Genomic DNA, 61,753 nt, shown 5'->3' with positions numbered 1-61,753 from the left:
CAAGAGAAGGAAGTTCCGTCAATGTGGGAATGGGTGGATTCGGTAGAAAAGACCTATAAAATGGAGTGTTTGAGAAGTAGCCGGGAAGAACAGAGTATTACTCCAATTATAGGGAAATGGAAGTGCTGGGTAGATTTCAGGAAGAAATGGCTCATCTCAGAGGGGTTGAGGAAGCCCTAAATAGGTACAGTCAAGATACTACAAGGTACAATTTAGATAGAAATTAAAGTACGTATGGAAAAAATAGAAACACAGATAGGCAGGAGGGGGGGGGGGGGTGGTTAGGGGAAAGGGGAGGAAGAAGATGGGAGTGTGTGACAGAGAGGGATTAGAAGATTAATATGAAAAATAGTAAGCCTGGTATCAACACTCCCAAAAAAAAATAATAAAAAAAAAAACACTTACCACTATGATGTGATTGTTGGAAGGGACACTGAGCTGAAAGCTGAGGTGGTCCCATAGCAATTAAATAAATTTACACTGAGTGGTATAAAAAAAAAAAAATAGAAAAAAAAAAAAAAAGAAAGAGAAAGAAAGAAAGAGAAAGAAAGGAAGAATCAAAGAAAGAATCAAAGAAAAAAGGAAATAAAGAAAGAAAGATAAATAGAAATAGGGAGGGAGAAGGAAAGAGAGAAGGAAAGAAAGAAATAAAGAAAGAAAGAAAAAAGAATGAAAGAAAGAATCCAAGAAATAAAGAAAGAACTAGGGAGAGAGAAGAAAATAAAGATAGAAAGAAAGAAATAGGGAGAGAGAAGGAAAGAAAGATAGAAAGAAGGATAAAAAGAAAGAAAGAAAGAAAGGAAAGAAAGAAAGAAAGAAAGAACGAAAGAAAGAAAGAAAAAAAGAAAAAAGGAAAGAAAGAGAAAAATGGAGGGAGAGAAGGACAAAGAAAGAAAGAAAAATACAAAGAAAGAAGGAAAAAAGAAAAAATAGGGAGGGCCAAAGAAATAAAGGGGGAGGTAGAGAGAAGGAATGAAGGAAAGAGAAATAAAAAAAATATATAAAGAAAAAGGAAAGAAAAATAAAAGAATGAAAAAAAGAATCAAACAAAAAAGGAAATAAAGAAAGAAAGAAAGAAATAGGGAGGGAGAAGAAAAGAAAGATAGAAAGAAGGAACGATAGAAAGAAAGAAAGAATGAAGGAAATAATCAAAGAAAAAAAGGAATAAAGAGAAAATGGAGAGAGAGAAGGAAAGAAAAAAAATGTAAGGGCAGAGAGGGAAAAGTAAGAAAGAAAGATAGAATGAAAGAAAGAAAGATAAGGTGAGGGAGAGAGATAGGAAGAAAAAAAAAGGAAAATGGAAAGAAAGAAAAGGGGAGGGAGAGACAAGGGAAGGAATGAAAGGAAGAAAGAAAGAAAGAAAGAAAGAAAGAAATAGGGAGGGAGAAGAAAAGAAAGATAGACGGAAAGAAAGAAAGAAAGAAAGAAAGAAAGAAGAATGAAAGACAGAATCAAAGGAAAAAGAAAGAAAGAGAAAGAAAGAAAGAAGGAAAAAAGAATGAAAGAAACAATCAAAGAAAAAAGGAAATAGGGAGGGAGAAGGAAAGAAAGATAGAAAGAAGGAAAGATAGAAAGAAAGAAAGAAAGAAAGAATAAAATAAAAAAGCAAATAAAGAAAAAATGAAGAGAGAGAAGGAAAGAAAGAAAAATGTAAGGGCAGAGAGGGAAAAGTAAGAAATAAAGAACGAAAGAAAGAAAGATAAGGTGAGGGAGAGAGATAGGAAGAAAAAATAAGGAAAAGGGAAAGAAAGAAAAGGGGAGGGAGAGAAAAGGGAAGAAGGAAAGAAAGAAAGAAATAAAGAAAGAACTAGGGAGAGAGAAGAAAAGAAAGATAGAAAGAAATAGGGAGAGAGAAGGAAAGAAAGATAGAAAGAAGGATAAAAAGAAAGAAAGGAAAGAAAGAAAGAAAGAAAAAAGGAAAGAAAGAGAAAAATGGAGGGAGAGAAGGACAAAGAAAGAAAGAAAAATACAAAGAAAGAAGGAAAAAAGAAAAAATAGGGAGGGCCAAAGAAATAAAGGGGGGGTAGAGAGAAGGAATGAAGGAAAGAGAAATAAAAAAATATATATAAAGAAAAAGGAAAGAAAAATAAAAGAATGAAAAAAAGAATCAAACAAAAAAGGAAATAAATAAAGAAAGAAAGAAATAGGGAGGGATAAGAAAAGAAAGATAGAAAGAAGAAAATAAAGAGAAAATGGAGAGAGAGAAGGAAAGAAAGAAAAATTTAATGGGAGAGGGGGAAAGTAGGAAAGGTACTATCACATCAAGAGACCTAGAGCATATCTATGTAAACAACGCCAGGCATATATGTGTCATCACTGTAGTTGTAAAGCAAAGTGAACAGAAGAGTAGGCCGAGGAACACGACAGCACATGAGATCTTATCCTCTGCATATCTTCCCAAAGGGAAGTCCCAGTTCAACCATAAATTTAATTCCCACAAGTATCCGGGTCATTAAGCCAGCGGTCCCAAACCTTATTGAATTTGCCAGGACACCCCCTATGTGCGTAAATGACCTTTTTCAGCGGTAAGGTAGAGTTAACCTCAGCCACCCAAGCCCCGAATGTCGGGGCCTCGGGCCGCATCCACAATCTAGCTATTAGTTTCCTCGCACTGAATAATGTCTCCTGGGTGAAAGTCGCATCGGAGGGTGCCTCCGGTGCGCCCAGCTCCAGACCCAACAAGCAGACCTTAGGGTCTACCTGTAGGGGGGAGCCCATTTGGTCATGTAAAAAGTTTACTACCTGCAACCAGAAGGCTTGGATATCAGGGCAGGACCACATCAAGTGGTAAAAGGAGCATGGAATACTCCCACAGCGTGGACACCCCGACCCCAGGGAAGGCCTGTATCTACGAATCCTGGCAGGCGTAAGATAGGACTTGTGGAGGACGTACAATTGGGTCAGCCTATCCGACACCCTAGGGGAAACTTGCTTAACCTTAAGCAAAATCTCCTCCCATTCCTCCCCCGAGATCGGGCCCACATCCTCCTCCCACCGGTATCTCGTACTCTCCGTAATTACAGCCACAGAACGTCTTCTAAGAGAGTTGTATAGGGTCGAGATTAGTTTCGCGGGCTCCTCTCCCACTATAACACCCACTACCGATAATTCCTGTGGATCCGGGAATCCCTCCCCGAATTGAGCCCTAAGGGCATGGGATAACTGTGCATATCGAAATAGCATATGTGCGGGGAGTTCGAACTCTCTCTGCAGCGCCTGGAAACCACGCACCCCCCGAGGGGAGACGACCTGATATAGGTACATCACCCCCCGTGAGGCCCAGAGGCCCGCATCCGGCAGCCCCCGAAGCTCCCCCAACTGGGTGTTGTATCACAAGGGTGTATGTGAATGCACCCAGTCTGCCCCCAACATTTTTTGTGCAATACCCCAGATCCTCCTGTGCTGAGTCAACAATGGGGCATATCTTCTCTCCTTCTTATTAGTCTCCCTCCCCCTAAACAATACCTGGAGGGGGGAATGGGCGGAGCCAGGAGACCCCCCACAAAGCAACGACGATTGCTTTTTTGACTCAGGAAAAGACTACACATGGTCAGTGTTCATCAAAAATGGAGGCTCTTGAACACGTGACATATTATATGTCGGAGAGAAAGAAAGAAGGAAAGAAAGAGAAAAATGGAGGGAGAGAGAAGGAAAGAAAAAAGAGAGAGAGAAGGAAAGAAAAAATAGGGGAGGGAGAGAAAAGGAAAGAAGGAAAGAAAAAAGGTAAAGAGAAAGAAAGAATGAAAGAGAGGGAGGGAGAGAAAATGAAAGAAAGACAAAGGGAGGGAGGAAGAGAGAAGGAAAGAAAGGAAGAGAAAAAAAGAATGAGAAAGAAGGAAAGAAATAGAAAAATGAAGGGAGAGAGAAAGAAAGAAAAGGATAGGGGGTGAGAGGGAAAGAAAGAAAAAAAGGGAGGCAGAGAGAATGAAATCAAGAAAAGGGGAGGAAGAAAGAAGGAAAGAAAGGAAAGAGAAAGGTGGAGGGAGGAAGAAGGAAAGAAATAAAAAGGTAGGGCGAGAGAGGGAAAGAAGGAAAAAGGGAGGGAGAGAGAAGGGAAGAAGGAAAAAAAAATGAAAAAGAGTTAGAGAAGGAAAGAAAGAAGGAAGGAAGAAAAAAAAGAGAAAAAGGGAGGCAGAGCAAAGGAAAGAGAGAAAAGGGAGGAAGAGAGAATGAAAGAAAGAGAGAAAAGGGAGGGAGAGAGAAGGAAAGAAAGAAAAAGGTAGTGAGAGAGAAGGAAAGAAATAAATGAAGAAAGAAAGAAGAAAAGAAAGAAAGATAGTGTGGTACCCCACCAGCAGAAGGATGCAGGGTTCTCAACCAGGCATGTTGAGGGGCTCCAGGGGAGTTGTTTGGGAGAAAACTGGCTTTTCAGTTCCCTCATTGTTTACTAAAATCCAGGTGGGGACCTGGAGCCCGGAGATTCCATAGCGTTATGGGTGGGACGGAATCTCCAATCCTGGGACTGGGTTTTGGGAACAGCCAGGAGTCTGGCTGGTTGGTTGAGCAGCTGGGTCCTGGACTTATAGCAGAGTCAGGACCAGGGTTCTGGACTCCACCCTCCCAAGGAGTCCAGGCAAGCAAGGGAGAAGCATGCATATCTGCATGGTATAGTCAGAGGGCCCAAAGCTGTGGGCTGAGCAGCAAGGAAGCTGTAAAGAGGTACAGTAGTTGTACGGGATCTCTCTTATATGGCCAAGAGGGCTGAAGTGTAAAGCCTTTCTTTTTCATTTAATAAAAGTGGGCCAACAAGCCCTTAAATGTCATGACTGGCGTGGACTCTGCTCACTGGTGTACTCTACACAGAAACTAAAGAACCCCAAATATTACAATAGAAAGAAAAAGGGAGGGAGAGAGAAGGAAAGAAAAAAAGATAAGGAAGGAAAGAAACAGTGAAAAATGGAGGGAGAAAGAAGGAAGGAAAGAAAAAGAAAGAAAAATTGAGGTAGTGAGAAGGAAAGAAAGAAAGATAAAAGTGTCAGGGCACCTTGAGGCGAGGTAACAGATGCACACCATAGGGATCAGGAGTGCACCGCTAGGTTGTGGACCCTACGGCTGACTGCTGCAGATGGGAGACAGATCCCACTGGGGTTAGAGCGTAAGATTCCCTGGGGCGCCGAGTCTAAGAGCCAGCAGGTGTTCACCAGCGCCTCTAGTGGTGAGGATGGACTTGGCTGCAACTGGCTCCAGGTCGCGACCCCCAGAGTCCCCCAGCTCACACCCACAGTAGGCAACAGGAGGATAGGGATAGTGAGGGACAAAGCCAAGGTCGGGCCACAAGCAGACAGGAATAGTCAGGGACATGCCAAAAGGTCAGGATCACAGGCAAACAGGGATAGTCAAGGACACGCCAAAGTCGGTAACGGAACAACAGAAGAGCACGCGGCAGGTAACAGGAAGCTAACACACAAAGGGTGATCAGCAGGGTTGGCCTGCATTGCACAGGTTAATATAGAGCTCCCTGATAAGAGCTAGGGTGGAGCCATGCCAGAGGATGGATTACAAAAGCAGACAGGTGAGGGTTGGTTGGTCTCTAGATGAACACATGGAAACAGTTAAGCAGACAAACTATTGCATAACCATGACAAGAAGGGAGGGAGAAGGAGAGAAAGAAAGAAAAAAAAAAAGGAAAGAAAGAAAAATTAAGGGAGGAAGAAGGGAAAAAATAAAAAAGGTAGGAAGAGAGAGGGAAAGGAAGAGGGGAAGAAAGAAAGAAAAAAGGTAGGGTTAGAAGGAAAGAAAGAACGAAAGAAAAAGGGAGGGAGAGAAGCAAAGAAAGAAATGATAGGGAGAGAGAGGGGAAGAAAGAGGGGGAAAAAACGGGAGGGAGAGAGAAGGAAAGAGAAAAGGGTAGGGAGAGAGAGGGAAAGAAAGAAAAAGGGAGGGAGTGAGAAGGAAAGTAAGAAAGAAAAAGGGAGGGTGAGAAGGAAAGAAAGGGAGGGAGGGAGGGAGGGAGAGAGGAAGAGAAAAAAGGAAAGAGGAAAATGGAGGGAGAGAGAAGGAAAGAAAGAAAAAGATAGGGAGAGAGAATTAAGAAAGAGAAAGGGTGGGAGAGAGAAGGAAAGAAAAAGGGAGGGAGAGAGAATGAATGATAGAAAGCAAGAATGAAAGGATAAAGGGGAGGGAGAGAAAAGAAAATAAAGACAGAGGGAGGGAGAGAGAAGTAAAGTAAAGAAAGAAAATGGGAGGTAAATTGAAGGAAAGAAAGAAAAGGGTAAGGAGAGAGAGAAAAAGAAAAAAAAAGAAAGAAAAAAGGGAGAGAGAAGGAAAGAAATAAAGAAAAATGAAGGGAGAAAGAAGGAAATAAATAAGTGAAAAAGGGAAAGAGAAAAGGAAAGAGAGGAAAGGGAGACAGAGAAGGAAAGAAAGAAAGAGAAAAGGGGAGGGAGGGAGAGAACAGGAAAGAAAGAGAAAAATAAAGTAAAAGGGAAGGAGAGGGAAGGAAAGAAATAAAGGGGGGAAAAAGGGAAATAGAGAAAAATGGAGGGCAAGAAAATGAAAGAAAGAAAAAGGAGCGAAGGAGAGAAAGAAAAGGGAGAGAGAGAGCTGGAAAGAAAGAACAAAAGAAAAGGGAGGGATAGAAGGAAAGAAAGAAAGAGAATGAAAATGGTAGGAGAGAGATGGAAAGAAAGAAAAAAAGGAGAGGGAGGGAGAGAGAAGGAAAGAGAAAAAAATAAAAAGGTAAAGAGAGTAGGAAAGAAAGAAAAGGGGAGAGAGAAGGGAAGAAAAAATAAAGGAGAGAAAGAAAGCAATAAAAAGAGAAAAAGGAGGGCGAGAGAAGGAAAGATGGAAAACAAAAAAGGTAAAGAGAAGGAAAGAGAAAAAGGGAGAGAGAAGGAAAGAAAGGAAGGAAAGGGAGGGAGAGAGAATAAAAGAAAAAAAAAGGGAGAGAGAAGGAAAGAAAAAAAGCTAAAAAGGTAAAGAGAGTAAGAAAGAAAGAAAAGGGAGAGAGAACGAGAGGAAGAAAGGAATCAGGGAGGGAGAGAGAAGGAAAGAAAAAAAAAGGAAAGAAAGGAAGAAAGAGAAAAAGGAGGGAGGGAGAAGAAAAGAAAGAAAAAAGTAGGGAGAGAGGGAAAGAAAGAATTAATTTGTCAGGGCTGGCTTAGCCCTTCCTTCTCTGGGCTGGCCGCTCAACTGTCGGCTAATTGCCAGCTCTCTTCTCTCTCCACAGTTACCAGCTGTTCCCGATGATGCTCGTCTGACCTGCCTACTTAAAGCCTTCCAGCTCACTTCACCTCTGCCTTTGCTTTGGTGACATTACAAGGAACCATCTCCTGCGATTTGTTTCAAGACTGGCTTGCTGACATCCCTCCTGGCTCCTTATCCTGCTTGCAGTTGCTCTACTTGGATCCCTGACTTCAGGCCTGGCTGATTACCCGATCTGGTTATTGAACTGTGGACTGGCTGACTACCTGATCTGGTTACTGGACTCTGGCTATGCTTGACTACGCTTTTTCTATTTACCTTTTTATTTTTATTAATAAACAAGTGTGATTTAATTGTACTTCTGTCTCAGTCTGATTCATGGTTTCTGACAGTACGTGAAGGCCATGAATTCAGAAGATACAGTCAACCACTTGTTGGTAATATTTTTTCCAGATTGGATGAGCAAAATCACTGCATGGATCAGTTTGCCTTGGCGTTACAAACGCTCCTGAATCACACGGCTCACCTGGAATCCCCCACGGTGGCTGCTCCAGTACAACCTGAGTCGCAGGCCGTCCCTGCTGCTGTGCCAGTCTCTGTGCAGGCACTTGCCTCGATTATTACCTCTATAAGAGGTATGTCTGGTTCTGCTTCGCTTCCCCAGCGATTTGGGGGTGATCCAGTTCAATGCAGAGGGTTTCTCAATCAGGTTGAGATATACTTCAAAATGCTGCCCCAGGCGTTTCCCACGGACAGAAGCAAAGTAGGTTTCCTGATACCTTTGATTTCTGAGGGAGCCTTGGCCTGGGCTAACCCTCTATGGGAGATGCAAAAACCTGTTGTCTTGAATTACCCTCAGTTTGTGGCCTCCTTTAAAAGGGTTTTTGACATTCCCACACGCTACGCTTCTGCTGCCAAGTGCCTCATGTCCATCAAACAGAGTACGAGAACTGTTGCCGACTACGCCATTGAATTCCGTACTCTGGCAGCAGAGGTTGCTTGGAACAATGAGGCCCTCGTGGCTGCTTTTTCACATGTTCTCTCTGATTCCATCAAGGATGAGATAGCAGCCCGAGATATACCCATTGAGCTGGAGAGTTTGATCTCGTTTGCCATCCTCATTGACTCCAGACTCAGAGAAAGACTTTCTCTTAAGGAGCGCTTGCGGAAGCCTCCTGTACGCTTGCCTCCGAGCTTTGCAGTCCCACCCATGCCTGCCTCACCTCCCATGCCTCCTGGTACCAAGTTGGTCAGTGAAGATGAACCCATGCACCTGGGCTTTATGCGATGAGAGAGCCTTTAAGAGGAGGGAGAGATTGTGGCCAGGCAGGTCACTTTTTGAAGTCTTGTCCTACCCGTCCAGGGAACTCCCGAACCTTGAGGTCCTGTCATTTACAGATCTTAGGTGGCGTTGTTTCGTCCCCAGTTATCCAGAAGGATAAGCCCCTGGTTTTGGTCACCCTTTCTTGGGCTGAGTCCTCCATCAAGATACAGGCTTTAACCACTTAAGGACCACCGCATGGCAATGTACGTCGGCACAATGGCACTGACAGGCACAAGCACGTACATGTACGTGCTCGCCTTCCAGCGGTTGGAGGGTCCGATCGGACCCCCTCCCGCTGGATGCGGTGTTCCGTTTCGCTGCAGAAGCGATCCGGGATGAGGGTATGGCCGTTGGTTTCTGGCTATCGCCTCTCGATCGCTCCTGGCGAATGAGAAGCTTCTTCCGCTGTGTATTGTAAACACAGGAAGGAGGAAGTGATGTCACTCCCCTCGTGGTGGTCTTTTTGACCGGACGGCGAGGAGAGAAGACATCCAAGTAAGTGCACCAACACTACACTGACACGTAGGCACACATAGGCACACTTGTCACCCCCCGATCACCCCCCCCCCCCGATCGGCCCCCGCCACCCCCCCCAGTCACAGTGTCACTGATTGCAGTGATCATTTATTTACTGATCACTGCATTTAGTGTCAGTTGTGACTGTAAAAAGTGTCAGGGCAGCTAGTGTTAGGCCCCTTTAGGTCCAGGGTAGCCCCCTACCCCCCCTAATAAAGGTTTAACCCCTTGATTGCCCCCCAGTTAACCCTTTCACCCCCTTTTACCAGTGTCACTAAGCAATCGTTTTTCTGATCGCTGCATTAGTGTCACTGGTGCCGCTAGAAAGCTAGTTTTTTTTAGGTTCACCGCCAGGTTTTTATAGTGTTAGGTACCCCATATATAACCTAATAAATGTTTTAACCCCTTGATTGCCCCTAGAGTTAACCCTTTCACCAGTGATCACTGTATAAGTGTCACTGGTGACGCTGGTTAGCCAGTTAGTTATTTAGTTATTTAGGTCCCCCGTCAGGTTTTTATATAGCGTCCGGTACCCCCATATAAATACCCCATAAAGGTTTTAACCCCCTGATTGCCCCTAGTTGACCTTTCCCCAGTGATCACCGTGTAAGTGTTATGGGTGACGCTGGTTAGGTAGTTCGCTTTTTATAGCATCAGGGCACCCGCCATTTATTACCCAATAAAGGTTTAACCCCCTGATCACCCGGCGGGTGATATCAATTAGGTTTTAGGGTCTGCGTCGCCCCAGGCAGTGCTAGGTTAGTGCCAGTACCGCTAACACCCACGCGCAAAGCATACACCTCCCTTAGTGGTATAGAATCTGAACAGATCAATACCTGATCTGATCAGATCTATACTAGCGTGCCCAGCAGTTTAGGGTTCCAAAAAAAACGCATTGTTAGCGGCATCAATCCAGATACCCGCTAGCACCTGCGTTTTGTCCCTCCGCCCAGCCCAGCCCATCACTGTCACTTACAAAACACAACACACATAACTGCAGCATTCGCAGAGTCAGGCCTGAGCATGACAGATAGTGAAGAGGAAGACACTGATCTGTCAGATTCAGGCTCAGAATACGAACCTGTAGAGGACAGCGGCTCCATGACGACGAAGATGAGGTCCCTGCTAACGTCAGGTGTACCCGGCCCTGATCTTCTGATGTTGTTGAGGTGCAAGAATCGCAGGTACCTCGTATGGAGCAGAGAGGTACTAGAGCCGCTCATCCTTCTGGTGAACTGGCAAGCACGTACATCCAGCACTGCAGTATCACGTGGTGACGTGGCGAGTCCCATAAGTGCAGTTCAAGCTGGCGAGGTGGCAAGCACAAGTAGTGTCCCGCTGCCACCAAGAAGAAGACAAAGGCAGGCCCGTAGTTCCCATAGTGCCCTTCCTGCAGAATTTGCCAATCCTGATTGGGTGCCCACTACTTCTGCAGCACCAGTACTTCCCCCATTCACTGGCCAACCCCGTATTCAGGTGGATACAGCTGATTTTACGCCACTTGATTTTTATTCGCTGTATTTCACGGAAGATCTCTATAGATCTATTGTGGACCAAACTAATTTATATGCTGGTCAACACATCTCCGCTAATCCCCAGTTGCCTTCCCTTGCCAGAGATTGGAAACCAGTTACGGTTTCCGAATTTAAGACCTTTCTGGGCCTTTCCCTCAACATGGGCACACATGACGTTGCGGGCTTATTGGTCCACGCATCCGACTGACCACATGCCCGTGTTCTCTAACTCCACGTCCAGGAAACGATACGAGCAGATCTTGCGGTTCATGCACTTCAATGACAATGAACTTTGTCGTCATCGTGGAGACCCTGAATACGATCGGCTGTACAAAATTCGGCCCCTCATAAACCACTTCAACCAACGTTTTGCAGACTTGTTTACTCCCCATAAAGTTGTCTGCGTTGATGAGTCCCTGATTAAGTTTACTGGTCGCTTGTCATTCAAACAATAAATTCTCAACAAGTGTACCAGATACGGGGTCAAGCTCTATAAGTTCTGTGACAGGGCCACAGGCTATACATGGAGCTTTATGGTTTATGAGGGTAAAGATAGTCACGTAGAGCCGGAGAACTGCCCTGACTACATAGGAAGCGCTGGCAAGCTAGTGTGGAACTTGGTGTCACCCTTATTTGGAAAGGGGTACCACTTGTACCTGAACAATTATTACACGAGCATGCCACTGTTTAGTCACTTGTTTGATCATCAGATTGGAGCATGTGGCACCGTGCGACCTAATCGACGGGGCTTTCCCCAGCGGCTTGTAGATTCCCGTCTTAGGCTGGGGGAGAGAGCCTGCTATCGGTGTAATAATTTGCTCGCTATGAAGTGGAGGGATAATAAGAATGTTTTCGTTCTTACCTCCCTTCATGCAGACACGACGGTCCAAATTCATATGGCGACTGGTATTGTGGAGAAACCCCTCTGTGTCCACGAATATAACAAAAATATGGGAGGGGTGGACCTCGATGACCAGTTGTTGGCGCCATATCTAGTTGCCCGTAAGGCCAGACGTTGGTACAAAAAAGTGTCTGTTTACTTATTCCAATTGGCTTTGCTGAATGCTTATGTGCTATACAAAGCTTCAGATGGGAATTTAACCTTTCTTTTCTTCCAGAGAGAGGTTGTCACAGACCTTCTGTATCCAGATGGTTCTGCACCTCACCATTCCCAACCAAATGCAGTAAGCCAGCTGCATGAGAGGCATTATGCTTATGCCCTCCCGAGTACCCCTACCCAATGAGCCCCCCAAAGAAGATGTTGTGTCTGTACCAAGCGCGGATATAGGCATGACACCCGTTGTTATTGTCCACGCTGTCCTGGCAATCCTGGTCTTAGCCTTGGTGAGTGTTTTGAACGCTAAACCCCTAAAAATATTCCATCTTTCTCTCAATTTTTCTCCTGTTCTTTCTTTCTTTTTTTCCTTTTTCTTTATTTTTTCTTTCCTTTTCTCTCCCTCCCCCTTTAACTTTCATTCTTTCATTCCTTCTCTCTCTCCATTTTTCTCTTTATTTCCTTTTTTCTTGTATTCTTTCTTTCATTCTTTTCTCTTTCTTTTTTTTTCTTTCTTTTTTTCTTCCTTGACTCTTTCTTGTTTTATTTCTTTCTCATTTTTTTTATTTTTTCTTCCCATCTCTCTCACTCCCCTTTTCTTTCTTTCTTTCTTTCTTTCTTTCTTTCTTTCTTTCTTTTTTTCCGTCTTCCTTTATTTCTTCCCTTCTCTCTCCCTCCTCTTTTCTATTTTCTTGCTTTCTTTCTTTCCTTTTTCTTTATTTTTTCTTTCCTTCTCTCTCCCTTCCTATTTCTTTCTCTCTCTCTTTCTTTCTTTCTTTCTTTCCTTTTCCTTTATTTTTTCTTTCCTTTTCTTCCCCCCCTTTATTTCTTTCTTTGCTTCTCTCCCTCCCTTTATCTTAAATTTTTTCATTGTATCTTTCTTTCTTAATTCCCCCTCTCTCCCCTTACATTTTTCTTTTTTTCCTTCTCTCTCTCTATTTTTCTCTTTATTTCCTTGTTTCTTGTATTCTTTCTTTCATTCTTTTTTTCTTTTTTTTTTCTTTCTTTCTTTCTTTCTTTCTTTCCTTCTCCCTCCCTCCCTATTTCTTTATTTTTTACTTGTTTCTTTCTTTCTGTTATTCTTTCTTTCTTTCGTTCATTCTTTCTTTATTTTTTTCCATCTTATTTTCTTTCTTCCCTTCTCTCTCCCTCCTCCTTTCTTTTTTCTTGCTTTCTTTCTTTCTTTTTTCTTTCTTTTTTCTTTCCTTCTCTCCCCCTTCCTATTTCTTTCTCTCTTTTTCTCTCTCTCTCTTTCTTTCTTTCCTTCTCGCACCTTCCCTATTTCTTTCCTTTTTCATCTTTCTCTCTATTTTTCTCCTGTTCTTTCTTTTTTTCTTTCCTTTTCCTTTATTTTTTCTTTCCTTTTCTCTCCCTCCCCCTTTATTTCTTTCGTTGCTTCTCTCCCTCCCTTTAACTTTCATTCTTTCATTCATTCTCTCTCTCCATTTTTCTCTTTATTTCCATTTTTCTTGTATTCTTTCTTTCATTCTTTTCTCTTTCTTTTTTTTCTTTCTTTTTTTCTTCCTTGACTCTCCCACCCTTTTTCTTTCTTTCTTGCTTTATTTCTTTCTCATTTTTTTTATTTTTTCTTCCCATCTCTCTCACTCCCCTTTTCTTTCTTTCTTTCTTTCTTTCTTTCTTTCTTTCTTTCTTTCTTTCTTTTTTTTCCGTCTTCCTTTATTTCTTCCCTTCTCTCTCCCTCCTCTTTTCTATTTTCTTGCTTTCTTTCTTTCCTTTTTCTTTATTTTTTCTTTCCTTCTCTCTCCCTTCCTATTTCTTTCTCTCTCTCTCTCTTTCTTTCTTTCTTTCTTTCCTTTTCCTTTATTTTTTCATTGTATCTTTCTTTCTTAATTCCCCCTCTCTCCCCTTACATTTTTCTTTTTTTCCTTCTCTCTCTCTATTTTTCTCTTTATTTCCTTTTTTCTTGTATTCTTTCTTTCATTCTTTTTTTCTTTTTTTTTTTTCTTTCTTTCTTTCTTTCTTTCTTTCTTTCTTTCTTTCTTTCTTTCTTTCTTTCTTTCCTTCTCCCTCCCTCCCTATTTCTTTATTTTTTACTTGTTTGTTTCTTTCTTTCTTTCTTTCTTTCTTTCTTTCTTTCCTTTATTTTTTCTTTCCTTTTCTTCCCCCCCTTTATTTCTTTCTTTGCTTCTCTCCCTCCCTTTATCTTTAATTTTTTCATTGTATCTTTCTTTCTTAATTCCCCCTCTCTCCCCTTACATTTTTCTTATTTTCCTTCTCTCTCTCTATTTTTCTCTTTATTTCCTTTTTTCTTGTATTCTTTCTTTAATAGTTTTTTTCTTTTTTTCTTTTTTTTCTTTCTTTCTTTCTTTCTTTCTTTCTTTCTTTCTTTCTTTCTTTCTTTCTTTTTTTCCTTCTCCCTCCCTCCCTATTTCTTTATTTTTTACTTGTTTCTTTCTTTCTGTTATTCTTTCTTTCTTTCTTTCTTTATTTTTTTCCGTCTTATTTTCTTTCTTCCCTTCTCTCTCCCTCCTCTTTTCTTTTTTCTTGCTTTCTTTCTTTCTTTTTTCTTTCTTTTTTCTTTCCTTCTCTCCCCCTTCCTATTTCTTTCTCTCTTTTTCTCTCTCTCTTTCTTTCTTTCCTTCTCGCACCTTCCCTATTTCTTTCCTTTTTCCATCTTTCTCTCTATTTTTCTCCTGTTCTTTCTTTTTTTCTTTCCTTTTCCTTTATCTTTTCTTTCCTTTTCTCTCCCTCCCCCTTTATTTCTTTCGTTGCTTCTCTCCCTCCCTTTAACTTTCATTCTTTCATTCCTTCTCTCTCTCCATTTTTCTCTTTATTTCCTTTTTTCTTGTATTCTTTCTTTCATTCTTTTCTCTTTCTTTTTTTTTCTTTTTTTCTTCCTTGACTCTCCCACCCTTTTTATTTCTTTCTTGCTTTATTTCTTTGTCATTTTTTTTATTTTTTCTTCCCATCTCTCTCACTCCCCTTTTCTTTCTTTCTTTCTTTCTTTCTTTCTTTCTTTCTTTTTTCCGCCTTCCTTTATTTCTTCCCTTCTCTCTCCCTCCTCTTTTCTATTTTCTTGCTTTCTTTCTTTCCTTTTTCTTTATTTTTTCTTTCCTTCTCTCTCCCTTCCTATTTCTTTCTCTCTCTCTCTCTTTCTTTCTTTCTTTCCTTCTCCCTCATTTCTATTTTTCTCCTGTTCTTTCTTTCTTTCTTTCTTTCTTTCATTCTTTCTTTCTTTCTTTCTTTCTTTCTTTCTTTCTTCCCTTGTCTCCCCCTCTCCTTTTCTTTCTTTCTTTTTTTTTTTCTTTCTTTCTCATTTTCTTTATTTTTTCTTCCCATCTCTCTCACTCCCCTTTTCTTTCTTTCTTTCTTTCTTTCTTTCTTTCTTTCTTTCTTTCTTTCTTTCTTTCTTTCTTTTTTTCCGTCTTCCTTTATTTCTTCCCTTCTCTCTCCCTCCTCTTTTCTTTTTTCTTGCTTTCTTTCTTTCCTTTTTCTTTATTTTTTCTTTCCTTCTCTCTCCCTTCCTATTTCTTTCTTTCTTTCTTTCTTTCTTTCTTTCTTTCTTTCTTTCTTTCTTTCTTTCTTTCTTTCTTTCCTAATCCCTCCTACCCTTTTACTTTCCTTTGTCCGTCTTTCTTTCTTTGATTCTTTGCTTCTCTCAATCCTTTTATCTTTAATATTTTCTTTCTTTCTCTCTTTCTTTCTTACCATCTCTCCCCCTACGTTTTTCTTTCTTTCCTTCTCTCTCCCTCCATTTTCTCTTTATTTCCTTTTTTCCTTAATTCTTTCTTTCTTTCTTTTTTTCACTCTCCCTCACAATCTTTCTTTCTTTATTTCTTTCTTTCTTTTTTGCTTTGCCTTCTTTTTTCCTTCTCTCTCTCTATTTTTCTCTTTATTTCCTTTTTTCTTGTATTCTTTCTTTCATTCTTTTCTCTTTCTTTTTTTTTCTTTCTTTCTTTCTTCCTTGGCTCTCCCACCCTTTTTCTTTCTTTCTTGCTTTCTTTCTTTCTCATTTTCTTTATTTTTTCTTCCCATCTCTCTCACTCCCCTTTTCTTTCTTTCTTTCAGTTTTTTCCGTCTTCCTTTATTTCTTCCCTTCTCTCTCCCTCCTCTTTTCTTTTTTCTTGCTTTCTTTCTTTCCTTTTTCTTTATTTTTTCTTTCCTTCTCTCTCCCTTCCTATTTCTTTCTCTCTTTCTTTCTTTCCTTCTCCCTCATTTCTATTTTTCTCCTGTTCTTTCTTTCTTTCTTTCTTTCTTTCTTTCTTTCTTTTTTTTTCCGTCTTCCTTTATTTCTTCCCTTCTCTCTCCCTCCTCTTTTCTTTTTTCTTGCTTTCTTTCTTTCCTTTTTCTTTATTTTTTCTTTCCTTCTCTCTCCCTTCCTATTTCTTTCTTTCTTTCTTTCTTTCTTTCTTTCTTTCTTTCTTTCTTTCTTTCTTTCTTTCTTTCTTTCCTAATCCCTCCTACCCTTTTACTTTCCTTTGTCCGTCTTTCTTTCTTTGATTCTTTGCTTCTCTCAATCCTTTTATCTTTAATATTTTCTTTCTTTCTCTCTTTCTTTCTTACCATCTCTCCCCCTACGTTTTTCTTTCTTTCCTTCTCTCTCCCTCCATTTTCTCTTTATTTCCTTTTTTCCTTAATTCTTTCTTTCTTTCTTTTTTTCACTCTCCCTCACAATCTTTCTTTCTTTATTTCTTTCTTTCTTTTTTGCTTTGCCTTCTTTTTTCCTTCTCTCTCTCTATTTTTCTCTTTATTTCCTTTTTTCTTGTATTCTTTCTTTCATTCTTTTCTCTTTCTTTTTTTTTCTTTCTTTCTTTCTTCCTTGGCTCTCCCACCCTTTTTCTTTCTTTCTTGCTTTCTTTCTTTCTCATTTTCTTTATTTTTTCTTGCCATCTCTCTCACTCCCCTTTTCTTTCTTTCTTTCAGTTTTTTCCGTCTTCCTTTATTTCTTACCTTCTCTCTCCCTCCTCTTTTTTTTTTTCTTGCTTTCTTTCTTTCCTTTTTCTTTATTTTTTCTTTCCTTCTCTCTCCCTTCCTATTTCTTTCTCTCTCTCTTTCTTTCTTTCCTTCTCCCTCATTTCTATTTTTCTCCTGTTCTTTCTTTCTTTCTTTCTTTCTTTCTTTCTTTCTTTCTTTCTTTCTTTCTTCCCTTGTCTCCCCCTCTCCTTTTCTTTCTTTCTTTCTTTCTTTCTTTCTTTCTTTCTTTCTTTCTTTCTTTCTTTCCTTTTCCTTAATTTTTTCTTTCCTTTTCTTCCCCCCCTTTATTTCTTTCTTTGCTTCTCTCCCTCCCTTTATCTTAAATTTTTTCATTGTATCTTTCTTTCTTAATTCCCCCTCTCTCCCCTTACATTTTTCTTATTTTCCTTCTCTCTCTCTATTTTTCTCTTTATTTCCTTTTTTCTTGTATTCTTTCTTTCATTCTTTCTTTCTTTTTTTCTTTCTTTCTTTCTTTCTTTCTTTCTTTCTTTCTTTCTCTCTTTCTTTCTTACCATCTCTCCCCCTACGTTTTTCTTTCTTTCCTTCTCTCTCCCTCCATTTTCTCTTTATTTCCTTTTTTCCTTAATTCTTTCTTTCTTTCTTTTTTTCACTCTCCCTCACAATCTTTCTTTCTTCTTTCTTTATTTCTGTCTTTCTTTATTGCTTTGCCTTCTTTTTTTAATTCCTTCTTTCTTTCTTCCTTTCTTTCTTCCCTGCTCTCTCCCACCACTTTTCTTTCTTTCTTGCTTTCTTTCTTTCTTTTTTTTAACTTTTCTCTCCCTCCCACTTTTTTTTCATTATTTGCTTCTCTCCCTCCCTTTATCTTTCCTACTTTCCCCCTCTTCCATTACATTTTTCTTTCTTTCCTTCTCTCTCTCCATTTTCTCTTTATTTTCTTCTTTCTTTGATTCTTTCTTTTTTTGATTATTTTTTCTTTCTTTCTTTCTTTCTTTCATTCTTTTTTCTTTCTTTCTTTCTCTCTTTCTTTCTTTCTTTCTTTCCTTTTTCTTTATTTTTTCTTTCCTTCTCTCCCCCTTCCTATTTCTTTCTCTCTTTTTCTCTCTCTCTCTCTCTCTCTTTCTTTCTTTCTTTCTTTCCTTCTCGCTCCTTCCCTATTTCTTTCTTTTTTCCATCTTTCTCTCTATTTTTCTCCTGTTCTTTCTTTCTTTCTTTCCTTTTTCTTTATTTTTTCTTTCCTTTTCTCTCCCTCCCCCTTTTACTTTCATTCTTTCATTCCTTCTCTCTCTCGATTTTTCTCTTTATTTCCTTTTTTCTTGTATTCTTTCTTTCATTCTTTTCTCTTTCTTTTTTTTTCTTTCTTTTTTTCTTCCTTGACTCTTTCTTGCTTTATTTCTTTCTCATTTTTTTTATTTTTTCTTCCCATCTCTTTCACTCCCCTTTTCTTTCTTTCTTTCTTTCTTTCTTTCTTTCTTTCTTTCTTTCTTTTTTTCCGTCTTCCTTTATTTCTTCCCTTCTCTCTCCCTCCTCTTTTCTATTTTCTTGCTTTCTTTCTTTCCTTTTTCTTTATTTTTTCTTTCCTTCTCTCTCCCTTCCTATTTCTTTCTCTCTCTCTCTCTTTCTTTCTTTCTTTCTTTCTTTCTTTCTTTCTTTCCTTTTCCTTTATTTTTTATTTCCTTTTCTTCCCCCCCTTTATTTCTTTCTTTGCTTCTCTCCCTCCCTTTATCTTTAATTTTTTCATTGTATCTTTCTTTCTTAATTCCCCCTCTCTCCCCTTACATTTTTCTTCTTTTCCTTCTCTCTCTCTATTTTTCTCTTTATTTCCTTTTTTCTTGTATTCTTTCTTTCATTCTTTTTTTCTTTTTTTTTTTCTTTCTTTCTTTCTTTCTTTCTTTCTTTCCTTCTCCCTCCCTCCCTATTTCTTTATTTTTTACTTGTTTCTTTCTTTCTGTTATTCTTTCTTTCTTTCGTTCTTTCTTTCTTTATTTTTTTCTGTCTTATTTTCTTTCTTCCCTTCTCTCTCCCTCCTCTTTTCTTTTTTCTTTTTTTTTCTTTCCTTCTCTCCCCCTTCCTATTTCTTTCTCTCTTTTTCTCTCTCTCTCTTTCTTTCTTTCCTTCTCGCACCTTCCCTATTTCTTTCCTTTTTCCATCTTTCTCTCTATTTTTCTCCTGTTCTTTCTTTTTTTCTTTCCTTTTCCTTTATTTTTTCTTTCCTTTTCTCTCCCTCCCCCTTTATTTCTTTCGTTGCTTCTCTCCCTCCCTTTAACTTTCATTCTTTCATTCCTTCTCTCTCTCCATTTTTCTCTTTATTTCCATTTTTCTTGTATTCTTTCTTTCATTCTTTTCTCTTTCTTTTTTTCTTCCTTGACTCTCCCACCCTTTTTCTTTCTTTCTTGCTTTATTTCTTTGTCATTTTTTTTATTTTTTATTCCCATCTCTCTCACTCCCCTTTTCTTTCTTTCTTTCTTTCTTTCTTTCTTTCTTTCTTTCTTTCTTTCTTTCTTTCTTTCTTTCTATCTTTCTTTCTTTCCTAATCCCTCCAGCCTTTTACTTTCCTTTGTCCGTCTTTCTTTCTTTGATTCTTTGCTTCTCTCAATCCTTTTATCTTTAATATTTTCTTTCTTTCTCTCTTTCTTTCTTACCATCTCTCCCCCTACGTTTTTCTTTCTTTCCTTCTCTCTCCCTCCATTTTCTCTTTATTTCCTTTTTTCCTTAATTCTTTCTTTCTTTCTTTTTTTCACTCTCCCTCACAATCTTTCTTTCTTCTTTCTTTATTTCTGTCTTTCTTTATTGCTTTGCCTTCTTTTTTTAATTCCTTCTTTCTTTCTTCCTTTCTTTCTTCCCTGCTCTCTCCCACCACTTTTCTTTCTTTCTTTATTTTTTTTTACTTTTCTCTCCCTCCCACTTTTTTTTCATTATTTGCTTCTCTCCCTCCCTTTATCTTTACTACTTTCCCCCTCTCCCATTAAATTTTTCTTTCTTTCCTTCTCTCTCTCCATTTTCTCTTTATTTTCTTCTTTCTTTGATTCTTTCTTTTTTTGATTATTTTTTCTTTCTTTCTTTCTTTCTTTCATTCTTTTTTCTTTCTTTCTTTCTTTCTTTCTTTCTTTCTTTCTTTCTTTCTTTCTTTCTTTCTTTCTTTCTTTCTTTCCTTTTTCTTTATTTTTTCTTTCCTTCTCTCCCCCTTCCTATTTCTTTCTCTCTTTTTCTCTCTCTCTCTTTCTTTCTTTCTTTCCTTCTCGCTCCTTCCCTATTTCTTTCTTTTTTCCATCTTTCTCTCTATTTTTCTCCTGTTCTTTCTTTCTTTCTTTCCTTTTTCTTTATTTTTTCTTTCCTTTTCTCTCCCTCCCCCTTTAACTTTCATTCTTTCATTCCTTCTCTCTCTCCATTTTTCTCTTTATTTCCTTTTTTCTTGTATTCTTTCTTTCATTCTTTTCTCTTTCTTTTTTTTTCTTTCTTTTTTTCTTCCTTGACTCTTTCTTGCTTTATTTCTTTCTCATTTTTTTATTTTTTCTTCCCATCTCTCTCACTCCCCTTTTCTTTCTTTCTTTCTGTCTTTCTTTTTTTCCGTCTTCCTTTATTTCTTCCCTTCTCTCTCCCTCCTCTTTTCTATTTTCTTGCTTTCTTTCTTTCCTTTTTCTTAATTTTTTCTTTCCTTCTCTCTCCCTTCCTATTTCTTTCTCTCTCTCTCTCTCTCTCTCTTTCTTTCTTTCTTTCTTTCTTTCTTTCCTTTTCCTTTATTTTTTCTTTCCTTTTCTCCCCCCCCCCCTTTATTTCTTTCTTTGCTTCTCTCCCTCCCTTTATCTTTAATTTTTTCATTCTCTCTTTCTTTCTTAATTTCCCCTCTCTCCCCTTATATTTTTCTGATTTTCCTGCTCTCTCTCCATTTTTCTCTTTATTTCCTTTTCTCTTGGATTTCTTTCATTCATTTTTCTTTCTTTCTTTATTTCTTTATTTCTTTCCTTCTCCCTCCCTATTTCTATTTATCTTTCTTTCTTTATTTCATTTTTTCTTTGATTCTTTCTTTGATTCTTTCTTTGATTCTTTCTTTCTTTCTTTCTTTCCTTCTTTCTTTCCATCTTTCTTTCCTTCTCCCTCCCTTTTTCTTTCTTCCCTTCTGTCTAGCTTTCTTTCCATCTCCCTCCCTATTGCTTTCTTTCTTTTTTCTTCTTTTCCTTTCTTTCTTTTTTTCCTTTCTTTCTTTCTTTCTTTTTTTCCATCTTCCTTTCTTTCTTCCCTTCACTCTCCCTCCTCTTTTCTTTTTTCTTTCTTTCCTTTTTCTTTATTTTATCTTTCCTTCTCTCTCCCTTCCTATTTCTTTCTCTCTTTTTCTTTCTTTCCTTCTCCCTCATTTCTATTTTTCTCCTGTTCTTTCTTTCTTTCTTTCTTTCTTTCTTTCTTTCTTCCCTTGTCGCTCCCTCTCCTTTTCTTTCTTTATTTCCATTTTCTTAATTTTTTCTTCCTATCTCTCTCCCTCCCCCTATCTATCATTCTTTCTTTCTTTCCTTTATTTTGTCTTTCCTTTTCTCCCCCCCCCCTTTATTTCTTTCTTTGTTTCTCTCCCTCCCTTTATCTTTCATTCTTTCGTTCTTTCCCCTCTCTCCCCTTACATTTTTCTTATTTTCCTTCTCTCTCTCCATTTTTCTTTTTATTTCCTTTTTTCTTGGATTCTTTCTTTCATTCTTTTTTCTTTCTTTCTTTTTTCTTTCTTTCTTTCTTTCTTTCTTTCTTTCTTTCTTTCTTTCTTTCTCTTTTCTTTATTTTTTCTTCCCATCTCTCTCCCTCCCCATTTCGTTCTTTCTTTCTTTCTTTCCTTTTTAATTATTTTTTCTTTTTTTCTTTCCTTCTCCCTACTATTTCTTTCTTTATTCCTTCTTTCTTTCTTTCTTTCTTTCTTTTTTTCTGTCTTCCTTTCTTTCTTCCCTTCTCTCTCCCTCCTTTCTTTTTTCTTGCTTTCTTTTTTTTCATTTTTCTTTATTTTTTCTTTCATTCTCTCTCCCTTCCTATTTCTTTCTCTCTTTTTCTCTCTCTTTCTTTCTTTCCTTCTCCCACCTTCCCTATTTCTTTTTTTCCATCTTTCTTTCTATTTTTTCTACTGCTCTTTCTTTCTTTCTTTCTTTCCTTTATTTTTTCTTTCCCTTTCTCTCCCTCCCCTTTATTTATTTCTTTGCTTCTTTTTCCATTTATCTTTCATTCTTTCATTCTCTCTTTCTTTCTTAATTTCCCCTCTCTCCCCTTACATTTTTCTTATTTTACTTCTCTCTCTCCATTTTTCTCTTTATTTCCTTTTTTCTTGGATTATTTATTTCGTTCATTTTTCTTTCTTTCTTTCTTTTTTCTTTCTTTATTTCTTTATTTCTTTCCTTCTCCCTCCCTATTTCTATTTATCTTTCTTTCTTTATTTCATTTTTTCTTTGATTCTTTCTTTGATTCTTTCTTTGATTCTTTCTTTCTTTCTTTCTATCTTTCTTTCCTTCTCCCTCCCTATTTCTTTCTTTCTTTCCTTCTGTCTATCTTTCTTTCCTTCTCCCCTCCCTATTTCTTTCTTTCTTTTTTCTTCTTTTCCTTTCTTTCTTTTTTTCCTTTCTTTCTTTCTTTCTTTTTTTCCATCTTCCTTTCTTTCTTCCCTTCTCTCTCCCTCCTCTTTTCTTTTTTCTTGCTTTCTTTCTTTCCTTTTTCTTTATTTTATCTTTCCTTCTCTCTCCCTTCCTATTTCTTTCTCTCTTTTTCTCTCTCTTTCTTTCTTTCCTTCTCCCTCGTTTCTATTTTTCTCCTGTTCGTTTTCTTTCTTTCTTTCTTTCTTTCTTTCTTTCTTTCTTTCTTTCTTTCTTTCTTCCCTTGTCTCTCCCTCTCCTTTTCTTTCTTTATTTCCATTTCTTTATTTTTTCTCCCTATCTCTCTCCCTCCCCCTATCTATCATTCTTTCTTTCTTTCTTTCTTTCTTTCTTTCTTTCTTTCTTTCTTTCTTTCTTTCTTTCTTTCTGTCTTTCTTTCCTTTATTTTGTCTTTCCTTTTCTCCCCCCCCTTTATTTCTTTCTTTGCTTCTCTCCCTCCCTTTATCTTTCATTCTTTCATTCTTTCTTTTTTCTTGCTTTCTTTCTTTCTTTTTTCTTTTTTTTTCTTTCCTTCTCTCCCCCTTCCTATTTCTTTCTCTCTTTTTCTCTCTCTCTCTTTCTTTCTTTCCTTCTCGCACCTTCCCTATTTCTTTCCTTTTTCCATCTTTCTCTCTATTTTTCTCCTGTTCTTTCTTTTTTTCTTTCCTTTTCCTTTATTTTTTCTTTCCTTTTCTCTCCCTCCCCCTTTATTTCTTTCGTTGCTTCTCTCCCTCCCTTTAACTTTCATTCTTTCATTCCTTCTCTCTCTCCATTTTTCTCTTTATTTCCATTTTTCTTGTATTCTTTCTTTCATTCTTTTCTCTTTCTTTTTTTTTCTTTCCTTCTCCCTCCCTATTTCTTTCTTTCTTTCCTTCTGTCTATCTTTCTTTCCTTCTCCCCTCCCTATTTCTTTCTTTCTTTTTTTCCTTTCTTTCTTTCTTTTTTTCCATCTTCCTTTCTTTCTTCCCTTCTCTCTCCCTCCTCTTTTCTTTTTTCTTGCTTTCTTTCCTTTTTCTTTATTTTATCTTTCCTTCTCTCTCCCTTCCTATTTCTTTCTCTCTTTTTCTCTCTCTTTCTTTCTTTCCTTCTCCCTCGTTTCTATTTTTCTCCTGTTCGTTTTCTTTTTTTCTTTCTTTCTTTCTTTCTTTCTTTCTTTCTTTCTTTCTTCCCTTGTCTCTCCCTCTCCTTTTCTTTCTTTATTTCCATTTCTTTATTTGTTCTCCCTATCTCTCTCCCTCCCCCTATCTATCATTCTTTCTTTCTTTCTTTCCTTTATTTTGTCTATTTCTTTCTCTCTTTTTCTCTCTCTTTCTTTCTTTCCTTCTCCCTCGTTTCTATTTTTCTCCTGTTCGTTTTCTTTCTTTCTTTCTTTCTTTCTTTCTTTCTTTCTTCCCTTGTCTCTCCCTCTCCTTTTCTTTCTTTATTTCCATTTCTTTATTTTTTCTCCCTATCTCTCTCCCTCCCCCTATCTATCATTCATTCTTTCTTTCTTTCCTTTATTTTGTCTTTCCTTCCCCCCCCCCCCCCCTTTATTTCTTTCTTTGCTTCTCTCCCTCCCTTTATCTTTCATTCTTTCATTCTTTCGTTCTTTCTTAATTTCGCCTCTCTCCCCTTAAATTTTTCTTATTTTCCTTCTCTCTCTCCATTTTTCTCTTTATTTCCTTTTTTATTGGATTCTTTCTTTCATTCTTTGTTCTTTCTTTCTTTTTTCTTTCTATCTTTCTTTCTTTAATTCTTCCTTTCTTTCTTCCTTGTCTCTCCCACCCCCTTTTCTTTCTTTCTTTCTTTCTCTTTTCTTTATTTTTTCTTCCCATCTCTCTCCCTCCCTTTTTCGTTCTTTCTTTCTTTCCTTTTTCTTTCTTTTTTCTTTCTTTCTTTCCTTCTCCCTACTATTTCTTTCTTTATTCCTTCTTTCTTTATTCTGTCTTTCTTTCTTTCTTTATTTCCTTCTCTCTCTCTCCCTATTTCTTTATTTTTTACTTGTTTCTTTCTTTCTATTATTCTTTCTATTATTCTTTCTTTCGTTCTTTCTTTCGTTTTTTCTTTCTTTCTCTTTTCTTTATTTTTTCTTCCCATCTCTCTCCCTCCCCTTTTCTTTCTTTCTTTCCTTTTGATTTATTTTTTCTTTCTTTCTTTCCTTCTCATTACTATTTCTTTCTTTATTCCTTCTTTCTTTATTCTGTCTTTCTTCCTTCTTTCTTTCTTTATTTATTTCCTTCTCTCTCCTCCCTATTTCTTTATTTTTTTATTTTACTTATTTCTTTCTTTCTATTATTCTTTCTTTCTTTCCTTTTTTCCATCTTCCTTTCTTTCTTCCCTTCTCTCTCCCTCCTCTTTTCTTTTTTCTTGCTTTCTTTCTTTCCTTTTTCTTAATTTTTTCTTTCATTCTCTCTCCCTTCCTATTTTTTTTCTCTCTTTTTCTCTCTCTTTCTTTCTTTCCTTCTCCCTGCTTCCCTATTTCTTTTTTTTCCATCTTTCTTTCAATTTTTCTACTGTTCTTTCTTTCCTTTATTTTTTCTTTCCATTTCTCTCCCTTCCCCTTTATTTCTTTCTTTGCTTCTCTCCCTCCCTTTTATCTTTCATTCTTTCATTCTCTCTTTCTTTCTTAATTTCCCATCCCTCCCCTTACATTTTTCTTATTTTCCTTCTCTCTCTCTCTCCATTTTTCTCTTTATTTCCTTTTTTCTTGGATTATTTATTTAATTCATTTTTCTTTCTTTCTTTCTTTTTTTCTTTCTTTATTTCTTTCTTTCCTTATTTATTTCCTTCTCCCTCCCTATTTCTTTCTTTTTTCCTTCTTGCTTTCTATTCTATTGTTCTTTCTTTCTTTATTTCTTCCCTTGTCTCTCCCTCCCCTTTTCTTTCTTTCTTTCCCTTTTCATTATTTTTTCTTCCTATCTCTCTTCCTCCCCTTATCTTTCTTTCTTTCATTATTACTTTCCCCTCTCTCCCTTCACATTTTTCTTTCTTTCCCCTATCTATCATTCTTCTCTTTATTTAATTTTTTCTTTGATTCTTTATTTCTTTGATTCTTTTTTCTTTCTTTCTTTCTTTCTTTCCATCTTTCTTTCCTTCTCCCTCCCTTTTTATTTCTTTCTTTCTTTCTTTTTCCTTTGATTCTGTCTTTCATTCTTCTTTCTTTCTTTCTTTCTTTCTTTCCGTCTATCTTTCTTTTCTTCTCCCTCCCTATTTCTTTCTTTCTTTCCTTCCCTTGTCTCTCCCTCCCCTTTTCTTTCTTTCCATTTTCCTTTTTTTTTCTTCCTATCTCTCTCCCTCACCTTATCTTTCTTTCTTTCATTCTATCTTTCTTTCTTACTTTTCCCTCTCTGCCCTTACATTTTTCTTTCTTTCCTTCTCTCTCTCCATTTTCTCTTTATTCCTTTTTTTCTTTGATTATTTCTTTCATTCTTTCTTTCTTTCTATTGTTCCTTCTTTCTATCTTTCTTTTCTTATCCCTCCCTATTTCTTTCTTTCTTTCTTTATTTCCTTTTTTGTTTGATTCTTTTTTTCATTCTTTTATTTTTCTTTCCTTTTTCTTTATATATTTTTTTTATTTCTCTTTCCTTCATTCCTTCCTTCTCTCTACCTCCCCCTTTATTTCTTTGGCCCTACCTATTTTTTCTTTTTTCCTTCTTTCTTTGTATTTTTCTTTCTTTCTTTGTCCTTCTCTCCCTCCATTTTTCTCTTTCTTTCCTTTTTTCTTTCTTTCTTTCTTTCCTTTCTTTCTTTTTATCCTTCTTTCTATCTTTCTTTCCTTCTCTCTCCCTATTTCTTTCTTTCTATCTTTCTTTTCTTCTCTCTCCCTAGTTCTTTCTTTATTTCTTTCTTTCTTTCCTTCTTCCCTTTTCTCTCCCTCCCCTTTTCTTTCTTTCCCTTTTCCTTATTTTTTCTTCCTATCTCTCTCCCTCACCTTATCTTTCTTTCTTTCGTTCTTTATTTCTTACTTTTCCCTCTCTGCCCTTACATTTTTCTTTCTTTCCTTCTCTCTCTTCATTTTTTCTTTATTTCCTTTTTTCTTTTATTCTTTCTTTCTTTCTTTCTATCTTTCCTTCTTTCTATCTTTCTTTCCTTCTCCCTCCCTATTTCTTTTTTTCTTTGATTGTTTCTTTCATTCTTTTTTCCTTCTTTCTCTTTCTTTCTTTTTCCTTTGATTCTGTCTTTCATTCTTCTTTCTTTCTTTCTTTCTTTCTTTCTTTCTTTCTTTCTTTCCGTCTATCTTTCTTTTCTTCTCCCTCCCTATTTCTTTCTTTCTTTCTTTCTTTCCTTCCCTTGTCTCTCCCTCCCCTTTTCTTTCTTTCCATTTTCCTTTTTTTTCTTCCTATCTCTCTCCCTCACCTTATCTTTCTTTCTTTCATTCTATCTTTCTTTCTTACTTTTCCCTCTCTGCCCTTACATTTTTCTTTCTTTCCTTCTCTCTCTCCATTTTCTCTTTATTCCTTTTTTTCTTTGATTATTTCTTTCATTCTTTCTTTCTTTCTATCGTTCCTTCTTTCTATCTTTCTTTTCTTCTCCCTCCCTATTTCTTTCTTTCTTTCTTTATTTCCTTTTTTGTTTGATTCTTTTTTTCATTCTTTTATTTTTCTTTCCTTTTTCTTTATATATTTTTTTTATTTCTCTTTCCTTCATTCCTTCTCTCTACCTCCCCCTTTATTTCTTTGGCCCTCCCTATTTTTTCTTTTTTCCTTCTTTCTTTGTATTTTTCTTTCTTTCTTTGTCCTTCTCTCCCTCCATTTTTCTCTTTCTTTCCTTTTTTCTTTCTTTCTTTCTTTCTTTCTTTCTTTCTTTCTTTCTTTCTTTCTTTCTTTCTTTCTTTCCTTTCTTTCTTTCTTTCTTTCTTTTTATCCTTCTTTCTATCTTTCTTTCCTTCTCTCTCCCTATTTCTTTCTTTCTATCTTTCTTTTCTTCTCTCTCCCTAGTTCTTTCTTTATTTCTTGGATTCTTTCTTTCATTTTTTTTTCTTTCTTTCTTTCTTTCTTTCTTTCTTTCTTTCTTTCTTTCTTTCTTTCTTTCTTTCTTTCTTTCTTTCTTTCTTTCTTTCTTTCTTTCCTTCTCTCTTTCCTTCTCCCTCCCTATTTCTATTCATCTTTCTTTCTTTATTTCCTTTTTTCTTTGATTCTTCCTTTCTTTCTCTTTCTTTCTTTCTTTCTTTCTTTCTTTCTTTCTTTCTCCCTCCCTATTTCTTTCCTTCTGTCTATCTTTCTTTCCTTCTCCCTCCCTATTTCCTTCTTTTTTTTTCTTTTTTTCTTTCTTTCTTTTTTTTCATCTTCCTTTCTTTCTTCCCTTCTCTCTCCCTCCTCTTTTCTTTTTTCTTGCTTTCTTTCTTTCCTTTTTCTTTATTTTATCTTTCCTTCTCTCTCCCTTCCTATTTCTTTCTCTCTTTTTCTCTCTCTTTCTTTCTTTCCTTCTCCCTCGTTTCTATTTTTCTCTTGTTCTTTCTTTCTTTCTTTCTTCCCTTGTCTCTCCCTCTCCTTTTCTTTCTTTCCATTTTCTTTATTTTTTCTTCCTATCTCTCTCCCTCCCCTTATCTATCATTCTTTCTTTCTTTCTCTTTTTTTCTTTCTTTCTTTCTTCCTTTCTTTCCTTTTCCTTTATTTTGTCTTTCCTTTTCTCTCCCTCCCCTTTATTTCTTTCTTCGCATCTCTCCCTCCCTTTATCTTTCATTCTTTCGTTCTTTCTTAATTTCCCCTCTCTCCCCTTACATTTTTCTTATTTTCTTTCTCTCTCTCCATTTTTCTCTTTATTTCCTTTTTTCTTGGATTCTTTCCTTTATTCTTTTTTCTTTCTTTCTTTTTTTCTTTCTTTAATTCTTCCTTTCTTTCTTCCTTGTCTCTCCTATTCTCCACATTCTCCTCTCTTATACAGAGAGGCTAATGTGTACAAAAGACAGGCTAGTGTATACAGATATGCTAGATTATACAGAAGAACATCCTGGGTATGCAGAGATGGAGGCTAGAGTATACAAAGAGAGAGGCTGTTATACACAGAGAGGCTAGTGTATGCCGACTTGCTAGTGTATACAGACGGACTAGTGTATACAGAGAGGCTTGGTATACGGAGAGCTAATGTATAAAGAGAAGCTAGTGTATACAAAAGGCAACCAAGGGTATACAGAGAGGCTCTTGTATACAGAAGACCGGCTAGTTTATACAGAGAGGCTAATGTGTACAAAAGACAGGCTAGTGTATACAGATAGGCTAGATTATACAGAAAAACGTCCTGGGTATGCAGAGATGGAGGCTAGGGTATACAGAGAGAGAGACTGGGTTACACAGACTTGCTAATGTATACAGAAGGACTAGTGTATACAGAAGACCCGCTAGATTATACAGAGAGGCTAACATGTAAAAAAGACAGGCTATTGTATACAGATAGGCTAGATTATACAGAAGAACGTCCTGGGTATGCAGAGATGGAGGCTAGAGTATACAGAGAGAGAGGCTAGAGTATGCATACTTGCTAGTGTATACAGATGGACTAGTGTATACAGAGGACTGGCTAGTTTATACAGAGAGGCTAATGTTTACAAAGGACAGGCTAGTGTATACAAATAGGCTAGATTATACAGAAGAACGTCCTGGGTATGCAGAGATGGAGGCTAGGGTATACAGAGAGAGAGGCTGGGTTACACAGAGAGGCTAGTGTATGCAGACTTGCTAGTGTATACAGACGGACTAGTGTATAAAAAGAGGCTTGGGTATACAGAGAGCTAATGTATAAAGAGAAGCTAGTGTATACAAAAGACAACCAAGGGTATACAGAGAGGCTCGTGTATGCAGAAGACCGGCTAGTTTGTTGGCATTGACTTTTTTTTTTTTCCTTGTTTCCCAAGGGGACCATCTTTGCATTTGTTAAGAGGGTTGAAAGTGCCTGAAGAGATTGCCTATGGGCACATCACCCCGAAAGCACCCGATCTCGTTTGATGTTGGAGGCTAAGAAGAGTCGGGCCATGTTAGTGCCTGGATGGGAGACCCCCTGGGAATACCAGCTGTCGTAGGCTTCTTTTTATGCTTTTGGCATTGACCTGTTTTTTTTTCGCTTGTTTCCCAAGGTGACCATCTTGGTGTTTGTCAAGAGGGTTGAGAGTGCCTGAAGAGATTGCCTATGGCCATATCACTCTGAAAGCACCCAATCTCGTCTTATCTTAAAGGCTAAGAAGAGTCAGGCCTGGTTAGTACCTGGATGGGAGACCACCTGGGAATACCAGTTATTGTAGGCTTCTTTTTATGTTGTTGGCGTTGATTCGTTTTTTTTCTTCGCTTGTTTTCCAAGGTGACCATCTTGGCATTTGTCAAGAGGGTTTAGAGTGCCCAAAGAGATCGCTTACAGCAGCTTCACCCTGAAAGAGCCCTATCTCTTCTCATCTCGGAGGCTAAGAAGGGTTGGGCCTAGTTAGTATCTGGATGGGAGATGGCGTTGAAATACCAGGTGCCGTATTCTTCTTTTTATGTTGTTGACATTGACCTGTTTTTTTTCGCTTGTATCTCAAGGTGACTATCTTGGCACTTGTCAAGAGGGTTGAGAGTGCCCAAAGAGATTGCCTATGGGCACATAACACTGAAAGCGCCCGATCTCCTCTGATCTCAGATGCTAAACAGGGTCGGGCCTTGCTAGTACCTGGACTGGAGAACACCTGGGAATACTAGGTGCTGTAGGCTTCTTTTTATGTTGTTGGCGTTGACATGTTTTTTTTGTTTGTTTCCCAAGGTGACCATCTTGGCATTAGTCAAGAGGGTTGAGAGTGCCTGCAGAAATCTACTACGGCCACATCACCCTGAAAGCACCAGATCTCGTCTGATCTCAGAGGCTAAATAGGGTCGGGCCTTGTTAATACCTGGATGGGAGACCACCTAGGAATACTAGGTGCTGTAGAATTCTTCTTATGTTGTTGGCGTTGACTTGTTTTTTTTGTTTGTTTCCCAAGGTGACCATCTTGGCGTTAGTCAAGAGTGTTGAGAGTGCCTGAAGAAATCTCCTACGGCCACATCACCCTGAAAGAGCCCAATCTCATCTGATCTCAGAAGCTAAGCAGGGTTGGGACAAGTTTAGTACCTGGATGGGAGACCGCCTGGGATTTCCAGGTGCCGTAAGCTTCTTTTTATGTTGTTGGCGTTGACCTATTTTTTTCCGCTTGTTCCCAAGGTGACCATCTTGGCGTTTGTCAAGAGAGTTGAGAGTGCCTGAAGATATTGGCTATGGCCACATCACCCTGAATCTGTTCCATCTCATCTGATCTTGGAGGCTAAGCAGGGTCGGGCCTGGTTAATGCCTGGATGGGAGACTGCCTGGGAATACCAGGTGTCATAGGCTTCTTTTTTTTTTTTCAAATATAATTTTTTCTCCAAACAGGGGAAGGCGGTCCCCCGAGTACATAATGCAACAGAGAAATACAGAGCAAAAAGCAGCTGAACAATACTTGATACAGGTATATTCACAACTGTGAATCTGCATTCCATCAATCATAATGATTCGAGGCACGGATAAAGTACTGTACCAAGATCCAGGGTCACACAAACCCCAGGTCCCTCCGGCATAATCCATCCAGAGGGGGGTGTGGGGCCCTCATTCCCAATTTTCCACTTTTTTCAAAAGAGAGAGGGGGTGAAGGGGGTGAGAGATAGGGGAAGAAGGCAGAAAAGAGAAGGTGTGAAAGATCAGGAAAGGAGAAGAGGGGATGAGACACGAGGGCAGCCACTGCCCAAGGGGCCAGTCAAGGAAAGCTCAGAGCACTAAGGCGATAGCAGGCGACATCCTTCCAGCGAGAATATAAAGGTATTCCAGATGTCCCAGGTTTGTTTAAAAAATTATTGTTTACCTTGTGATGTGAGGATCAAGTCCTCCATTTTTTTAATGTCCTCTATTTTGCTAAGCCAGTGAGTAATGAAAGGGGGGAAACATTTTCTCCAATAGAGAGGGATGCAGGATTTCGCCGCATTTATCACATGCCGTAAAATTGATATTTTGTACTTCTTAATGGGAATCTGTGAATGGTGCAAGAGAAAGAATGCAGCCTTTTCCGGGATGGAGAAGTCTGTGAATTTTTGTGTTATGCATCGGATCTCTGTCCAGAAGTCCACCAAGCTGGGGCAGGACCAAAAAATGTGGAGCAACATGCCCTCTTCTTCTCCACACCTCCAGCATATGTTCGAGGAAGAGGGGAAACATTTATGCAGCTTTGATGGTGTCAAATACCACCTGGTGAGAAGTTTAAAATTTGTCTCCTGCATCTTCGTGCACAGTGAGGTTTTGAGAGCCAAAGTGATAATGCGTTGTCTCTGTGCTGGGGAAAACGAGCAATTAAGGTCTTTTTCCCAGTTGGACAGACAGGTTAAGTGTGGGTGATCTGCTTGAGAGAGAATGTGGGCCAAAGGGCCTTCGCTCCTGCATAGAGTCTCAAACTCCGTCTGAGGTCGGGTGAAAGTTTGAGGATTGGGAATGGAATGGAGAAAATTATGTCATTGCGCCGCTCTCCAAAAAGGCAGTTGGAAAAGCCCTGTCGGATCTGTTAGGGTTGAGAAAGAAGGCCATTTTCCGTCAATGACGAATTTAGATGCATCTTCTAGGTTGGAATTTCTAAGTGGGTCCCCGGTTCAAAGTTTGGATGGCCACGTATAGGGTATGGGGGGAAGTCAAAGACGTGAGTGTGTTTTGGGTAGCGATCAGGTGACTGACTTTCAACGAAGCCCCTATAGTGGGATGTGATGTCAATTCTGTGGGTAAATCCTTACAGCACCACATGGCGCTTCTTAGCGGAATTCGGGAGTCAGATTGTTCTAGTTGCACCCAGAGCTTAGAAAGTTTGTTTTGATTCCAGTCCAATACACGCCCCAGATGGGAGGCCAGGTAGTAGCGTCGCAAGTCAGGGAGAACCAACCCTCCCTGTTGTTTAGATAATGTCAGCTGTGACCACTTAAGTCTGGGATTTTTGAGGGCCCAGTTAAATTGAGTGAGCAGGGATTGAGCTTGCTTAAAAAACGGGACTGAAATCTGGATCGGGAGAGCTTGGAAAAGATAGGTAAATTTAGGGAGTATGTTCATTTTAACCACTTGCCGCCCGCCCTATAGACAATTGACGGTGGCAAAGTGGTTTCATAATCCTGATCGGACGTCATATGACGTGATCAGGATTATGACCTGCTGCGCACCCCCGGGGGCACGCATCGCGGCGATCGTTGTTACGGGGTGTCAGTCTGACACCCGGCAACTACGATCTCGGTAAACAGTCTCCGACGGAGACTCTTTACCACGTGATCAGCCGTGTCCAATCACGGCTGATCACAGTGTAAATAGGAAGAGCCGGTGATCGGCTTTTCCTCACTCGCGTTTGTCCTGCTCCTCTGACGGGGGGGGTCTGTGCTGATCGATAATCAGCACAGCCCCCCCGAGGATGCCCACACTGGACCACCAGGGACGCCACCAGACCACCAGGGAAAAGGTAATCCTCCCTAGACCACCAGGGATGCCAGTCAGCACAATGGATGCCAATCAGTGCCCATAATGGATGCCAATCAGTGCCCACAATGGGCATCACTGGTTGGCATGCATTATTGTTTGGCACTGATTGGCATCCATTAGTACAGTATAACACCAATGCCGCCTATGAGTGCCCACCTGTGCCGCCTATGAGTGCCCACCTGTGCCGCCTATCAGTGCCCACCTGTGCCACCTATCAATGCCCATATGTGCCGCCTATCCATGCCCATCTGTGCCGCCTATCCATGCCCATCTGTGCCGCCCATCCATGCCAATCCGTGCCAGGTATCAGTGCCAATTTTTGCCACCTATCAGTGTCCATCCGTGTCGCCCATCCGTGTCGCCCATCCGTGCCGCCTATCAGTGCCACATATCAGTGTCTAGGTTGGAATTTCTAAGTGGGTCCCCGGTTCAAAGTTTGGATGGCCACGTATAGGGTATGGGGGGAAGTCAAAGACGTGAGTGTGTTTTGGGTAGCGATCAGGTGACTGACTTTCAACGAAGCCCCTATAGTGGGATGTGACGTCAATTCTGTGGGTAAATCCTTATAGCACCACATGGCGCTTCTTAGCGGAATTCGGGAGTCAGATTGTTCTAGTTGCACCCAGAGCTTAGAAAGTTTGTTTTGATTCCAGTCCAATACACGCCCCAGATGGGAGGCCAGGTAGTAGCGTCGCAAGTCAGGGAGAACCAACCCTCCCTGTTGTTTAGACAATGTCAGCTTTGACCTCTTAAGTCTGGGATTTTTGTGGGCCCAGTTAAATTGAGTGAGCAGGGATTGAGCTTGCTTAAAAAACGGGACTGGAATCTGGATCAGGAGAGCTTGGAAAAGATAGGTAAATTTAGGGAGTATGTTCATTTTAATGAGATTGCATCTCCTGAACCAGGAATGGAGGCCAGAAAGCCACCCGTGAAGCAAACTGCGGATCTTTGTGACAAGGGGTGGGGGGAAGTTCAATATAAACGTACGCGTGATGTCCGGTGGAATGTAAGTACCTAAGTTCTTAAGGGCTGTATGGGTCCATTTAAATCGAAAATTGGACTGCAAGTCTAGTAACGTTTGCGGGGGGACTGCAACCCCCATGGCCTCTGATTTCAAGAAGTATCCCGTATATCTGGAATTCCCGAAGGAGATTTGGCAAGGAAACTCTGGGATTCGTCAGCGAGAACAGCATGTCATCCGCGTAGGCAGATATCTTGCACTCAATAGTACCCATTTAGGGTCCCGTTATGTCTAAGTTTTGTCGAATTGTGGAGAAAAAGGGTTCCAATGACAGTGCGAATAATAGGGGCGACAGGGGGCAACCCTGTCTGGTCCCATTCCCGATGTCAAGGGGAGATGAGAGCACCCCATTTGCTTTGACTTGAGCTGAAGGGAGCGTGAGTATATCTTACTTATCCATGCCAGCATCCATTCACTCAGACCTATATGGTGAAGGACAGAGAACATGAATGTCCATTTGACCCGATCAAAAGCCTTCTCGGCATCAGTACTCACGAAAAGACAAGGGGTCCCAGATGACTTTGCTTTATAGACCAGGGTAAGCACCTTAATGGTGTTGTCCCTATCTTCCCTGGTGGGAATAAAACCTAACTGGTCAATGTGTATAAGGGACTGCAAGTGCTGTGCCAATCGCATGGCGAGGATTTTAGAGAATAGTTTTAGGACCGAATTTAGGAGGGAAATGGGTCTGTAGCTCCCACATAGGCCTGGGTCTTTGCCCTCCTTAGGTATCAACGAGATGTGGGCTCTAAGGGTATCCTCAGGAAAATCCCCATTCAAGCTCAAAGTATTAAATAAATTCACCAAGCGCGGGAGGAATAGGGAGGAAGGTCTTATAGTATTGTGCGGTATATCCGTCAGGGCCCGGAGCCTTACCCACCTTCGGAGGTCCCACGGCCGTCTGGACTTCTTCCAGTGTGATTGGGTCCTCCAAGTACTCCCGTGATTCCGATGAGAGGGTTGGTAGACCAGAGCCGGTTACATATCTGTCTATATTGTCCTGTCTGGACCCTGAATCGGGCAGGTTGTAGAGATCAGAGTAAAATTTTTCAAAGACTTTGGCTATTTGGGTTGGGGTAGAGGCCCTCTGGCCATTCTCATCTATCAACTGTGTTATGTAAGAGGCAGTTTTCAACCCCTTTACCGACCTGGCTAAGATTTTTCCGCATTTGTCCCCTGACTCCTACGTCAGTTTATGACAAAACTGGAGTGCCGCTTTCGCTTTATAATGGAGTAGGTCAGTAATCTGGGTACGGAGTGTCCCCAATTCAATCTCTAAGGTCCGTGAGGGGGCATGGTTATGTTTTGCTTCCACAGAGGCAAGTTCACGAAACAGATTAGCAAGCTGTTCCTTCCGTGTTTGTTTGATGCGCGCCCCGTGCCTGATAAGTACCCTGCGGAGTACTGACTTGTGAGCCTCCCAAATTATCCCCGGGTCGCAGTCCTGCGTTTAGTTTTCTTGAAAATAAAGGTCCAATTCCCTGGTCACAGCTGCTAAAACTTCCGGTATCTGGAGGAGGCTCTCATTAAGGTGCCAGAATAGAGACCTAGGTGAGGGGTTCCTAGAGAGGGTGTAGGTAAGGGCTACAGGAGCGTGGTCGGACCAAGTAATATGGCCGATGGAGGAAGAGCTCACCAAGTACAGTTGGTCATGTGGAATCAATAAGTCTATCCTCAAGTATGATTTGTGAGGAGAAGAGCAAAAAGAGTAGTCCCTTCCCCCGGAGTGTTGCAGACGCCAGACATCAACTAATTGGTCATTCACTAAACACTTAGTAATCCGCTTTCTAGAGGAAATGAGGAGCGAGGAGCAAGAGGCAGAAGTGTCAACCGATGGCGAAAGGGGACATTAAAGTCCCCACCTAATATCATCTGGCCCTCCCGAAAGTCACATAATCTGTGCAGGGTAGTTCTGAGGAACGTGTCTTGGTGATCATTGGGAGCGTACATAGTGGCAAATGTAAAAAGGAGCTCTCCAATGTGGCCCCTAAGAAAAAGATATCGGCCCCCAGGGTCCACCAGAGAATCCTGGAGAACCCAGGGGAGCTGCCGAGGGGTTGGGGCCATCATCCCTTCCTCCAATGGGAGATGCCACCGGCATGACAGCCCTGTGTCCTGTCAAGTGGTGCCCCTCCGACAATGTCGTCGGGGTATATGTGGAGCATCCAGGGGGAGGCAGGGACCACCCACACAGTGAGGGGTAAAGCCTCCAAGGGGGACCGGTGTCAGACAGGAGGATAGCGGTGTCTTGTACAAGTTGGTTAATTAGACAAGTCATCCAGCGTGTTCCTGTGAGCAGCGGAAGGAAAGGTCGGTAACGATTATGAATGGGTGGGGGCACGGGAATGCATAAAACTGCCACCAGATGACCGGGGCAGAGAGGGCAAGGGGATGAAAGTCAGATCTGGTAGGTGGGGGGGTGAGGAGTGTCCCTTATATTACTCCTGTTGGCCATCCCATGGTGCTGAGCGCTCTGCATACCAGGACGTTCTTCGGTATAATCTAGCCTATCTGTATACATTAGCCTGTCTTTTGTACACATTAGCCTCTCTGTATAAACTAGCCGGTCCTCTGTATACACTAGTCCGTCTGTATACACTAGTGTATACAGATAGGCTAGATTATACAGAAGAAAGTCCTGGGTATGCAGAGATGGAGGCTAGGGTATACAGAGAAAGAGGCTAGAGTATACATACTTGCTAGTGTATACAGACGGACTAGTGTATACAGAAGACCAGCTAGTTTATATAGAGAGGCTAATGTGTGCAAAAGACAGGCTAGTGTATACAAATAGGCTAGATTATAGAGAAGAACATCTTGGGTATGCAGAGATGGAGGCCAGGGTATACAGAGAGAGAGGCTGGGTTACACAGAGAGGCTGGTGTATGCAGACTTGCTAGTGTATACAGACGGACTAGTGTATACAGGGAGGCTTGGGTATACAGAGAGCTAATGTATAAAGAGAAGCTAGTGTATACAAAAGACATCCAAGGATATACAGAGAGGCTCGTGTATGCAGAAGACCGGCTAGTTTATACAGAGAGGCTAATGTTTACAAAAGACAGGTTAGTGTATACAGATAGGATAGATTATACAGAAAAACATCCTGGGTATGCAGAGATGGAGGCTAGGGTATACAGAGAGAGAGGCTAGAGTATACATACTTGCTAGTGTATACAGTAGACCAACTAGTTTATACAGAGAGGCTAATTTGTACAAAAGACAGGCTAGTGTATACAGTTAGGCTATATTATACAGAAGAACGTCCTGGGTATGCAGAGATGGAGGCTAAGGTATACAGAGAGAGGGGCTGGGTTACACAGAGAGGCAGGTGTATGCAGACTTGCTAGTGTATACAGATGGACTAGTGTATACAGTAGACCGGCTAGTTTATACAGAGAGGCTAATGTGTACAAAAGACAGGCTAGTGTATACAGATAGGCTAGATTATACAGAAGAACATCCTGGGTATGCAGAGATGGAGGCTAAGGTATACAGAGAGAGAGGCTGGGTTACACAGTGAGGCAGGAGTATGCAGACTTGCTAGTGTATACAGATGGTCTAGTGTATACAGTAGACCGGCTAGTTTATACGTAGAGGCTAATGTGTACGAAAGACAGACTAGTGTATACAGATAGGCTAGATTATACAGAAGAACGTCCTGCTTATGCAGAGATGGTGGCTAGGGTATACAGAGAGAGAGGCTTGGTTACACAGACTTGCTAGTGTATACAGAGGACCGGCTAGTTTTTTTTCAAATCTAAAATTTATTGTATTTATCTCCGGTTAGGGGCATACCCCACAATACAAACAGAAAGAACAATTAGAGCCATAAATACAGAAAGCATTCCGGTATAAGAGAGAGTAACAACCCGAGTAGTGCAATGAAAGAAGACATGGTAAAACAAATGGGTAGATAAGGGGTCCTTGCTTCCACCTGTAGTAAGCAGGAAGAAAAACCGTGGGGATGAGAGCTCATTGAAAGGGTACAGAAGCGGAGTACAGTTTCTGTGCCTCCTCCTCCTAAGCGAGGGGAGGAAGCCCAGAGTCGCCGGAGGTGTATAAGGGGAAGCATCAAGGAAGAACGGGGGTAGAGATAGAGAGAGAAAGAAAAAAAGGAAAACAAAAAGGGGGAAAAAGGAAAGGGGGAAAGGAGGGGGAAAGAGGGCAGGGATAAACAGAGAAGGGAAGGGACAGTCAATAGACAGAGAGGCAGACATGGCGGTGGTGCAGGTCGACAGTTCCATAGTAGGGGAGCCAGGGGAGAGTCAGGGCTTCAGCAACGATTGGCCTTCAGTGGAGAATATGAACAAACACCAGATGTCCCAGTTTTTTTTATATATTTCTTGTTTGTGTTGTGCAGTAAGAATTAGGTCCTCCATTTTCCGTATATCCTCTATTTTCTGCAGCCATTGAGCCACAGTCGGGGGGAGCTTCGTTTCCAGTGAAGGGGGATGCACGCCTTAGCGGCATTGAGGAGGTGACATATGAGTGATTTCCTATACGTTTTAAAGGAAGCCTCTGAGAGATGAAGTAAAAAGAAAGCGGCATCATCCGGGATGGGGTAGGCCGCAAACTTCTGAGAGATGCGACGGACCTCCTCCCAAAACGGTCGCAACCTGGAGCAGGACCAGAACACATGGAGGAGTGTGCCTCTTTCTTCCCCACAGCGCCAGCACCGATCCGAGGACAAGGGGTAGCATTTGCTTAATCTGGACGGTGTCAGGTACCAACGAGTAAAGATCTTAAAATTGGTTTCCTGAATTTTAGTACAAAGAGAGGATTTGAGGGCTAAAGTGACAATGCGTTTCGTTTGTAGCGGTGAGAATGTACGGTCGAGGTCCCGCTCCCACTTCGTTACACAGGGTAGGTTAGGCCGGTCTACAGGTGAGGATAACAAGGCATAAGTCTGGGAAAGTACGTGAGCCAACGGGTCAGTCGTGGAGCATAGGTTCTCAAATGGTGTCAGGCAAGGTGCGAAGTCCCGGGGGCGTGGTAGGGAGTGTAGAAAATGGTGCAATTGTAAGGCTGTCCAGAACGGAAGACGGTAGAGTCCTGAGGACACAGTGAGTTCCGGTAAAGAGGGCCATCTCCCCTCCACCAGAAACTTGGCGGCGTGGTCAAGGCCAGAGTTGAGTAGAGATGCATATGTAGTATGGTGTAGACCCGGCTCAAAACTTGGGTGACCCAAGATGGGGAGTAGGGGAGAGATTTTGGAGATGAGAGAGGTCCTGGAGGCTGCACCATAGCTCTGCTTCAGTGTTGTACCAATAAGGGGGTGCAGTTTCAAAGGCGATGGGAGCTCTTTATAACACCACAGTGTCCCTTTCAAGGGTATATGAGTTTGTGCCTGTTCGATCTGCACCCAGAGTTTAGATGCCGTATTACGCCTCCAATCAATAATCCTACCTAAATGAGACGCCACATAGTAATTACGTATGTCGGGAAGTGCTATGCCCCCACAATTTTTGGGGAGGGTTAGCTGTGAGTGGCGCAGCCTAGGCTTCCTACGCGCCCAGACAAATTTGGTGAAGAGGGATTGCACTTGCCGAAAGAAAAGAGGGGGTACATGAATGGGTAGGGCCTGAATGAGGTAGATAAATTTGGGGAGGATAGACATTTTCAGGAGGTTACTTCTCCCGAACCACGAGTGAAGTCCTCCCTGCCATTGTTCTAGAAGCAATCGAGATTTAGTCAGTAAAGGTGGAAAGTTAAGGTCAAAAGTCCGTGCAAGAGAAGCCGGGATTTTCGTGCCCAGATACGTCAAAGCCTTATCGGTCCATTTAAAACTAAAATTGGCCTGCAAGTCAGAGAGGGTCCGGGGCGGTACTGCTATGCCCATAGCTTCGGACTTCGTAAAGTTTATTTTCAGGTGGGAGATCGCACCATAGAGCTGAAACTCTCTGAGGAGGTTCGGTAGGGAGATTCTGGGGTTAGTCAGCGAGAATAAAAGATCATCCGCATAAGCTGATATTTTATAATGACCGACACCAGAACGGATTCCCGAGATATCAGGGTTACGCCGAATAGTACAAAGAAACGGTTCCAGGGAGAGGGCAAAGAGCAAGGGCGACAGGGGGCAGCCCTGTCTCGTCCCGTTCCCGATGGGAAAGGGACTCGAGAGGACCCCATTCGCCTTGACTTGCGCAGAAGGAATAGAGTAGATATTGGCGATCCACCGCAACATTTTGTCCCCCAAACCTATGTGGAGGAGGACAGAGAACATATAAGGCCAGTAAACCCTGTCGAAGGCTTTTTTAGCATCCGTACTAACCAACACACAGGGAATTTTTTGGGTTTCTGCAATGTGAAGTAGGTTCAACACCTTAATGGTGTTGTCTCTCACTTCTATAGAGGGTATAAACCCCACCTGATCTAAGTGGACAAGGGACTGGATATGCTGTGCTAATCTGGTGGCTAAAATTTTGGAGAATAGTTTCAGATCGAGGTTTAAAAGGGATATCGGCCTATAACTACCACATTGGCCAGGGTCTTTTCCTTCCTTAGGGATCAGGGAAATATGTGCTCTTAGAGTGTCCCTCTGGAAGGAGGTGTTTGCACTCAGCGCATTGAAAAGGGTCACCAATCGTGGGCCCAGTGTTGGAAAAAGGGCCTTATAATACTGGGCTGTGAAACCATCCGGCCCCGGTGCCTTGTCTGCCTTCAACGTGGAGACTGCTATTTGCAGTTCCACCAGAGTGATGGGCTCCTCCAGAAGAACCCGTGTCTCCGGCGGAAGTGAGGGGAGTTGAGAGTTTGTAATGTACTCATCTATTTGGGATTGGCTACGGGTAGAGCCTGGCAGGTTATATAGGTCCATATAGAAGTCCCTAAAGATGTTGGAGATCTGTGCTGGAGTCGTGACTCTCTGGCCTTGCGAATTGACTATCTGTGGGATATATGAAGCCGATTTGATAGCTCTAACCGACTTGGCCAACGTCTTACCGCATTTGTCACCGCTTTCATAGCAGATACGTCTGGAAAATTGTACCGCCCCTTTTGCTCTATAGCGGAGAGTCTCGGTTATTTGTGTGCGGAGGGTCAACAGCTCTGTCTCTAAGGGTTGCGTGGGAGCATGTTTGTGTTGTGTCTCCAGTGTCGCTAATTTGGCAAGCAAGTGTGTGAGGTGCTCATTTCATTTTCTTTTAAGAAGTGCCCCATGTTTAATGAGTATTCCCCGAATGACCGTTTTATGGGCCTCCCAGAGAATCCCAGGATCGCAGCCCTGAGTGTCATTCTCCCTGAAATATAGGTCAAGCTCAGTAGTAACATCTGTAAGGATCTCGGGTACTTGCAAAAGGCTCTCATTGAGCCTCCAGAAACGAGATCTAGGGGAAGGGTGGTCACTGAGAGAGTAGGTCATATAGATGGGGGCATGGTCCGACCAAGTAATCTGCCCCAGGGAGGTAGAGGATACCAAGTGTAGCTGATCGTGTGGAACCAAAAAAAAGTCTATTCTGGAGTATCTTTTGTGTGGGGTAGAGTAGAAAGTATAGTCTCTCTCAGTGGGGTGGTGGAGCCTCCATATATCCCATAGCTGGGTGTCATGTAGGGTTTGGGTAAGCCGCTTCCGACAAGTGGGCGACATAGAGGAGTGTCCTGACGACGTATCAGAGGAGGGAGATAAGGGGACATTAAAGTCGCCGCCTAGAATCAATTGGCCCACTTTAATATCCATTAAGCGTGTTAAGGTGTGTCTGATAAATCTGTCCTGGTGAACATTAGGTGCATAGAGGGAGGCTAGTGTAAATTGCATATCTTCAATCAGGCCTTGCAGAAAGAGAAAACGTCCCTCTGGATCCGCTGTAACCACCTGGCATTGCCAAGGCAGCTTGCCAGAGATCAAAATGGATACCCCTCTGGATTTAGAGGAGGGGTTCGTGGAATGGTATACCCTGGAGAAGTGTCTATTCCGGAGAAGGGGAAGCTTATCGTCCCGAAAATGGGTTTCCTGGATGAAGACAATGTCCGCATGAGCCTTTTTGAGGTCATGCAGCAACATCCGTGGCTTCTCGGGGGTATTCAGGCCCTTGGCATTCAGGGATACAATCCTGACTGAATCCACCGCCATGTCTGAGAAAGGGAGCGGGTGGGGACAGGAAGGGGGTGAAAAGTAAAGAGGGGGTGTGGAAAGGGGTTAGGAGAAGATTATAGAAAAAGGGGGCGGGAAGTACCAAGGTGAACGGCCGAAGCCGCGGATCACCCTAGTATCCCGTGTGGGGGATGCGGTAACAAACTAAATGGAAGACACAGTCTTCGTATGTGTATAACCCTGTAGTTCGGGGTACACAGCGGCCTACGGGGGACGAAGGTAGACAGAGGACCGGTGTTGAGGTCCCGGACTCCTCGTCCACCCCGGCATGAAACGGTACAATTAATAGTATAAGTCGGTAATACAAAACATATGGTAATCTGCAAACCTGTGAATAGCATATATGCAAGAAACGGACAGCAGGGAACAAACATTAACATAGCCCATGCGGGCGGAACCTGTAACATCACAGCGGTGGAGATAACAAAGGCGCTCCAACACCCACAACACCAAAAAAATTGAAAAATAAAATAAAAGTAGCATCTCCCGATCTAGGACAGCGAACACCAACCTCCCTCCTCCCACCACTGTAACAATGAACCCACAGGTAAGGAGTTCCAGAAGGCGTCACTGCTGGTGGAACAGGAAAGTTGATATATACCTGGATCATCTCCACCCACCCCCAAAAATCCCCCATCTAGCAGTGCGTCCCGTCTGCCGACCTTACAGATGGGGCAGGGTAGGATCCCTCAGGTACAGGAGCGAATAGTTGCAGGCAGACTTGTAATAGGTCCAAGGTCAACAGTGGGGCCAGAACCTCATGTCATACATGTGTGGTACACCCTGTGAGGGGAGAGCAAGGCAGAAAGGAGTGTGGTCCCCAATAGTTCCTCCTGCGCCTCCCGCGCCCCCCCTCCAGAGCCCCCCCTCCAGAGCCCCCCCCCCCAGGCACAACTCCCACAAAAAACACTAAGTACCTCAAGGTCCGGGGGGAGGAGCACCAAAGAGATCAGCGCAAAGGTAGGTACAGAGGAAAGAAACTGCTTGGCAAAATACGGCAGGAACCCCAATCCCGGATCTCTCACCATATCCATCTCTCCGAGCTCGATATCCCCCGACGCTGCAGGGAGAGCACTTCCAGCAGACAACAGACTCGCACCGGGGGGGCGAGAGCAGACTCAATGCGGCAAGGTAGAAACAGCCGTGGGGGGCGTCACACAGCCGGGTGGGCCAGGGTTGGTGAGAAGGGTTGCTGGGATGAGGTGCCAGGTCTGTGCAGTCCCATGCGATCAGCCGGTCTCCGCAGGTGGCACGATCACGGAAGAGTCCTCCAGAAAGGCGGCACAGGAGGGGGGGGCATGGAGCCCTCCCGCCGGGGCTGAGGAGTCTCGAAAGGCGAGCGCCGTACACAGCTGCAACAAGGGTTGGATCGGGTACACCGACGAGATGGAAGGGGCGTTGGTGGCGGTCCTGGCACAAAAATCCACTCGTAGAGGACGAAGGAGGTACAGCAGGGAGAGCTTAGGAATGCACGCTGAGGAGGGTGGAGCGCCATAGGACCAGGAGAGGGAAGACAAGTAGAGCTGATGGTGTTGCGGCAAAAGCGGGTGAGGACATCCTACGCCTCCCGATCGCCGTCTCGGGAGAGGGCACGGGGACGTCTACTCCCCCTCTGCGGTCTCCTCGGCAACGGGGCAGAGGGCCCTGAGGCAGTCAAGCGACCCTGTGTTCGGGGCAGGTAGTTCAGCCAGTTAGGGACCACTATGCGGTCAGCACCAAGGAAAGCAAATAGTCCCGGCAAGGCCTCCGGGGACCGCAGCAGGTAAGAACGCTGATTTTTGAGAAAGGTCACGGAGATGGGGAACCCCCAACGGTAGGTGGCATTACAACGCCTGGCCAAGTCCAGGAGGGGTTTCAATAAGGCCCGCCGATACAGGGTCGGTCTGGAGACATCAGGCAGAATCTTAATGCGGGCCCCGTCGAAATCTATGTCGCCTGCCTCCCAGGCTCCACGTGCAATTATCTCCTTATGCGTGTAATGGTGCAGACGGCACAGTACATCTCTGGGTCGAGCCGGATCCTGCGATTTAGGGCCCAAGGCCCTGTGGACCCTGTCTACCTCCACCCTGTCCGGCAGATGGTCTCCCGCTATTTGCCGGAATATCGCCGTCACCGTGGCTAGGAGATCCCCCGGCCCAGTGGCCTCCGGAAGGCCGCGGAGCCTCACATTATTCCGGCGGCCCCGGTCCTCCATTTCTTCCATGCACAGTTGCATCTCCACCGCCGCGTGGAAGTGGTCGTTCTGTTGCGATTCAAGGAGTGTCACTCTTCGCTCCAGGGAGGACGTCGACTGCTCCCCCGCCGTAACGTGGGTGTCTAAACCTTGCACCTCCTGTCGGATGGCCGTAATCTCAGTCCTGTGCGCCGCTTCCACTCTTTCAATGATGGCTTCTATGTCTGCTTTGGTCGGCAGGGCCTGCAAAAGGGCCTTCAATTCCGGGTCCGTCCGGTAAACCGGCAAGGCACCGGGGTCACCCAGATCTGTGGACAGTGCCGCCGGTGAGCCCGTATAAAGCAGCGGGCTCCGCGAACCCTCCGACATGGAAGGCTCCTCCACTATCTCCGAGGCCGGAGAGTCCAGGCCACGCGAGTCCGCCATCTTGGGCTCGGAGGGTCCCGCACTCGAGAGATGAAACAGTCGATGTAGCTCAACGGAGGCTCGTGAAGTGTTGGCTCGACTGAGCTGCTGTTTAGTGCGCTGGGTGGCCCGTTTCTTAGAGGACATTATACCAGGTTCAATGGTGGTAGAAAGCCCGGGTGGATACAAAGAGGCCGGGAGCTCAGTAAAAGCACGTCTTCACCCGGCCATGACCAGACCACGCCCCCCAGGACCGGCTAGTTTATACAGAGAGGCTAATGTGTACAAAAGACAGGCTAGATTATACAGAAGAACGTCCTGGGTATGCAGAGATGGAGGCTAGGTTATACAAAGGGAGAGGCTGTTTTACACAGAGAGGCTAGTGTATGCAGACTTGCTAGAGTATACAGACAGACAAGTGTATACAGAGAGGTTATTTTACACAGAGAGACTAGGGAAAACAGAGAGGCTAGTGTACAGAGACAAGCTGACAGTGAGGCCGGGGTATAAAAAGAAGTTAGGTTATACAGTATAATTGGAATGAGGCTGGGGTAATAAGATTGGCTTGGGTATACGGCGAGGTACACCCTAGAAAAGAAACAGAAAATAGAAAAGTCAAACAAGGTAATACAGTCAGATAGGCTAATGTTATTCCCCTGAGCCTAGTGTATACAGAAGAATGGCTAGTGTATACAGAGAGGCTAGTGTGTACAGATGGCAAGCTATTATTTACAGATAGGATTTTGTATACAGAAGACAGTCTGGGGAATTCAGTGAGGCTAGTGTATGCAGAGAGGCTGGGACACCGAGACTAATGTAAAAAGAAGGCAGGCTAGTGTATTTAGATTACGGGCACATGTATACAGAAGACAGAGAAGGCGGTGTACACAGAGAGATTAATGTATACAGAAAGGCTAGCGTGTACAGAAGACAGGACTTTATTTTTTGCTAATGCAACTACTTCTGAATCATGTAAAGAGATACAGTGCTTTTTTCACATTTTGGTGCTGTTAAAATGAACCCAGTGTACATCTGGTAAGCGCTATAGCATAATTGTGCTGTTTTAGTATACCCTTCCTGTACTGTTGAGTGCGGACAACCCTTAATTTCCCTCTCCCCCTGGGGTTGAGGTACCAGGCCTCTTTTTCCCCTTACCTATCCTTCCATTTGCCCTTCCTTTCTCCCCCTTAGTTCCCGCCATCCATTACCTACCCAATACCTACCTTGGTTCAACTTTCTTTGCTTTTCTCTGACATCCCCCTCCCCCTCCCCCTCCCAGAGGAGCGATGGCAGACTCAGTCAAGGTCACCTCTCTAAACGTTAAGGGACTGAACTCCCCTGAAAAACGGTGGATCCTCCTGTGAGAACTGAAGACTTCCTGTACTGATGTGGCCTTTATACAAGAAACACATTTTAAAAATACTAGCCTCCCCTTTCTACGGTCGAGATCCTTCCCTAAAGTCTACCACTCTACTAACCCCTCCTCTAAGACCAAGGGAGTCTCCATTCTGATCTCTAGCAGGCTCCCCTGGGTTCTCCAGGATTCTCTGGTGGACCCTGGGGGCCGATATCTTTTTCTTAGGGGCCACATTGGAGAGCTCCTTTTTACATTTGCCACTGTGTACGCTCCCAATGATCACCAAGACGCGTTCCTCAGAACTACCCTGCACAGATTATGTGACTTTCGGGAGGGCCAGTTGATATTAGGTGGGGACTTAAATGTCCCCTTTCGCCATCGGTTGACACTTCTGCCTCTTGCTCCTCGCTCCTCATTTCCTCTAGAAAGCGGATTACTAAGTGTTTACTGAATGACCAATTAGTTGATGTCTGGCGTCTGCAACACTCCGGGGAAAGGGACTACTTTTTTTGCTCTTCCGCTCACAAATCATACTTGAGGATAGACTTTTTCTTGATTCCACATGCCCAACTGCACTTGGTGAGTTCTTCCTCCATCGGCCATATTACTTGGTCTGACCACGCTCCTGTAGCCCTTACCTACACCCTCTCTAGGAACCCCTCACCTAGGTCTCTATTCTGGCACCTTAATGAGAGCCTCCTCCAGATACCGGAAGTTTTAGCAGATGTGACCAGGGAATTGGACCTTTATTTCCAAGAAAACTAAACGCAGGACTGCGACCCAGGGATAATTTGGGAGGCTCACAAGTCAGTACTCCGCAGGGTACTTATCAGGCACGGGGCGCATCAAACGAACACGGAAGGAACAGCTTGCTAATTTGTTTCGTGAACATGCCTCTGTGGAAGCGAAACATAAACATGCCCCCTCACGGACCTTAGAGATTGAATTGGGGACACTCCGTACCCAGATTACTGACCTACTCCATTATAAAGCGAAAGCGGCACTCCAGTTTTGTCGTAAACTGACGTAGGAGTCGAGGGACAAATGCGGAAAAATCTTAGCCAGGTCGGTAAAGGAGTTGAAATCTGCCTCTTACATACGACAGTTGATAGATGAGTATGGCCAGAGGGCCTCTACCCCAACCCAAATAGCCAAAGTCTTTGAAAAATTTTACTCTGATCTCTACAACCTGCCCGATTCAGGGTCCGGACAGGACAATATAGACAGATATGTAACCAGTTCTGGTCAACCAACCCTCTCATCGGAAAAACTGGAGTACTTGGAGGACCCAATCACACTGGAAGAAGTCCAGATGGCCGTGGGACCTCCGAAGGTGGGTGGGTAAGGCTCCGGTCCCTGACGGATATACCGCACAATACTATAAGACCTTCCTCCCTATTCTCGGCCCGCGCTTGGTGAATTTATTTAATACTCTGAGCTCGAATGGGGATTTTCCTGAGGATACCCTTAGAGCCCACATCTCGTTGATACCTAAGGAGGGCAAAGACCCGGGCCTATGTGGGAGCTACAGACCCATTTCCCTCCTAAATTCGGTCCTAAAACTATTCTCTAAAATCCTCGTCACACGATTGGCACAGCACTTGCAGTCCCTTATACACATTGACCAGTTAGGTTTTATTCCCACCAGGGAAGATAGGGACAACACCATTAAGGTGCTTACCCTGGTCTATAAAGCAAAGTCATCTGGGACCCCTTGTCTTTTCGTGAGTACTGATGCCGAGAAGGCTTTTGATCAGGTCAAATGGACATTCATCTTCTCGGTCCTTCGCCATATAGGTCTGAGTGAACGGATGCTGGCATGGATAAGTAACATATACTCACGCCCTTCAGCTCAAGTCAAAGCGAATGGGGTTCTCTCATCTCCCCTTGACATCGGGAATGGGACCAGACAGGGTTGCCACCTGTCGCCCCTATTATTCGCACGTCTTTGGAACCCTTTATCTCCACAATTCGACAAAACTCAGACATAACGGGACTCCAAATGGGTACTATTGAGTGCAAGATATCTGCCTACGCGGATGACATGCTGTTCTCGCTGACGAATCCCAGAGTTTCCTTGCCAAATCTCCTTCGGGAATTCCAGATATATGGGATACTTCTTAAAATCAGAGGCCATGGGGGTTGCAGTCCCCCCGCAAACGTTACTAGACTTCCAGTCCAATTTTCGATTTAAATGGACCCATACAGCCCTTAAGAACTTAGGTACTTACATTCCAATGGACATCGCGCATACGTTTATGTTGAACTTCCCCCCACCCCTTGTCACTAAGATCCGCAGTTTGCTTCACGGGTGGCATTCTGGCCTCCATTCCTGGTTCAGGAGATGCAATCTCATTAAAATGAACATACTCCCTAAATTTACCTTATCTTTTCCAAGCTCTCCCGATCCAGATTCCAGTCTCGTTTTTTAAGCAAGCTCAATCCCTGCTCACTCAATTTAACTGGGCCCACAAAAATCCCAGACTTAAGGGGTCACAGCTGACATTGTCTAAACAACAGGGAGGGTTGGTTCTCCCTGACTTGTGACGCTACTACCTGGCCTCCCATCTGGGGCGTTTATTGGACTGGAATAAAAACAAACTTTCTAAGCTCTGGGTGCAACTAGAACAATCTCACTCCCGAATTCCGCTAAGAAGCGCCATGTGGTGCTGTAAGGATTTACCCACAGAATTGACATCACATCCCACTATAGGGGCTTCGTTGAAAGTCAGTCACCTGATCGCTACCCAAAACACACTCACGTCTTTGACTTCCCCCCATACCCTATACGTGGCCATCCAAACTTTGAACCGGGGACCCACTTAGAAATTCCAACCTATACCATGCGTCTAAATTCGTCATTGACGGAAAATGGCCTTCTTTCTCAACCCTAACGGATCTGACAGGGCTTTTCCAACTGCCTTTTTGGAGAGCGGCGCAACAACATCATTTTCTCCATTCCATTCCCAATCCTCAAACGTTCGCCCACCCTCAGACGGAGTTTGAGACTCTATGCAGGAGCGAAAGCCCTTTGGCCCACATTCTCTCTCAAACAGATCACCCACACTTAACCTGTCTGTCCAACTGGGAAAAATACCTTAATTGCTTGTTTTCCCCAGCACAGAGACATTATCACTTTGGCTCTCAAAACCTCACTGTGCACGAAGATACAGGAAACAAATTTTAAACTTCTCACCAGGTGGTATTTGACACCATCAAAGCTGCATAAATGTTTCCCCTCTTCCTCGAACATATGCTGGAGGTGTGGAGAAGAAGATTTTTTGGTCCTGCCCCAGGTTGGTGGATAACACAAAAATTCACAGACTTCTCCATCCCGGAAGAGGCTGCATTCACAGATTCCCATTAAGAAGTACAAAATATCAATTTTACGGCATGTGATAAATGCGGCAAAATCTTGCATCCCTCTCTATTGGAAAAAATGTCCCCCCCCCCTTTCATTACTGACTGGCTTAGGAAAATAGAGGACATTAAAAAAATGGAGGACTTGATCCTCACATCACAAGGTAAACAAGAATTTTTTAAACAAACCTGGGACATCTGGAATACCTTTGTATTCTTGCTGGAAGGATGTCGCCTGCTATCGCCTTAGTGCTTTGAGCTTTCTTTGACTGGCCCCTTGGGCAGTGGCTGCCCTCGTGTCTCGTCCCCTCTTCTCCTTTCCTGATCTTTCACCCCTTCTCTTTTCTGCCTTCTTCCCCTATCTCTCACCCCCTCCACCCCCTCTCTCTTTTGGAAAAAGTGGAAAATTGGGAATGATGGCCCCATATCCCCCTCTGGATGGATTATGCCGGAGGGACCTGGGGTTTGTGTGACCCTGGATCTTGGTACAGTACTTTATCCATGCCTCGAATCATTATGATTGATGGAAGGCCGACTCACAGTTGCGAATATACCTGTATCAATTATTGTTCAGCTGCTTTTTGCTCTGTATTTCTCTGTTGCATTATGTACTCGGGGGACCACCTTCCCCTGTTTGGAGAAAAAATTATATTTGAAAAAAAAAGAAGCCTACGACAACTGGTATTTCCAGGTGGTCTCCCATCCAGGCATTATCCAGGCACGACCCTGCTTAGCCTCCAAGATCAGACGAGATGGAACAGATTCAGGGTGATGTGGCCATAGCCAATATCTTCAGGCACTCTCTTTTGTATAGACTAGCTTCTCTTTATAGATTAGCTATCTATATACCCAAGCCTCTCTGTATACACAAGTCCATCTGTATACACTAGCAAGTCTGTGTAACCAAGCCTCTCTCTCTGTATACCCTAGCCTCCATCTCTGCATAATCCAGACATTCTTCTGTATAATCTAGCCTATCTGTATACACTAGACTGTCTTTTGTACACATTAGCCTCTCTGTATAAACTAGCCGGTCTACTGTATACACTAGTCCGTCTGTATACACTAGCAAGTTTGCATACTCCTGCCTCTCTGTGTAACCCAGCCTCTCTCTCTGTATACCCTAGCCTCCATCTCTGCATACCCAGGACGTTCCTCTGTAAAATCTAGCCTATGTGTATACACTAGCCTGTCTTTTGTACACATTAGCCTCTCTGTATAAACTAGCCGGTCATCTGTATACACTAGTCCGTCTGTATACACTAGCAAGTCTGCATACTCTAGCCTCTCTGTGTAACACAGTCTCTCTCTCTGTATACCCTAGCCTCAATCTCTGCATACCCAGGACCTTCCTCTGTACAATCTAGCCTATCTGTATACACTAGACTGTCTTTTGTACACATTAGCCTCTCTGTATAAACTAGCCGGTCTACTGTATACACTAGTCCGTCTGTATACACTAGCAAGTTTGCATACTCCTGCCTCTCTGTGTAACCCAGCCTGTCTCTCTGTATACCCTAGCCTCCATCTGTGCATACCCAGGACTTTCTTCTGTATAATCTAGCCTATCTGTATACACTAGCCTGTCTTTTGTACACATTAGCCTCGTTGTATAAACTTGCCAGTCTTCTGCATACACGAGCCTCTCTGTATACCCTTGGTTGTCTTTTGTATACACTAGCTTCTCTTTATACATTAACTCTCTGTATACCCAAGCCTCTCTGTATCACAAGTCCGTCTGTATACACTAGCAAGTCTGCACACTCTAGCCTCTCTGTGTAACCCAGCCTCTCTCTCTATATACCCTAGCCTCCATCTCTGCATTCCCAGTACATTCTTCTGTATAATCTAGCCTATCTGTATACACTAGCCTGTCTTTTGTACACATTAGACTCTCTGTATAAACTAGCCGGTCTTCTGTATACACGAGCCTCTCTGTATATCCTTGTTTGTCTTTTGTATTCACTAGCTTCTCTTTATACATTAGCTCTCTGTATACCCAAGCCTCTCTGTATACACTAATCCGTCTGTATACACTAGCAAGTATGCATACACTAGCCTCTCTGTGTAACCCAGTCTCTCTCTCTTTATACCCTAGCCTCCATCTCTGCATACCCAGGACGTTCTTCTGTATAATCTAGCCTATCTGTATAAACTAGCCTGTCTTTTGTACACAACCTCTCTGTATAAACTAGCCGGTCTTCTGTATACACGAGCCTCTCTGTATACCCTTTGTTGTCTTTTGTATACACTAGCTTCTCTTTATACATTAGCGCTCTGTATACCCAAGCCTCTCTGTATACACTAGTCTGTCTGTATACACTAGCAAGTCTGTGTAACCCAGCCTCTCTCTCTGCATACCCTATCCTCCATCTCTGCATACCCTGGACGTTCTTCTGTATAATCTAGCCTATCTATATACACTAGCCTGTCTTTTGTACACATTAGACTCTCTGTATAAACTAGCCAGTCTTCTGTATACACTACTCCGTCTGTATACACTAGCAAGTATGCATACTCTAGCCTCTCTGTCTGTATACCCTTGCCTCCCTCTCTGCATACCCAGGACGTTCTTCTGTATAATCTAGCCTATCTGTATACACTAGCCTGTCTTTTGTAGCCGGTCTTCTGTATACACTAGTCCGTCTGTATACACTAACAAGTCTGTGTAACCCAGCCTCTCTCTCTGCATACCCTAGCCTCCATCTCTGCATACCCTGGACGTTCTTCTGTATAATCTAGCCTATCTATATACACTAGCCTGTGTTTTGTACACATTAGCCTCTCTGTATAAACTAGCCGTTCTTCTACATACACGAGCCTCTCTGTATACCCTTGGAAGTCTTTTGTATACACTAGCTTCTCTTTACAGATTAGCTATCTGTATACCCAAGCCTCTCTGTATACACTAGTCCATCTGTATACACTAGCAAGTCAGCATACACCGACCTCTCTGTGTAACCCAGCCTCTCTCTCTGTATACCCTAGCCTCCATCTCTGCATACCCAAGATGTTCTTCTCTATAATCTAGCCTATTTGTATACACTAGCCTGTCTTTTGCACACATTAGCCTCTCTATATAAACTAGCCGGTCTTCTGTATACACTAGTCCGTCTGTATACACTAGCAAGTATGCATATTCTAGCCTCTCTCTCTCTGTATACCCTTGCCTGCATCTCTGCATACCCAGGACGTTCTTCTGTATAATCTAGCTTATACTAGTGTATACAGATGGACTAGTGTGTACAGAGGACCGGCTAGTTTATACAGAGAGGCTAATGTGTACAAAAGACAGGCTAATGTATAAACAAAGGCTAGATTATACAGAAGAAAGTCCTGGGTATGCAGAGCGCTCAGCTTCAAGGGATGGCTAACCTGAGTAATATGAGTACACTCCTCACCCCCCACCTACCAGATCTGACTTTCATCCCCTTGCCCTCTCTGCCCAGGTCATCTGGTGGCAATTTTATGCACTCCCTGGCCCCCACCCATTCATAATCCTTACCGACCTTGCCTTCCACTGCTCACAGGAACACACTGGATGACTTGTCCAATTAACCAACTTGTACAAGACACCGCTATCCTCCTGTCTGACACCGGTCCCCCTTGGAGGCTTTATCCCTCACTGTTTGGGCTGTCCCTGCCTCCCCCTGGATGCTCCACATATACCCCGACGACATTGTCGGAGGGGCACCACTTGACAGGACACGGGCTGTCATGCTGGTGGCATCTCCCATTGGAGGAAGGGATGATGGCCCCAACCCCTTGGTAGCAGGTTCTTTCATGTACAGACCATGGAGGGGAGGAGTTGAAATTTATGGGGTCCGGGTGGTTGCTGGTGGGAGTGCGCTAAAGGACTTGACATTTCCGCATGTTTGTCCCCTCTCCCTTGCTGCCCCCCCCTTCCCTCCCCCCTTAACCTCCCCCTTCCCCCCCTTTCCCCCCTTCCCTCCCCCTTTTCCCCTGGGGCGTGGACAGGGGAGAGGGGGTAAGGAGAGGACAATCTGCCAAAGGGAGAAATGCATTTGTTCGGGGACTGCATGTACTTTTGGAGTATGGGACGGGGGGTGGTGGATCCCATTCTGTGATGTCTTTTCTGTTGTGACGGGCTCCCTCATGCATGCCTAAGTTTAGGGCGAGCCGAGGAGACCCCTCAGTGCTGACAGTTATATGCTCTACCTCTGTTTTGATTATACTATTGTTTTTTGTTTCTATGATGTTACTGATTGTCTTTTATTTGCATACCGGTATCAGACGTGACATTTACCACTGCCGGGACTGGGGGGACTAGGATCCGGGGGCTCCCTCTCCGATCTGTCTACCCACCAACCCAAGTAGGGCGGCGCTTTGAACCCAGTGTACATCTGGTAAGCGCTATAGCATAATTGTGCTGTTTTAGTATACCCTTCCTGTACTGTTGAGTGCGGACAACCCTTAATTTCCCTCTCCCCCTGGGGTTGAGGTGCCCGGCCTCTTTTTCCCCTTACCTTTCCTTCCATTTGCCCTTCCTTTCTCCCCCTTAGTTTCCGCCATCCATTACCTACCCAATACCTACCTTGGTTCAACTTTCTTTGCTTTTCTCTGACATCCCCCTCCCCGAGGAGCGATGGCAGACTCAGTCAAGGTCACCTCTCTAAACGTTAAGGGACTGAACTCCCCTGAAAAACGGTGGATCCTCCTGTGAGAACTGAAGACTTCCTGTACTTATGTGGCCTTTATATAAGAAACACATTTTAAAAATACTAGCCTCCCTTTTCTAAGGTCGAGATCCTTCCCTAAGGTCTACCACTATACTAACCCCTCCTCTAAGACCAAGGGAGTCTCCATTCTGATCTCTAGCAGGCTCCCCTGGGTTCTCCAGGATTCTCTGGTGGACCCTGGGGTATCTTTTTCTTAGGGGGCACATTGGAGAGCTCCCATTTACATTTGCCACTGTGTACGCTCCCAGTGATCACCAAGACACGTTCCTCAGAACTACCCTGCACAGATTATGTGACTTTCGGGAGGGCCAGTTGATATTAGGTGTGGACTTTAATGTCACCTTTCGCCATCGGTTGACACTTCTGCCTGTTGCTCCTAGCTCCTCATTTCCTCTAGAAAGCGGATTACTAAGTGTTTACTGAATGACCAATTAGTTGATGTCTGGCGTCTGCAACACTCCGGAGAAAGGGACTACTTTTTTTGCTCTTCCCCTCACAAATCATACTTGAGGATAGACTTCTTCTTGATTCCACATGACCAACTGTACTTGGTGAGCTCTTCCTCCATCGGCCATATTACTTGGTCTGACCACGCTCCTGTAGCCCTTACCTACACCCTCTCTAGGAACCCCTCACCTAGGTCTCTATTCTGGCACCTTAATGAGAGCCTCCTCCAGATACCGGAAGTTTTAGTAGATGTGACCAGGGAATTGGACCTTTATTTCCAAGAAAACTAAACGCAGGACCGCTACCCAGGGATAATTTGGGAGGCTCACAAGTCAGTACTCCGCAGGGTACTTATCAGGCACGGGGCGCATCAAACGAACACGGAAGGAACAGCTTGCTAATCTGTTTCGTGAACTTGCCTCTGTGGAAGCGAAGCATAAACATGCCCCCTCACGGACCTTAGAGATTGAATTGGGGACACTCCGTACCCAGATTACTGACCTACTCCATTATAAAGCGAAAGCGGCACTCCAGTTTTGTCATAAACTGACGTAGGAGTCAGGGGACCAATGCGGAAAAATCTTAGCCAGGTCGGTAAAGGAGTTGAAATCTGCCTCTTACATACCACAGTTGATAGATGAGAATGGCCATAGGGCCTCTACCCCAACCCAAATAGCCAAAGTCTTTGAAAAATTTTACTCTGATCTCTACAACCTGCCCGATTCAGGGTCCGGACAGGACAATATAGACAGATATATAACCGGTTTTGGTCTACCAACCCTCTCATCGGAATCACGGGAGTACTTGGAGGACCCGATCATACTGGAAGAAGTCCAGACGGCCATGGGACCTCCGAAGGTGGGTAAGGCTCCGGGCCCTGACGGATATACCGTACAATACTATAAGACCTTCCTCCCTATTCTCGCCCACGCTTGGTTAATTTATTTAATACTCTGAGCTCGAATGGGGATTTTCCTGAGGATACCCTTAGAGCCCACATCTCGTTGATACCTAAGGAGTGCAAAGACCCGGGCCTATGTGGGAGCTACAGACCCATTTCCCTCCTAAATTCGGTCCTAAAACTATTCTCTAAAATCCTCGCCACGCTATTGGCACAGCACTTGCAGTCCCTTATACTCATTGACCAGTTAGGTTTTATTCCCACCCGGGAAGATAGGGACAACACCATTAAGGTGCTTACCCTGGTCCATAAAGCAAAGTCATCTGGGACCCTTTGTCTTTTCGTGAGTACTGATGCTGAGAAGGCTTCACTAAGATCCGCAGTTTGCTTCACGGGTGGCTTTCTGGCCTCCATTCCTGGTTCAGGAGATGCAATCTCATTAAAATGAACATACTCCCTAAATTTACCTATCTTTTCCAAGCTCTCCTGATCCAGATTCCAGTCCCATTTTTTAAGCAAGCTCAATCCCTGCTCACTCAATTAAACTGGGCCCACAAAAATCCCAGACTTAAGCGGTCACAGCTGACATTGTCTAAACAACAGGGAGGGTTGGTTCTCCCTGACTTGCGACGCTACTACCTGGCCTCCCATCTGGTATTGGACTGGAATCGAAACAAACTTTCTAAGCTCTGGGTGCAAGTAGAACAATCAAACTCCCAAATTCCGCTAAGAAGCACCATGTGGTGCTATATGGATTTACCCACAGAATTGACGTCACATCCCACTATAGGGGCTTTGTTGAATGTCAGTCATCTGATTGCTACCCAAAACACACTCACGTCTTTGACTTCCCCCCTATTCCCTATACGTGGCCATCCGAACTTTGAACCGGGGACCCACATAGAAATTCCAACCTAGACCATGCGTCTAAATTCGTCATTGACGGAAAATGGCCTTCTTTCTCAACCCTAACAGATCCGACAGGGCTTTTCCAACTGCCTTTTTGGAGAGCGGCGCAACAACATAATTTTCTCCATTCCATCCGTAATCCTCAAACTTTCGCCCGCCCTCAGACAGAGTTTGAGACTCTATGCAGGAGCGAAGGCCCTTTAGCCCACATTCTCTCTCAAACAGATTACCCACACTTAACCTGTCTGTCCAACTGGGAAAAAGACCTTAATTGCTCATTTTCCCAACCACAGAGACAGCATATTATCACCTTGGCTCTCAAAACCTTGCTGTGCACGAAGATACAGGAGACAAATTTTAAACTTCTCACCAGGTGGTATTTGACACCATCAAAGCTGCATAAATTTTTCCCCCTTCCTCGAACATATGCTGGAGGTGTGGAGAAGAAGAGGGCACGTTGCTTCACATTTTTTGGTCCTGCCCAAGCTTGGTGGACTTCTGGACAGAGATCCAATGCATAACACAAAAATTCACACACTTCTCCATCCCGGAAGAGGCTGCATTCTTTCTCTTGCACCATTCACAGATTCCCATTAAGAAGTACAAAATATCAATTTTACGGCATGTGATAAATGCGGCAAAATCTTGCATCCCTCTCTATTGAAAAAAATGTCCCCCCCCCCCCTTTCATTACTCACTGGCTTAGGAAAATAGAGGACATTAAAAAAATGGAGGACTTCATCCTCACATCACAAGGTAAACAATAATTTTTTAAACAAACCTGGGACATCTGGAATACCTTTGTATTTTCGCTGGAAGGATGTTGCCTGCTATCGCCTTAGTGCTCTGAGCTTTCCTTGACTGGCCCCTTGGCCAGTGGCTGCCATCGTGTCTCGTCCCCTCTTCTCCTTTCTTGATCTTTCACCCCTTCTCTTTTCTGCCTTCCTCCCCTATCTCTCACCCCCTCCACCCCCTCACTCTTTTGGAAAAAGTGGAAAATTGGGAATGACGGCCCCACACCCCCCTCTGGATGGATTATGCCGGAGGGACCTGGGGTTTGTGTGACCCTGGATGCGAATATACCTGTATCAAGTATTGTTCAGCTGCTTTTTGCTCTGTGTTTCTCTGTTGCATTATGTACTCGGGGGACCGTCTTCCCCTGTTTGGAGAAAAAATTATATTTGAAAAAAAAAGAAGCCTACGACACCTGGTATTCCCAGGCGGTCTCCCATCCAGGCATTAACCAGGCCCGACGCTGCTTAGCCTCCAAGATCAGACGAGATGGAACAGATTCAGGGTGATGTGGCTGTAGCCAATATCTTCAGGCACTCTCAACTCTCTTGACAAACGCCAAGATGGTCACCTTGGGAACAAGCGGAAAAAAATAGGTCAACGCCAACAACATAAAAAGAAGCCTGCGGCATCTGGCAATCCCAGGTGGTCTCCCATGCAGGTACTAAACTGGTCCCAACCCTGCTTAGCCTCTGAGATCAGATGACATTGGGCTCTTTCAGGGTGATGTGGCCATAGGAGATTTCTTCAGGCACTCTCAACCCTCTTGACTAACGCCAAGATGGTCACCTTGGGAAACAAACAAAAAAAAACAAGTCAACGCCAACAACATAAGAAGAAGTCTACAGCACCTAGTATTCCCAGGTGGTCTCCCATCTAGGTATTTACAAGGACCGGCCTGTTTAGTCTCTGAGATCAGACGAGATCTGGTGCTTTCAGGGTTATGTGGCCATAGGCGAGCTCTTCAGGCACTCTCAACCCTCTTGACAAACACCAAGATGGTCACCTTGGTAAACAAACAAAAAAAAAAAAGTCAACGCCAACAACATAAAAAGAAGCCTACAGCACCTAGTATTCCCAGGTGGTCTCCAATCCAGGTACTAACAAGGCCCAACCCCTTTTTAGCCTCTGAGATCAGAGGAGATCGGGCGCTTTCAGGGTTATGTGCCCATAGGCAATCTCTTTGGGCACTCTCAACCCTCTTGACAAATGCCAAGATAGTCACCTTGAGATACAAGCGAAAAAAAACAGGTCAATGTCAACAACATAAAAAGAAGCCTATGACACCTGGTATTTCCAGGCAGTCTCCCATCCAGGTACTAACAAGGCCCGACTCTTCTTTGCCTCCAACATCAAACGAGATCGGGTGTTTTCAGGGTATTGTGCCCTGAGGCAATCTCTTCAGGCACTTTCAACCCTCTTGACAAACGCCAAGATGGTCACCTTGGGAAACAAGCAAAAAAGTCAATGCCAACAACTTAAAAAAAAAGCCTATGGCATCGAGAAATCCCAGGCGGTCTCCCATCCAGGTACTAACCAGGTCCCAACCCTGCTTAGCCTCTGAGATCAAATGAGATTGGGCTCTTTCAGGGTGATGCGGCCATAGTAGATTTTTTCAGGCACTCTCAAACCTCTTGACAAACGCCAAGATGGTCACCTTGGGAAACAAACAATAAAGCAAGTCAACGCCAACAACATAAGGAGAAGTCTACAGCACCTAGTATTCCCAGGCAGTCTCCCATCCAGGTATTAACAAGGCACGACCCTTTCTAGCCTCTGAGATCAGAGGAGATTGGGCGCTTTCAGGGTGATGTGCCCATAGGCAATCTCTTTGGGCACACTCATCCCTCTTGAAAAATGCCAAGATAGTCACCCTGGGAAATAAGCGAAAAAAAACAGGTCAACACCAACAACATAAAAAGAAGCCTGCGGCATCTAGAAAACCCAGGCGGTCTCCCATCCAGGTAAAAACCAGGCCCAACCCTGCTTAGCCTCTGAGACCAGACAAGATTGGGCGCTTTCAGGGTGTTGTGCCTGTAGGCAATTTCTTTGTCAATTTCTTTGGGAAACAAGGGAAAAAAAAACAGCTCAATGCCGACAACATAATGAGAAGCCTACGGCACCTGGTTTTCCCAGGCTGTCTCCCATCCAGGTACTAACCAGGCCAATCACTGCTTAGCCTCTGAAATCAGATGAGATTGGGCTCTTTCAGGGTGTTTTGGCCGTAGGCACTCTCTTTGGACACTCTGAAGCCTCTTGACAAAGACCAAGATGGTCACCTTGGAAAACAAGCTAAAAAAAACAGGTCAAAGCCAACAAAATAAAAAGAAGCCTACGGCATCCGGTATTCCCAGGCGATCTCCCAATCAAGACACTAACCAGGCCAGAACCTTCTATGACACCTGGTCTTCCCAGGCTGTCTCCCATCCAGGTACTAACCAGACCTGACACTGTTTAGCCTCTGAGATCAGACGAGATTGGGCGCTTTCAGGGTTATGGGCCGTAGGTGATCTCTTCGGGCACTCTCAACCCTCTTGACAAACGGTCACCTTGGGAACCAAGGAAAAAAAAAAAAACAGGTCAACTCCAACAACATAAAATGAAGCCTACGGCACCTGGTATTCCCAAGCAGTCTCCCATCCAGGTACTAACCAGGCCTGACCCTGGATAGCCTCCCAGGCCAGACAAGATCAAGCGCTTTCAGGATGATGTGGCCATAGGCGATCTCTTAGGGCACTTTCAACCCTCTTGACAAACGGCAAGAAGGTCACCTTGGGAAACAAGTGAAAATAAACAGGTCAACGCCAACAACGTAAAAAGAAGCCTACGGCACCTGGTATTCACAGATGGTGTCCCATTCAGGTACTAACCAGTCCACGCACTAGGCCTCCGAGATCAGATGAGATTGTGTGCTTTCAGGGTGATGTGGCCGTAGGTGTTCTATTCAGACACTCTCAATGCTCTTGACAAACGCCAAGATGGTCATCTTGGGAAACAAGCGGAAAAAAACATGTCAACGTCAACAACATAAAAAGAAGCCTACGGCACCTGGTATTCCCATCTCCCATCCAGTTACTTATCAGGCCCAACAATGCTTAGCCTCAGAGATCAGACAAGATCGGGCACTTTCAGGGTGATTTGGCCGTAGGCACTTTCTTTGGGCACTCTCAACCCTCTTGACAAATGCCAAGATGGTCATCTTGGGAAACAAGCGAAAAAAACCAGATCAACACCAACAACATAAAAATTAGCATACGGCACCTGGTATTCCCAGTCGGTCTTCCATCCAGTTACTAATCAGGCCCGACAATGCTTAGCCTCCGAGATTAGACAAGATCGGGCACTTTCAAGGTGATGGGGCCATTGGCGATCTCTTCGGGCACTCTCAACCATCTTGACAAACGCCAACATGGTCATCTTGGGAAACAAGCGAAAAAAAACAAGTCATTGCCAACATTGGAGGCTAAGCAGGGTCGGGAAATCAGTTCCCTTGCCTGAAATAGGCATCTCACAACTGCCATCTGGCTGCTTCCCGGGTTTCCAACTCCTTCAACTAATCCCAGGAGACAATACTTAGCCTCCATCCTGGTGGAGGTTCCAAAAACCCGATCAATGGTTCCTGTCACCTCCGTCCAGTAGCGGATCAACTTCGGGCATCTCCAAAACATGTGAATCATGTCTCCCCCCATGTTCCCGCACCGGGGGCAGTTTGCATCTGGCCACTCTGCCAAATTGGAAAAGTTTACGAGGAGCATAATAAGTTCTATATAATAAGAACAGATGTGACATCCTCTGAGAGGAGAGCCACAATTGACCACAATTATAGCTCAGGGGGGTTTAGTACACACCCCACACTATATAAGGCCGCCAGCGCGGCGGTCTTGTATGGTGTGTTGCGGCGGTCAGGGAAAGAGGACGATAGGCAGGGACAGTGTCTTTACTGCTTGGGAACTGCTTTGGAACCTAGCACTGTTAGAGTGGGGGTTATGTGCCTCCTGCACAGTACACACCTGAAGCTACCCTTTATTACTGGTGTTCAATTTCTGCAATACAGGCATCTGCAGTGGTTGTTGAGTGTGGGTGTTGTGTGCCTACTGCACAGTATACACCTGAAGCTACCCCTTATTGCTGGTGTTCTGTTTCTGTAATACAGGAACCTAGCACTTTTACAGTGGGTGTTGTGTGCCTCCCACGCTTTTCCTTATTTTCGGCAGCTGGACGTGTTGAGCCACATTATGCCGAAGACTTGGTTGGATGTGGAAGACCAAGCCCTCCTAATGCTCCTCATCCACTCTCACCCAGGCCCAGGGTACTAGCCTGTGTTCTGTATACACTAGGCTTTCTTCTGTATACCTTATTCTCTCTTTAGCCTGTCATTTATGTACACTAGACTCCTTGTTTAACTCATAAATGACAGTTTATATAGAAGGAAGGCTAAGCTAAGTATATACAGAGAGGCTAAGGGTAAGTTTATACAGAAAACCGGTTCGGTATACAAAGTAGTAGGCTATTGTATACAGAGAGGCTAGAGAATAAAGAAGACAGGCTAGTGTATACAGGACACATGCAGTGTATAGTGTATACAGATAACAGTATAGTATACAGTATAGTATAGTATATACAGTATAACAGTATAGTATATACAGTATAGTGTATACAGATAACAGGCTTGGTTATAGAGAGAGACTGATACTATTATATTCAGAAGAAAAGCTAGTGCATACAGAGAGGCAGGCTGGGGTATAAGTTTATACAGAAAACCGGTTCGGTATACAAAGTAGTAGGCTATTGTATACAGAGAGGCTGGGGTGGGGTATACAGAGAGGCTAGTGAATACAGATAGGGGTATGTATACAGAAATGCTAGTGAATACAGTGTAGTGTATACAGAGAGGCTACCATAAGTTAGGCTGGGGTATACAGAGATGCTAATTAATACAGGTAGGGTGATGTATACAGAAATGCTAGTGTATTCAGAGATGCTAGAATAAACAGTGAGGCTGGGGTACACAGAGAGGCTAGTTTAAAGAGATGTTAATGTATATAGAGAGGTTAGTGTATAGAGAGAGTCGAGTGTATACAGAAAGGACAGTGCATATAGAGAAAC

At 43.1% G+C, this 61,753-nt stretch overlaps 3 pseudogenes; all 3 read left to right on the top strand.

Annotated features, from left to right (window-relative positions):
- The first annotated feature begins 29,135 nt into the window (after positions 1-29,135).
- LOC143937168 (5S ribosomal RNA) lies at positions 29,136-29,254 on the top strand (annotated as a pseudogene).
- A 537-nt stretch (positions 29,255-29,791) lies between these two features.
- LOC143937384 (5S ribosomal RNA) lies at positions 29,792-29,910 on the top strand (annotated as a pseudogene).
- A 98-nt stretch (positions 29,911-30,008) lies between these two features.
- LOC143936846 (5S ribosomal RNA) lies at positions 30,009-30,128 on the top strand (annotated as a pseudogene).
- The last annotated feature ends 31,625 nt before the right edge of the window (positions 30,129-61,753 follow it).

Source organism: Lithobates pipiens, unplaced genomic scaffold, assembly GCF_037356315.1.
Source record: "Lithobates pipiens isolate NorthernLeopardFrog02 unplaced genomic scaffold, aLitPip1_a1.2 Scaffold_28, whole genome shotgun sequence".
Lineage (NCBI taxonomy): Eukaryota > Metazoa > Chordata > Amphibia > Anura > Ranidae > Lithobates > Lithobates pipiens.
The sequence above is the reverse complement of the archived record's forward strand: the minus strand, read 5'-3'. Positions and strand labels throughout refer to the sequence as shown.